The sequence below is a fragment of the Peromyscus leucopus genome, chromosome X (assembly GCF_004664715.2).
Source record: "Peromyscus leucopus breed LL Stock chromosome X, UCI_PerLeu_2.1, whole genome shotgun sequence".
NCBI classification, from domain to species: Eukaryota; Metazoa; Chordata; class Mammalia; order Rodentia; family Cricetidae; genus Peromyscus; species Peromyscus leucopus.
Window position 1 is genome coordinate 89,457,716 of NC_051083.1, and position 72,089 is coordinate 89,529,804.

Genomic DNA, 72,089 nt, shown 5'->3' on the forward strand with positions numbered 1-72,089 from the left:
TGAAGAGAAATGCATGCAGGTGCACTTTGTGCTTAGGACCATCTGGTGTTTTTGAAATGTAGGCCACTTGGATTCAGTGAGTAATGGTAGAGAGACGGCTGCAGCCAAGTTTGTGACAGTCTCAGACACTGTGTTTCTGAATCAGGGCGCAATCCTATAATTTGCTTGTTGCCAAACAAAGCTGCACATTAGGATCTCCATGGTTTTGTTGTTTGATTGTTTGTTTATAGTGCTGAGCATGGGGGAGAGAAACGAATACAAGAGCTGAGCTGAGATCTTCCAAAACCTGCCATCAGGCTTGGGCAGCTATGCCTGGATTTTCTGGCCCGAAATGAGTAACTATTGTTTTTTGACTTCAGACTCAAATGCAAGACAATTTACAAATTTTACCTAAAGTCTTCACAGATCTAAGTTGACAAAAAAAAAAAGTGCATCATTAGCATCAGGAAGCTTCCACCTGACGTGTAAAGTAAAAATACTTAACAAATTTCTTAATCTCTGAAAAAATGAAGCCTGCAGGTTCTAAGAACTTGAGTGCATCAGCAGTAATTTTAATGAATGCCCCGATTGAATTATACAGACACAGAATGATGCCATTATTGTAGTGCACTGTTCAACCACCTCTGTGCATAGTTCACTGTTGTTCAGCCACCTCTGTGCATACTTCACTGTTGTTCAGCCACCTCTGTGCATACTTCACTGTTGTTCAGCCACCTCTGTGCATAGTTCACTGTTGTTCAGCCACCTCTGTGCATAGTTCACTGTTGTTCAGCCACCTCTGTGCATAGTTCACTGTTGTTCAGCCACCTCTGTGCATAGTTCACTGTTGTTCAGCCACCTCTGTGCATAGTTCACTATTATTCAACCACCTCTGTGCATAGTTCACTATTACTCAACCACCTCTGTGCATAGTTCACTATTATTCTGTTAAAACCTCAGATTAACATGTTTGTATTTTTGAAGCTTTCATAAAAAAAAAGGAAGAGTATACTGCAAGCTGCTTTGTATTTGGTTTCTTTATATCCAGTAAAGACATTCCTGCACAAATTTCAATAAAAATGTGAAAAAGTGTTCGCCATCTTTATCGATCAGGGAAATGCACAATTGAGATCCTATCTCACTTTATTCAGAAAATAAATAATAGCAAATGGTGGTAAGAATGTAGAAAAAAGAGCCCTTTGTACTACTGGTGGGAATATAGATTTTTTCCAGCCATTATGAAAATCATCATGACAGTTTTTCCAAACCTACAGTTGGAGTTACCATATGGAGGCTGGCTAGTGAGATGGCTCTGTTGGTAAATGTATTTCCTTCACATGCCTGATGGTCTGAGTTCAATCCCTGAAACCCATGGTGGAAGAAGAGAACCAACTCTGAAAGTTGTCCTTTAACCTCCAAATGGAAGCCATGGCACAGTAAAATGACTCTCTCTCTCTCTCTCTTCTCTCTCTCTCTCTCTCTCACACACACACACACACACACACACACACACACACAGACTTCTTATGTCCCAGTTATATCACATGTGGTTATAACACTAAGTCAATATACCATAAAAATAATTTCATATCCATATTTATTACATCACTATTCACAAAATCCAAATTATGGAATCAGATTATGTGTCCAACAACAGATAAATGAATAAATAAAATGTGGATTATATGTACAGTGGAGTTTTAAAATTATTTCTTTATTTTTTATGACTGTGGTATAATTACATCATTTCTTCATTGTCTAGGCTTGAGGCTTCATGAGCTTCCCACCCTCATCCACATATGCCTGTCTGTTAATGTCATCCTTTTCAGGTCATGTTTAGGCCATGTTCATGAGACTTTTTGATAACTTCTGGCACCATTATAGAAAGCCACAATCAATCAAAATGCACAACTGTGGAGTACAGTCTCAGTGAATATATCTACAAAACAATTCCTACACCTAAGGCTTATGAATCATCATGGAAGTGGGGACAGAGATACTGTAAGATCCAGAGGAACTTGTATTTCCTAGAAATTTCAGTAACTACACTCATGAAATATTACAATGGAGTCTTATTTAGCCATGAAGAAGAATGAAATTATGTCATGTGCTGGAAATGGATGCAACTGGAAATTATCAAATTAAATGAAATAAGTCAGACTCAGAAAGACAACTATCACCTCTCCTCTCATTTCGAGAACCTGCATTTTACATAGATATATAAAAACCGTGCGCACGTGAGTGCATGCGTGCGTGCGTGAGTGCGTGCGTGCGTGTGTGTGATAACATGAAGTCAGAGAAAAACTAGGAGAAAAAAGGAGAATTATTGGAAGAATGAGAAGGAGGGGAGGAGTCAGGCAGTGGTGGTGCAGGCTTTAATCCCAGCACTCGGGAGGCAGGCAGAGGTAGGCAGAGGCAGGCAGTTCTCTGTGAGTTCTGGCCAGCCTGGTCTACAGAACCCTGTCTATAAATAAATAAATAAATAAATAAATAAATAAATAAATAAATAAATAAATAAATAAATAAATAAGAGAAAAGGAGGAGAGGAAAGGGAAGAGCATTAGGAGTGTGTATGGTCAAAGTACTAATATGAGATATTCTTGAAAAAATTTCTTTAATCACCTAGCAAGGACGTTGTACAGTGAATACTCACCAACACAAAATATATAATGAAGAAAAAGATAATGTGATGATGAAAAGCACATACAAATTTCATCTATTTGTCAACAACAATATGAATTTTTCCACTGGTTCTGAAGGTGGTTTATGCTTTTGGACTTCTGATCCAGTTATTCTCAGAATACAACTGTGTTTCTCTCATTTGGGGGAATGATTTGTTTTGTGACTTCAATTTTCTGATGGTCTAAGAACAGTTGATTGTTTTATCAGATTTAAGTTCTTTTTAGAATAAAAATGAAGAGTTAAGTTTCTTGGCTTCCAGATTTGAAACCAGAATTTGAAAAACATACTTAACTAGGAAAAACAAAAGAAATAAAACTCAGCAGCATCAAGTGACAACCTGATGATCTGTTTTTAGCAACGTGAGTTTGGATCTCATGTACCAAACAGAACCTATTTGTTTGAAATAAATATACACAGATAATAGAGAAAGACTGTGGACAGTTCAAGTGTAATGAACTTCTTTTTTCCCTTTATTTAAAATAGATTCTTTTCACACACAATATATCCTGGTTGCAGTTTCTGCTCCTTCTACTCCTCCCAGTTCATCCCCACCTCCACTGACTTTCTATCTCTCATTAGAAAAGTACAGGCTTCTAAGAGATAACAACCAAACATGACAAAATAAAATATAAGGTGAAACAAAAACCATCACATCAAATTTGAGCTCAGAAAAAGATTTAACATAGAGTTATTGATTTGGCCTTCCAGTGTTTGGTATATAGTACTGCATAAATATCCAATAAATAAGAGATTGCATGAATTGTTCTAGAAAACACTAGCCAGTGAAATGAATTGCATAGAGACCCATTTGGAGAACAACTTCCCCTAAATCAACCCAGAACACTCATATGAAATCATAGAGACTCATTGTCCTATTTGGATAAACTAAATAACATAATGACCTGGCAAAGAACATTTGCACATTTATTAGCAGATAAGGGGAATGAAGACACATCACAAAGAAGTCTGCATGCTCTTAGTGAGTTATTCACCCAAGGATATTAATGAAAGAACAGGAGAGAGACTAGAGCCTGCACAGGGGCATAGGAGCCTGGGGATTCAAGGCAGAGACAGGGAGGGATTCCCTCAGGAGAGAAGATCTCGACCAGGATCAAATGAGGGCCTTTTAGTGGGAAAATCTCAAGTCAACAACTCAGCCATATTTTTGTGCTTACTCAAGATCCAAAAATAAGTTAGATAATAAAATGGGAAAGTGAGCCACTCCTTAGGCTGATTCTTATTCTCTTCCTTCAGCAGTTTGCCTCACTCATTATTTTTGTGATATGAATGCAGTTTTAATGTAAAAATAACAACTTACCTTTTAGCCTACAGTTTCTTGGGGTATATCAACTGCCAGGCACTGGACTAGATGCTAGCTGTTCCCAGGTGAGTAAGATAGGTGTGGTCTTTATAATTGTGGAATATACAATCCAGTGGAGGAAGGATACAGTAAACAAAGTGATCAATAAGAGGTTAAGGCTTGTACTTAATCAGCATATCACTGTGGATCTTGGCTGACCATAAAATGGTAGTCATCTTCTTGATTCCAGCTCTGATGTGCAGGGATTACTTGCTACCATACCCAGCTGCAGGGTTTCCCCCTCTTCTCTCTTTCCAGGTATGCAATATACCAGACAGGCCTCAAAGTTGCTGTGCAGTTGAAGAGTACCTTGAATCATTGTTCCTCCTGCCTTCACATCCCAAGTGTTAAGATTACTTGTGTGTACCACCACACTATGTAGGAATGAGGATTGAATCCAGAGCTTCATGCATGCTAGGCGAGCATTCTACCCACGGACTGTATCCTTAGCTCAACTCTAGGAATTTGTGTGATAACAACATAGCAATTTATACCAGAAAGCGAGAGGAGGGCTTTAAGCAGGCACTAATCTAAATGGTAAGTAGAAGATGCAGGTGGGTAGTCAGCCTAACAGAAGAATAAACAACCGACAATCAGGCTCAATGACAGTGAAGCACCTAGCCATTTAAGAGCCAAAGAAAACTAGTGTAACTGGAGCTTAGTAATGAAGGGGTGAAGTGGCCGTTTTAGCTGGATGGCCATGATCCAGGTTTTGCAGGACCTGAACGCTATGGCAAATATTTAATCTGTAATAAGTATTTGAGTGCAATGGAGACATTTAGTGGATATAACCGAGGGGAGGAGTATACTCATTTCCTTGTGGAGGCTGGATTAAGAACCGACAAGCAGAGAAACAGAGAAACCAAGTCACAGATCACTCAATAGCCTAAAAGTCTATGAAAGATGGAAAATAATTACAAAATATTATCCAATGACCTCACTCATGGGGTAAGAGTGAACATAGGAAACATATGACACCTGGGTGGGTATAACAACTTCTAGAAAAAATAATTTCAAGCTATAAGGTCCTGTCAGATAAATTGGAGTCAAAGAAGTGGAGGATCTATAGACTCAGTAAAGTTGTCATGAGGGAAGATGATGGGTTGGACCTTGAGAGATGAGTAACACTGAATATCTTTGGTAGGGAAGAGCCCTAGAAAGGTAGACTGAAGGAAGGAGAATAGCTTATGCTATGGTGTGTGTGGTAGCTTGAAAGAAAATGGCCCCCAAAGGGAGTGGCACTATTAGGAAGTATGGCCTTTTTCAGTAGGTGTGGTCTCATTGGAGGATGCGTGTCACTGTGGAGGCTGGCTTTGAGGTCTCATATACACTCAAGATACCACCCAGTGTGACAGACCACTTCCTGTTGCCTGCAAGCCAAAATATAGTCAGCACCATGGCTGCCTGCATGTCACCACACTCCCCGCTATGATGATAATGGACTGAATCTCTGAAAATGTAAGCTGCCACCTCAATTAAATATTTTCCTTTATAAAGTCACCTTCGTCATATTGTCTCTTCACAGCAATAGAACCCCTAAGACAGTGTGTATGCTATGAACCTGCTAAATAAGCGAACAATGCCCAGTGGAAGCCTTGGAAAACCCTGACAAGATTTGAAGTGAAGACAACCAGAGTGCTCTCTTTCCAGGGATCTTGTGCAATGGCACTCCATGCCTACTTTCTACCTACTTCTGGAGGAAAAGATGAGCCTAGCACATCTGGAACTGGTCCTTCAAGGAGGCCAACATTCTAAGAAAGAGGTTTTGTGTAGGTGACAACAGTGGCAACTGTAAAGACTTTTTTGGAGTTCCCTTTACTTGGTCCAGCTCAGTATTTTCATTGGTATTATGTGGGTGCAGACACATGAATTCCTTTTAGCCTGAATGAGAAGCCTTATTGGACCTGGTAATTGATTGAACTGAACCCTTTTTTGGTTTTCGCTTCCAGGGTCCCAAAAATTCCTTAGATTTCTATCACATAAGGATCTTATGCTGAATTAGTTCATATGATCTTTCTCTCTCTCCCCTTCTGATACCTCTCCCTGAGTGTCTGAACTACTTCAGTTGTTTATGCCTTACCTTCTTTCCTTCCGAAAGTTATTTGGCCTGTCTTCTTGCTGCCATTTACTTCCTGACCAGAGACCTCTTTGAGGGTCCAAACTATCCTGGGCCATTCCCAGTTTTGAGGCTCCTAGTGTAGTATACAGTTATCCAATATCAGTTTTTCTATTCTTCCTCAACAGCACAGCCATCCAGATGCATCCCTCACCATCCCACCCCCTATTCATTTAAAGAGACAGAGCTTAACTATTCTGGATGAGCCAGGACATAAAATTTACTTGGAGACCATTATGGTTGGCTGTAAATGACCAACCATCTTCTAATGGATCAATCATATGTAAGAGATGGCTTTTTCATCCCATAATTGGCAAGAAAGATTTTTCCCTCATCTCCTGAGGGACAGAAATAAAAACAAATGTAGCCACAATTACCATAATCTTAAGCCATCTGGTTACACAAGAGAGAAAGACCCAGCTTTAGGATGAAGCTCACACCTGGTATGGCAAAACTTGGCTAGAGAGATAGAGAACTTTTGTGTTTGATGACATCATTTATTTGCTAAATCTCTCAGTCCTGATCAGCTAGCAATGTGACATCATAAACTTCCTCAAAGTTCAAACCTGCTTCAGTCAATTATTCTTCAATATAGCCAAAGTTGCCTTCTGCTGTGATCACAGCCTCTACACAGGTCACTTTTGTGACTGCTCACCTGGGATGCAGTAATAATCACAGAATGTCCAGGTTACAGAATTGTTCTAAGGATTTTTTGTCTTTACAATTTTTAAAATTTGGGTTAAAATCTAATTACAATACTCCATCCTATCACTTCCCTCCTTCCAACACTGCCCATGCCCCCTTCCTCCAGTCTCTCTCCTGTCTCCCCACCCTCTCAAACTGATGGCCCCTCCAGGGTATACTTATATATTTGGGCATTGTAAGGCTTTTAATCACGTTTCCAAATAATCTTTCTGAAGAGTTACACCAGTTCTCACTCACTGTCACCAGCAATTCATGAAAGTGCTCATTTTTTTTTCAGAATAATCACTTTTAGAAGTTGCTCGATGACAGCATGAGGAGTCCACTATCTATGTTCAGGCTGTGGCTTCTGATGTATAACTTCATTCCCCTTATTTTAATATCTGTGCATCTGTAAGTTGAAAGATATATGGTGAAGGAACCTGAGTAACATGAAGCAAAAAGCACTTCCAACATAAATGGTAAGACAGTGTTAGCTATTCTAACTGGCTATTGTAGGTTACATGTAGAATCCCAGCACTCAAGAGGCTGGGGCAGGAAGAGCAACATGAGTCACAGGCCAGTGTGTCCTATATAATGAGTTCAAGGTCAGCTTAAGCTAAAGAGTGAGATTGTGTAGAAGGAAAACAAAAAAGGAGAATGTTCTTGTTTCATTTGTGTTTTCCTGATTATTGACTTACATGGAGTGAATCCAACTTCCTTCTTTTATAAGTGTACGATCATTCTTTTAAATTCTGTGACCTGGAGTTCATCTAGGAAATTATCCTTTGGTAAACATTTCTATATGACTGACAGTTGGGGAGGGGAGATACTGCCTTGATCTTTCCTATTGTTTGTATTTTTCTATGTGCTCTGCGCATGTGGACTTCTTTTGTTAGTTCTTTGACATTGACAGTGCAGATTGGGGCAAAATACAGGATGTGTAGCCTTAGTTAGGTCTGCAGAATGGATATGGCTTAATTGGAATGAAGTCAGGTAGATATAGCAGACTGGTCTGGCATGCAGGATGTGCATCCTGGTATAAGTCTGCAGGAGTAGTTCTGGGGCTTGGGGGAGGTGTATGGCAGGCAGAATCAGACAAATTCACCTGACCAGACTCTGCCAAAGTTTGTGCAGGATCTGGATGGGTGGAAAGGTTTTATGTGACATGACAGGGGCATGTAGGTTGGTGGCAGGCAGAGAGAGTCCAAGCAGAAGCCTAGAAGTTAGGGATGGTGAAGGTAGCAATAGCCAAACTAGGCCAGGGCACTGAATGTGGGACCTGGGGGCATGGGGAAGATGCACAGAGGCTAGGATCAGGATGACTTACCCAGTGAGACCCTGGCAAATAATTTCAGCTCACATAATTTTAAAGATATTGTAAAAAGATTATCCTGAATAATTGGGTGAAAAGTAAGTATGTAAAATTGTATATATAGTATAATTCAATTTTTATGGAATAAGAAATTCTATTGTACACATGTATCACATTTTCACTATCCATTTATATATTGAAGGAAGTTTAGGTTGTCTCTATTTCCTAGCTCTTATGAATAGTGCAACACTAAACATGGCTGAGCATGTATCTGTGGAGTAGGAAATCGAGTACTTTGGGCATATGCCAAGAAATAACACAGCTGAGCCATATGGCAGATCTACTTTTAGCTTTTTTTGAGAATTCTCCACACTAATTTCCTTAGTGGTTGCACCAGTTAGCACTTTCACTAACAGTGAATGAGGGATCCTTTTTCTCACATATTGGCCGGCATTTTTTGTCAACTGTTTTCTTGGTGTTATTCTTTCTCACTGTGGTAAGATAAAATTTCAAAGTAATTTTAATTTGCATTTCCTAAATTGCTAAGGATGTTGAACACTTTTTTTTTTTTTTTTTTGGTTTTTCGAGACAGGGTTTCTCTGTGTAGCTTTCCACCTTTCCTGGAACTCGCTTTGTAGTCCAGGCTGCCTCCTGAGTGCTGGGATTAAAGGCGTGTGCTACCACCACCCGACCTGAACACTTTAAAAGATATTTCTTAGTTATCTTTCTTTCCTGTTCTTTTCTTTCTTTGTATGTGTGAAAACTTACTGGTCATATCCACACCCCATTTGCTTGAGTTGTTTGTTTTTTGACTCTATGTTGTATATCTTGGACATTAATCCTCTGTCAGATGTATAGCTAGAGAAGATTATCTCCTACTGTGTGGGCTTCCTCTTCACTCTCTTTATTGTTTATTTCTGTGCAGCTTTGTAGTTTCATGAGGTCTCACTTTTCAGTTATTTGCCTCAATTCCTGAGAGAAATAGTCCTATTCAGGAAGTCCATATATCTTGTAGGTTACTGTGTATGCTCTTCTAGCAGTTTCTGCAATTCAGTTTTCACACTAGATCTTTTGTCCATTTGGAGCTAGTTTTTGTGCAAGGTGGTAGATATTGGTCTAATCTTATTCTTCTACATGTAGACATCCAATTGTCCCAGCACCATTTGTAGAAGATGCTTTCTTTTCTACAGTGTTCATTTCTGACATCAGATGACTGTAGTTATGTGCATTAATGTTTGGGTCTTTTATTCTGTTCCATTGACTACCTATCTGGTTTTGTTATTATTGTTTGTTTGCCAGTATTGTACTGTTTTTATTACTATAGTTCTGTAACATAGCTTAACCATCTAGTATGGTAATTCTTCCAGCATTGTGCATTTTGTTCAGGATTTTTTGGCTATTGGGGGTCTTCTATGGTTCCACATGAATTTTAGAATTCCTTTTCTCTTTCTGTGATGGGGATTTTTGTTAGGATTGTCTAGAACCTGTACATTGTTTTTGGTAGGGTGGTCATTTTCACAATATTAATTCTACCAACCCTGAGCATGGGAGATCTTTCATCTTCTAGTGTCTTCCTCAGTCTCTTTCTTCACAGATTTAAAATTTTTATTATAGAAGTCTTTCACACCAGGTGACAGTGGCGCACACCTTTAATCCCAGCACTCAGGAGGCAGAGCCAAGTGGATGGATCTCTGTGAGTTCAAGGCCAACCTGGTCTACAGAGCGAGATCCAGGACAGACACCAAAATTACACAGAGAAACCCTATCTCAAAAAAAAACCAAAAACAAAAACAAAAAAAAAGTCTTTCACTTCTTTGGCTAGATTTATGTTTACTTAAAAATATGTATTTTCACACAAATGACAGCTCATGATGAAGAGAATGTGGAGCAAGGGGAACACTCCTCCATTGCTGGTAGGAGTGCTAACTTGAACAGTCACTTTAGAAATCAATATGATGGTTTCTCTGAAAATTGGAAATCAATTACCTCAAGACCCAGCTATAACACTCTTGGGCATATACCCAAAGGATGCTCAATCATACCACAAGGACACTTGCTCATCTATGTTCATAGCAGATTTATTTGTAGTAGAACCTAGAAACAACCTAGATATCCCTCAACCAAGGAATGGATAAATAAAATGGGATACATTTACACAATAGAGTATTACTAAGCTCTTAAAAAACAAAACAAACAACAACAACAACAACGAAAACACCCTCATGAAATTTGCAGGCAAAAAAAATCATTCTGAATGAGGTAGCCCAGACTCAGAGAGACAAACACGGTATGTATTTACTCATAAGTGGATATTAGTTGTAAAATAAAGGATAACTATACTACAATCCACAGCCCCACAGAGAGTAGGTAACAAGGAGATTTCAAGGGGGGATGCCTACATCTCCCTGGGAAGGGGAAATCGATGACATTCCATGAGTGAACTGCAGGCAAGTGGAGATGGAAACATGAGAGATCAGGTTGTGGGGGAGGGGCAGGCAGAGGGGGAGAGTACTGTAAGAGACTGCTGGAAGGGAGGGGCATTTCAGGACCAGGTAAAACCTGGAGCAAGAGACTCTCCCAGGATTCTACAAAGATGACCTCAGCTAAGACGCCCAGCGATGGCAGATATGGAGCCTGAGCTGGTCATTTTCTGTGACCAGACAAAACTTTCCAACTCAGCCACATAACCTTCGACCTGCAGTCCATCCTGCCTACGGGATGTGCTGGGATAAGATGACCTAGAGATTGAGGGAGTGGCCTACCAATGATTGGTCCAGTCTAAAATCCATGTCAGAAGAACAAGCCCACCCCTGACACTGCCTGGAGCACCATAAGCTGGATGACCTAGAGACCTAGGGTAGAACCAAACATGACTGGAGTAAAAAAAAAAAATGTCAATGTAATGATGCTTCATGCTATTCTGCTATACTCATAGATTGGTGCCTAGTCCAATTGTCATCAGAGAGGCTTCATCCAACAACTGATGGAAACAGACGCAGGCCCACAGCCAAACATTAGGCAGAGCTTGGGGAATCCTGCAGAATAAGGGGGCAGAGAAAGGATGTAGGAGCCAGAGGGGTCAAAACACCACAAGAAAACCCACAGAATCAACTGGGCTCATGGGAGCTTACATAGACTGAACTGACAACCAGGGAGTCTGCATTGAAGTGACCTAGGCACTCTACATATATGTTACAGTTGTGTAGCTTGGTGGTCTTGTGGGAATCCTAACAGTGGGAACAGGGGATGTCTCTGACTCTTTTACTGGCTTTTAGAACCCTACTCCTCATACTGGGTCACCTTGCCCAATCTTAATACAAAGGGAGGTGCTTAGGCTTACTGCAACTTGATATGCCATATTTTGTTGATACCCATGGGAGACCTGTCCTTTCCTGAACAGAAATGGAGGAGTGGATTGGGGGGTGGAAACGGGGTGAGGGTGGGGGGGTACTGGGAGAAGAGGAAAGAGAGGAAACTGTAGCCAGGATGTAAAATGATAGATAGATAGATAGATAGATAGATAGATAGATAGATACATACATACATACATACATACATACATACATACATAAATACATTGATAGGTGGATAGATGATAGATAGATAGATGATAGATAGATAGATAGATATAAAAATATGTGTTTTTCAGAGCCATAGAATATCTAACAAAAACCTAATATGTGTTTTTCAGAGCCATAGAATATCTAACAAAAAACTAGTGCTAAACATGGGAAACCTCCCTTTAGTTTTTGCTTAGGGGAGTCCAAGAGACTCATAACAATATAGGTTATTGCCATTGCTGTTTGTTTCTTCCCAGAACTTGAAGGTAAAACCCTATTGCCGAAGACACCACATACTTCAGACAAGGGACTTGAAGGAATCTAACTAAAACTGACCTGTAATCCTCCTCCCTGAAGACTAGCTCTCATAGAACCTAAATGTACTATACAAGCTGCCAAAGAGACAACTAATCAACAGTCCTACCCAGGGGTAAAGCCTATAAACCACAAAAATGAACTACATGGCAAGATCCCCCCAATGGTGCAATAGTGTCACTTATGTCTTGATGATGACCAACAGCTGTTTAATTTGACTTGAGGCCTGTGCAAAAGGAAGAGATTCTTGTCTGACACTGTAAACCTAGCCAATTGTGCGATGGTAGATGGTGAGTGAGATCTTGGACCCTAGAGAGGTTTCTACTATGGACAATTTCCTAAAACAATATAGGATGGGTTTTTTTTGTTTGTTTGTTTTTTGGTTTGTTTTTTTGGGGGGCTTTTTTTGAAACAGGGTTTCTCTATGTAGCTTTGCGCCTTTCCTGGAACTCACTTGGTAGCCCAGGCTGGCCTCGAACTCACAGAGATTCACCTGGCTCTGCCTCCCGAGTGCTAGGACTAAAGGTGTGCGCCACCACCGCCCGGCAACAATATAGGTTTTAACTGCATTCTAAATATGTTGTTCTTTTGCCCACAAATAAGTATGTCTCACTCCTATCAAAGAATCTTCATTATCACTGCCTGGGGGGCCATTCCCCAACAGCACAGGGCTGAAGGAGAATCCACAGAGTTGAAGTGTACTAGAGGTTTTTGTCTGAGACAGTTAGGGGAAAGACATTCACACACTCTCTTGATGGTTTCCTTGTTTATTCTTCTGTACTCTTCATTCTGTATTCTTTTTCTCTTTTCTTATCTCTATCCAGAAATGTCCTTTCTGCCTCTCTTGATGTCTTTCTTCTAACTCTATCTTTACTCTCAATGTTTCCCTTTTAACTCTCTCATTCTTGATGTTTTCCTTTAATTTTTCTCATTGCGGATGTTCTCCTTCTAACCCATTCAAACTCTCTCTTTATTCTTTCCCTTACAACTTATATACCCTAGCAAAATCTTTCAGGCAATATAAAAATTACAGTGTGGTTACATTCTGTTCTTCAAGTGAATGATTACAATGACTACAAGTAAAAAAAAAATCATGTTTTCTGTATCCCTTAACATGATTAAACATTTTACGTATTACAGGTGAAAAACAAATTATCCCAAGAACTCACGTACATTCACACCCAAGCAACTTGTTATAGGTTAACTGTGTAAGAAAGGAAAATATCCTTCTCAGTCAGGTACTTTACTGGCAGGCTGTCGTTTGCAGGTAAAAAAAAAAAAAAAAAAAAAAAAAAAAAAAAAAAAGACCAATCACTTTATTACTCATCTTGAAATGTAATCTTATAAAGAATCTTAAAGTAGTTACCAAATCTAAACTTTTATATATGAAAAAGAATCAGTCAGCTCTACTTTAAATCTTTAGGGTGCATACCCACTCATAAGTAGATTTTTATGTCAGGAGATTGAGAGCAGAAATAAGTATAAGGAGTTATACCCATTGGTCATCACCCAATCCTAGCAAGAAAAGTGTGTCAGCTAGTAATAATTGGGCTGCTTTGTTCTCATCCCCTGACCTTAATGAGTTCCTCATTCAACTATGTGCCTTTCTAGAACTTTAGATTGTCTTCTTGAGTTTTTCACCTCAAAGCTATTTGACAAAACATCTTAGTCTGACTTTAAGTTATTTTCAAAACTTTGTTTCAGCTATGCTGCACCCCAAAACCTGTGAACACATCTCCCAATATTAAGGTAAGAATTTAAACTAGCTAGGCTACTGGGACTCAATTGTTTTTCTTAATCATTGACCTAAACCACAGTCTATACAGCTCCTTAATAGAAACTCATCTGTTCTAGCTGTGTGACACTTCCTTGTTTATGTTTTTTTATCATCAAAACTCTGTATAAGTAACATTGTTATTATCAATTAGACAGTATAGCTTAAGAATAAATCATCTTCATAATAATCCATAGGTAAAAATGCCTAGTAGAATGGGATGTTTCCATGAGATAAACACACATTACAGGCAGTGGGGGTCTCACTATACCCACTCACACCATGCCAGATACCAGAGAAAGGTAGCAGAAGCAAAAGACATTCTGTAGTTTGTGGTCTCGAGGCCTTGTCTGTCTGAGATTCACCCATCAGGGATTCACCTCCTGGTGGGCCGACACCCTGAAGTCAACTACCATCTGATGCTCCTCTGACATGGTCACCAGCACTTCATTTTACTTCTACTGATGGAGACTATTACAGAGATCCATAAGTGGTAAAAATGCAGAGAATAAATCAATGTGGGGAGCCAAGCCACAGTTGTTACATCTACAACACAACTCCTATACCTAAGGCAAATGAAGCATCACAGAAGGAGTGGAAACATTATAAGAACCAGAGGACTAGGGTTTCTGCTGCTAGATAGTGTCTTCTAGATATGACAGGGAAACTATAAAATCTCATGAATATGTTCACCCATGAAATCTCAACAATGTGTTCACCTAAATAAGACCTACGTAATGACCACATCAGTTGGCATGCCATTGTGAATGGGGAAATACCACAGGACTTCATGCGTAGATGAAGAGCTACAAGCAATGAATGGCTGCTGAGACAAGGAAAACCTATTTTCTCTAGAGGCGAGACTGATAGTTAGGTAATACCAAGTGGTCAGCCCTAAATATACATGAGCAAAACTAAACTGACCCAGTATTCACATATACATATATGTGTGTGTGTGTGTATATATATATATGCGTGTGTGTGTGTGATATATATACATATATATGTGTGTACATATAAAATATTTGAAGAAGAGAAGTCAGTAAGGGAGTGGGAGGAATGAGAAGAGTTGGCAGGGAGGAGAATGATATAAATGATGTAAGTATGCTACTCACATGTGATATTCTGAAAAAAAAATAAACCATTTAAATGGAAAAGGTAAACATAATCTCAACAAAGAAATATATAATAGAAAGAGAGAAATAGAGATTTTTCAGCAATAAAATTATATTTACCACAAAAGAAACTGGAATGTTTAGCAAAGTTTAGGATTTTAATATTAATATTTTATTATTTTCTCCTTAATTTTATTTTGCGTTTTAAAATGAATGTATATCATTCATCTTTGTGGGAAATTAAAAAAAAATAATTTGAAATGTAGTATATTTTAAAATGATTTAGGCTGATGGCTGTTCAACAGAAATATATTTTGAGTCCCTTGTCTAATTTTGAGTTTTGTGGTATAAACAGATTTTAAAGGTATAAGTATTCAAGTGAAATTAATTTTAATAGTCAGAAACTGGGTGCCTCAGAGACCTATGGTAGAACCAAACACAACTGACAAAAAAAGTCAATGAAATGATTCCAAATGATATTCTCGTATATTCATAGATCGGTGCCTAGCCCAATCATCATCAGAGAGGCTTCCTCCAGCAACTGATGGGAGCAGATGCAGAGACCCACAGCCGAACATTAGGCAAAGTCAGGAGAACTCAAAGGCAAAGAAAGGATTGTAGGAGCCAGCAAGGTCAAGGACACCAGTAGAGAGAACAGGGCCCACAGATTCAACTTAGCAAGGCGCGTAGGGGCTCACGGAGACTGAAACAGCAATCACAGAGCCTGCATGGGTCTGAACTAGGTCCTCTGCATACACCTTATAGTTGTGCAGTGGGAATGGGGTTGTCTCTGACTGTTTTGCCTGCTCGTGGGCCTCTCCCCCCCTACCCCCCACTACTGGGTCGCCTCGTCCAACCTTGATATGACGGTTTGTGCCTGGTCTTACTGCATCTTGTTGTGCCATGTCTGGTTGATATCACTGGGAGCTCTGCTCTTTTCTGAGGGAAACAGAGGAGCAGTGGATCTGGGGGAGGGGGAGAGGCATGGGAGGATGGGAGGGAGGACGAGGCTGCAGTTGGGATGTACTGTGTAAGAGAAGAATAAAGAAAAACAAATTGTGACAGAATATTCAAAATGGCATGATATTTAACAAATAATTAATGAAAAACTATCAACAAGATAGCAATAGCTTTTGAAATTTTGTGTACATTTTACACTTCTAGCGCATCTCCTATTTTACTATACACATTTTGAATTCTCAATAGCCACACTTATGCTTATGCTCACTGTAGACTTGAGGGGGATACCTTGAATCTCTAATCAGTCTGAATTTCAATCATTTGTTGAAGCACTGCCTTACTTTGGTAATTATAATTGATATGAACTGGACATAAAAATCTCAGTTTTCTAAGCAGTTCATCAGTGACTCAAATAATGTGCACCACTCTGTGAGACAAATTATTACAGCTGAGATCAATAAATACTTTTTAAATCCCATAAATTTTCTTAACTTTTAAACATTAAGCTACTCATTTTAGTGAATGAAATCTTTTTGCTTTCATTTTGCATGTTTTATAATATTAAGAGCTAACATTTACTAGAACTTGACGTATGATATGCATCTCAATGAACATGTTCTGTTTTACAGGTAAGAAAACGGCAGCTACGGGAGGAGGTTATGCAACTTTGTTCCGAGTCCTAGGACTCGTAAGTGGCGGTGTCAATATTTGAGCTATGGTTTGCCTCCTCACTCCAAAGTCTATGCTTGTTCAAACACACCTTCAAATGACTGCTGTGTCTGTGTAATCTCTCCCCCACCACACACACTTTGTCCATGTACCCTGTGCTCTTTCTTGTGGCCATTTCTCCGAGATTGCACCATGCATCTGGTGTCTGCCGGTCTGGCTTGATCTAGTTTCCCCTAGACTATCCTAGATCTCCTTTACAAATGCTGTTTCGTTTTCTCACCTTCACCACTCATTTTTCCTTACATGGTATTGGACCTGTTTTCATCAGTTTTATGTGGGAGGCTGCTAAGCTGATGGTGTACTCCTGATAGATAACTGTGTACATTTCTTCTCAATTCTCTATTAAATGATACCATATTGCTACCATGAAGTCAGCTGTCATAGTATTTACACACTGCAGATAGGTTAACACTACAAATTGTTTATTTGAAGCTCCATAGTTAAGCTTTTTCTTTACTTACTGCTTTTGCATCCCTTGATTTTTTGTGTGTGACTGAAGATGAGTATAATATATTTAAAAAAACACCATTCTATTTGCCTATATGTTTGTTCTTATAGTGATATAAATATTATATTTTATATCCAACTTCTTTGTTTTTTTTTTTTTTTTTCTTTTTCTTTTTCTTTTTTTTTTTTTTTTTTCTGAGACAGGATTTCTCTGTGTAACAGAAATCCAGGACATAATTTCTCTCTATCCTGGAACTCACTCTGTAGACCAGTCTGACCTTGAACTCACAGAGATCCACCTGCCTCTGCCTCTCAAGTGCTGGGATTAAAGACGTGTGCCATCTCCACCCAGCCTTCTAGCGATTCTTTTCTCCTTGTAGGGATAAACAGGCTATTTTAAGAAATCTAGTTAAATGTAAGGTTTTTTTTTTTTTTATCAAATGTTGGCAAAATAAGATATATTATAAAGCAAAATTTTTGTTTGTTTGTTTGGTTTGATTTTTGATTTTTAGAGAAAGGGTTTCTCTGTGTAGCCCTGGCAGTGCTGGAACTTGTTCTGTAGACCAGTCTGGCTTCAAACACAGAGACTGGTCTTGCTCTGCCTCCTGAGTGCTGGGATTAGAGGCATGTGCCACCACTACTAGCTCAAAAGAATCTTTTTTTATTACTCTGTTATATATGTGAAACCCTCACTGATACTCAATAGATCCTTACTTTTCATTGCATGTAACATTGGCTTTTCTCCTAGCATTTACTGCTTTCCGATTCTGTAGCTCCAGGTCTATATTAAATTGGAGACAGCTCTTTTAAAACATGTTATTTTATAGAAAAAGTTATGAATTAGAAATATTTACATAGGTTGCTCCTGCTATTTTACAATCTGATGAGGCAAAAAATATTCCTTAGACACATAATTTATTTTATATTAATTTATATACTTTGGGGTTAAAATTTATGAGACTATTGAGAATTTGAATACTTAATTGTTAATTTTAATATGCAAAAATATTTTTCTAGTTTTTTTATTTTATTTTAATAAGCAACATTCTTTTTTGGATGGAGAAATTGCCTTGCAATAATGAGGACCTGTGTTTTATCATCAGAACCAATTTTGTGAAATATGGAAGTTTGACATGATGTCAAGTGATTGTAAACCTAGTGCTGGGAAGATAGAGATGGATCAAACCCTGGGCCTTACTGGGCATCCAGCCTAGCCTATTTGATGAGTTTAAGTCTGTGAGAGACCCTATCCTAAAAATGAAGATGATAGGAACTGGAGAGATAGCTCAACAGTTCGGACTACTGGCTGCTCTTCTGGAGGACCTGAGCTCAATTCCCAGAACCCACAATCAGCTCACAACTGTCTATAATTCCAGTTCCAGGGGATCCAATGCCCTCTTCTGGCCTCCTCAGGACCAGACACAGACATAGTGAACAGACATGCTTGTAAACAAAACACCTATACACATAAAATAATTAAATAAAATTAAAAGTAAAAAGGTAGACATTATATGAAGAGCAACACTCAAGATTGTCCTCTGGTTTCCACAGACATGCATACATATGTCTGCACACACCTGCGTGTGTGTGCACACACACACACATAGACATGTACAACCGCCATATTTACACATACATAAAAAGAAAAACATGTTTCATTTCCTATTATGTATCTAATTAATTCCAAACATAACATGTAAAACAGTATGACTTTATGATCCCAGAGATTCTAAGTCAGAAGTCCAGGGTGATTTATCTGAGTCCTCTGCCTCAAGGTCTTTTACAAAGCTGCAATGGAGATGTAGACCAGGCCTAGCATTTTACAGTCCATTGTGGGAGGTTCCACCTCACGTCAAGTTGTTCTAGGGTATATAAGAGAGCTGTATGAGTAAACCATAGAGAGTAAGCCAGCAAGCAGCACTCTTCTGTGGTCTGTACATCTGTTTATGCTTTCAGGTTCCTACCCTGAGTTCCTGCTCTGGCTTCCCTCAGGACTTACAATTTATAAGGTGAAATAAAATCTTTTGTTCACAAGTTATGTTTGGTCATGGTATTCTATTACAGCAGTGGAAATCCAACTAAGACAGTATTTCTACAAATACAGATTTACAGTGGAAAGATTGTGTCTGTATCTATTCAGACAGTGCTTGAGCAATGATGGTTAAGAAAGGTAGGTGATTGTAATAAGCATATTATTTTTAATCACTGTATGATCCACTGAAAAGCACTTGAAGTTAATTTTAGTTCCTATTTAGAATGGGGATAGTAAGTATATACATATCAGTACTCTTTCAGACGTTAATGTGCAGCAGAATCACCAAAGATGCTTGTTAAAAATGAAAATCTGTTTGGGAGGCATCCAGGCAGTGGGACCGGGTCCTATCCTCAGTGCATGAGTTGGCTGTTTGAAACCTGGGGCTTATGCAGGGTCACTTGGCTCTGCCTGGGAGGAGGGGACTGGACCTGCCTGGACTGAGTCTACCAGGTCGATCTCAGTCCTTGGGGGAGGCTTTGCCCTGGAGGAGGTGGGAATGAGGGGTGGGCTGGGGGTAAGGGGAGAGGGGCAGGAGGGGGGAGAACAAGGGCATCTGATGATTCCGATGATGGCTGATATGTAGAACTGAATTGTATTGTAAAATAAAATAAAATTTTTAAAAAAAGAAAAAAATAATAAAAATTAAAAAAATGAAAATCCTATTTAGTGAACCTGGAGTGGAGCCTTACATCCATATATAAACCCATAATTTAATAGACTCCAAGTGATTCTTGTACTGGTAACAAATCCACATACTGTCAAGAACATTTAGACATTTCTAAATAAGTTCAATGTCCTTTTAGAAATTGCATGCAATCTCTTCTATAAAAGGAAGTTATACATTCAAAGTTATTTATCTAGCTAGGAACTGTACTCAGATCGAAAAAGGAAAAAAAAAAAACAGGGCTCCAGATTCAATCATTGTTTTTCTCCTTTTGAACATCCTGCTCTAGTCAGGCAGAAATCATAGCATGATCAGCAGACAGTGCATCTTTGATCAGGACATAGAAGGTATGTATGCCAGACTACTCGAGACATAGAAGGTATGTATGTCAGACTACCGACCTGGCCTCCGAAACTGCTTAGTACCTAAAGAGAATGATATGCAGGTAGGGCTCTTGCCTAGGAATGAGGATGGGTGAAAACTAGGTAAACCATACCCTCGTGACGTTGCTTCACTTGTGTGAAAGCAACGTCACTCTTGATTAGTAAAAAAATTTCTTGGTTTATCTGTGTGGCTATAAGACTCAGTTTCTGCTAATGAGTATTAACTGTCCTTTCTTCTTTTATAAAGAAATTAAAAGTATTGTATTTCTTTCCCCCAAGTACAGAGAAAAATAAACCACCAAGTCTGTCAGTCTATATTTCTCACAACAAATTGATTGGATTGAGAAGTGCCTAGAAAATTGCTAAAATAGACCTCTGTTTCTACGAAAGTGAAATTAACAACAGGAAAATCTCACCCTTAAGGAAGCCAGCATGATCCCATTAGCTGGCGTTGGGACTGAATAAAAGCAGAGAAACAGTGGTGCTCATTCTCTCTCCCTTCCCCCACTCGCAGCCCAGCCACGTGTCGTGTGAGCGACTCGTTGCACAACAGCCTCCCCACAATGATAGGCTGAAATATTTGCAACCAGGAACTAAAATAAATTCCTTCTCTCTTTGAGTTGTTCATAACAGGTATTTTACAATATGGGTAAAACGTATAAGATCATACCTTTTTTGTTACTGGTTGGGATGTGGGCAAAGAGTTCCCAGGTCCCAGATTTCTTAACCAAAAAGGCTCACAAATTTACTAAAGAAGCAAGGTGAATTTTGTTCAAAGCAAGGCAATAGTGTAGGTTATAGAGGGATACATTTGTCAGGATAGCAAGCCATATGATCGAGAACACTGAAGGTTCCCATTATAGTTCAGGGCTTCCTTTTATGGGATTTAAGGGCAGTTTACTATGGGGCATTGTTTGGGTGATTCTCTTACTTTGGCTGACAGATCAAGTCATACATTCATTTTCCCTAATACGCATGTCCCTTCCCACATGCATCTGATTTTAATAATATGCATGCCCAGTTATACATAGGCATACAATGGTAAATAAGGGGTTATACTTAAAATTTTACTGCAGGATATAATTTCATCTTACTGTGCTTGTACCCAAAACCAGTCTAAGCCAGAAGGACCAGCCCTTCTATTCTCCACACCCAGATACCTGGAGAATTCACTTAAATAGAAATGATCTAAATGTGATTGTTACCAGGGGTAAGTGGGAAAACACACTATTGTTTGTTCAGAGATGGGAGTATGTATGTGTACCATGACGCACACAGGTGAGGGCCTGAAGGGGTTCAGGGATTGCTGGGTGCATTGTGAGGAGAAGGAAGTGAGTATACCACACACAGTTGAAAGGAATAGGTTGCAAAGTGTATTATTATACCATGGGGCGATGGGTATAACCAAAACCAAATGGGGGCCCCCAGGGTACTAAAATGTCTCTTGTTTGTCTGCCTTACTCTCACAGAATGAGTCCCAGTATTAATCCTTTTACAATTGAATTCCACCCACTTTCCCACTGTGTGTGATATATATAAGTAGCCTTTAAATAATAAATACTAAGATTGCTTTTTAAATCTGCTTTATTAGCTCCACAATATATAATGAGCATCTTTCCATGCATTAGATAAATTCTGCTAACAAAAAAATTTTAAGACTGAATCAAAAACACAAGTTTCAATTAGAAGCTGGCGGTAAGTGGAGACCCATGGGGAACAAGTAACATCAAAAATTTTACAACAGTGCATCACAAACATGTACGTTTTAGAAGCAGGGGTCCCCATATTCTCTTCAGAGAGAACTTCAGGATTCAGGGCATAAGGCAAAACTCATCGTGGTGGTCGTGGTGAGGGGGGTCAGTGCTAACGGCCCTCAGACTATGGCTCAGCTGCCTTTCCCTCAACTTCTCCATGAGCTGCCTCACATCCTCCCCAAACCTCTCCACGTTCTCCTGTCTCACCCTTGCCTGGGGCTCTCCAACCCTATACAGCAGGTCCCATCTATAGTGGGCAATGGGCGGCCTGACTCGGCGTCTGCGACTTCCTCTAGGCATGCGGTATTCGCCTGTTTCCAAAGGCATGGCCACGGGCTGCTCCCTTTTGTTAGCCTCTTGTGGCTTTTCTTCCTTCTCCTCCTTCTCCTGATGGTCATTTTCCATGTTGAGATTTTTTACTTCTTGTTCCTCTTTGGATTCCATTTCTCCTAGAAGACAAGGGAATTGTTGAAAGGTTCAGCACCGAGGACAGAGGCCCATTTTCCAACATTCACTATTTTGGGTGTCCATATGTTTACTTTGTTTTTCAAATTTTATTTTCCTACCTGAAAGGCCCAACACGCCCTCTAGAGGGCCCCCAGTCCCATCCCCTCTCCCCACAACCCACCATTTTCCCCGTTGATCAATCTCCAAGGCTTTTGCAGCCGTCAAAATGGAGGATGGAGCTGGTGGATGGGGATGGTGGAAGGTGGTGGGGTAGATGGGAGGTAGAACGAGGGGGATGGGATGGAAGGTGGGAAGGAATGGATGTGAGGAGGGCTGACTTTCCAGACAAGGCTTTCCGCACGCTCCTCCAACCCTCCCCTCCCCACTCCGCGCCCCCCCCAACACACACACACACACACACACACACACACACACACACACACACACACACACACACACACTGCCCTGAACCGACCTGGGCCTATCCCTCGCCGCGGAGTCCTCCTCTCAATTGTCCTGCCAGACGCGCCGCCGCGACTCTCGGCTTGCAGACCTGCAGACAGGGTGGGATGGGAGCGACTCAGCGCGGAGATCAGTACCGCACCCCCTCCTCCGCCTGCACCCCCACTGCCCAGCCTTTCCCGCCTCCCACAGCCACCAGCAGCCCGTCCCCTTCCAGGCTCTCCAGGGCTAGGTCTAGCAGTGGCCCCTGCCAGCCCGCCCAGCCGGCCCTTCCCGAGACCCCCGCCATCCCCGCCCGCAAGCAGGGGCGCCCCTTCCCCGGGCGCAGCCGCGGTTCTCCTTGCCATGCACAAAGCCGCGGGGCCGCCGCGCCGTCCTGCAGCGCGCTCCGGCGCACCGGGAGGCTGTGGCCCTAGGGCCGCTGCGTGCGGGCCCCTTACCTGCGCCGCTCGCCCAGGGCCCGATGCCAGCCCGCCCTGCGCAGGGAAGCGCGGAGCTGGAGACCAGACGCAAGTGACGACTGCACCCAAGGCTGCGTCGCTCTGCAGCCCCGGGTCACGTGAGGGCCCCGCGTCACTGCCAAGCTAGCTCCCCTGCTCAGGAGGCCAGTGCGACAGGAGGCCCCGCCCCAGCTCCCCGCTTTGAGCGCGCAAGTCACGCCCCACCCGTCACTCATCCAGATCCTCGCCAATCTGAGTACCCACAAGTGGCCTCACCGTCTGGAGGTTGGACTTCTCCCTTCCCTGTTTCCAGGGAGAGTCTGCATCCGTCCTTCTTGGTTCAGCACCACCACATCCTCACCCTGGCGTTCTGCTTTCTCCGTTCTTTACATCTGTATAGATTCTTTCTATTAATTTCTCTTTATTTTCTTTTTAAACATTAATGAGTCTCAGCCACAACTGGTGCCTCACTCTTGAAATCATGGCACTAGGGAGGCTGAAGTAGGAGATTCACCAAGAGTTAGGACCAGTGTAGAGTACATAGTAAATTTCAAATCATTTTGGGCCACAGAATGAGACCCTCTTTCAAAACAACAAATTTTCATACCTCAATTTTTGAAAAGCAGGAAATTTTATTTTTGAACTAAATGTTTGAAACTGGCATGGTAACACACACACACACACACACACACACACACACACACACACACCATGTTCACCTGTGCTGGATGCAATGCATATATTGCATATATTCAATTGCTACAAACTATTTTTAGAACATTCTAGTTTGCTTGAATTTTTCTCTGGAAAAAAAATTTAAAACAGAGAATCTCTTTGAACACAATCTGTGTTTCTAAAATCAGTTAAGTGCATCTTAAGAGACAACTTCAGTTGTTAGAGCATAGCAATTTTATGAAAACAGAATCTATATCCCGTCTGGAACCAATACCAAGTGTTGAATAATTCTGTTCCATTTTATCCTTCATTTTTAACTGTAGAAAGGCTTTTGCTAGCAACTGAAAGTTAATGGCTATTACTATGGGTGGCTTTAAGGATCTAAGTAAAGGGGAAAAGCTGTGAGGTAGTCATGCAAGTTGAGGGATAGAAGATAGATCATCTCTGCTGTAAAAAGAGGCTAAGAACTGCTAGTTTCCCTACCAACAAATTCCAGAGCCCCTAATTTCCTATGTTCAGGTTCCTGTTGCATATTTCCAAGTCACATGGAGATATCACCTTTGGATTCTTTTCTCCAACTCTTCCACAAGTCCTTCCCTAGTGAATTACCTTCTAGCATAGGATAGAGGTCTGTGCCCATACTGGAAACCACCCTAAACTTTTGTAGATTCCATGTAAAGTAGCAAGTGTCTGTTGAGTGAGGGAAAAGGGGAATCCCAAGACTGCCTGCTCTTCTTAGCACCCAGCTAGGGTAGAATCCTGTCTGTGTTCCGTTTGTTAACTCTTATGGAGCATTGGAGGTGTGGACTGCTAGTATATTTATCATAATTGCTTCACCTCCAGACCACTGAGCAGGAAGAGCTCTGTGAGTTTGAGGCCAGACTGGTAAACACAGCAAGTGCCAGATCAGCTGAGATACTGTCCAAAAAAAAAAGTAACATGTGGCTAGAAATAATAAAGATCAAGGCAAAAATTAATGAAATGAAACTAAAATAACAATACATACACCCAATCAAAGAGTTGGTTCTTCAAGATAAACAGTACTTACATCTTAACCAAACTAACAAAAGAGAGAGAAAACTCAAATAAACAAAATCAAAGATGAGAGGGAAGTTGTTAAAACTCGTATGTCCTGCTGAAATTAAATCCAGAAGATGTCATAAACAAATTAAAAAGACACAAAAAGCAATGAAATTGATACAGTAATTGAAAGTCTCTCCACCAAGCAAATCCCAGAACTGGACAGAGTGATGAATTCTCTCAAACATTAAAGGAAGGTCTAATACTAATACTCCTTAAACTGTTCTACAAAATAGAAATGGAAGCCAGTTCTTACACTGACATCAGATCTGGATAAAGACATAACAGAAAAAGAAAGCTACAAGCCAATTTCCTGGATGAACATAGATACAAATTTTTTCAACCAATAGGGTTGGATGCATTCACATCAAAGGGATCTTGAGCCCCCACCGCTAACCAAGAAACTATGGACAGTTGATGGCTTCTGAGGAGTTATTTAATGGTGAGGCTCCTGGTAGGTCAACCACACTCCATGAATACCTCTATAATGAGAAGCATATGGCCAACACAAATTGGAGTGAGCGACTAAATTTTTAAAAGGGGACACAAAGATGGGGGCATTAAATTGTTAATTTAGAAATGTAAATTATCTTATTTTCAGAAAAAATTGTCAGTGTGTATATGCATGCACAGGCATATGTCTCTATAGTAATGTATTAGTCTTCCAAAGCTATTATGGTGAAATAGTGCACACTGATGGCTTGAAGTTACAAAAACGTCCTGGAATAATTTGGAATAGACAAAACAATGAAGGCTATTTGTGACAAACATTTAGCCAACATTATACTAAATGTGGCAAAAAAAAAAAATAACATTTCCTCCAAATTTGGGAAGAATATAAGGTGCATACTCTCTCCACTCCTAAATCAATATATTTCTTGAAGTCTTGGGGGGGGGGGAGAAGGCAAGAGAAAGATATAAGGGGTTAAAAAAAGAAAGGAAGAGGTCAGATTATCCCTATTCACAGAGAACATAATTGTATACTTAAAAGAACCTTGCATTAAAAAGAAAGTCTTACAAGGTGTGTATGGTCTTTGTAACACATTGGTTTGGGATTTATGACCTCCAGATTATGAGAAAATAAATTTCTGTAGATTTAAACTATCCAGTGTGCAGTACATACTTTATATGTGTTAGACAACTAAAGACATCCACAAAAAGATACACACTTATGTATGCCTACACATGTACACAAGTGTTCCTTTTTTTTTTTTAAACATAATTTTGTATTGATCCTTTGGGAATTTCATATCATGCACCCCATCCCATTCATTTCCCAGTCCCTTCATATCTGCCCTTCACCCTTGTAGCATTCCTCCCACAAAGGAAAACTTAAAAATAAGTAATAATACAAATAAGAATATGAATTAAAACACAAACAAATATAGACAAACAAAATGGCAAACAACAAAACTCCCTTCACTCTTTCATCTTTCCCGCCTCTCCATGGCTTCTTCATTTGTCTCAGTGCCCTTGGGAGCTGCAGTGTAGTATGCAGTGTATAGACCCTTTTTCCCAAACAGCTTCACTTGCAAATGGTCATTATATAACATGTTGTTGGTCATGTTTAAGGCCTCTGGCCTCTGGCATACCGTCAATATGGGACTCTCACCAAAACTCCTCCCAGATATCCTGCTGTTGCCCAGAGTCATGGAGGTCCTGCAGCTATGGTTCCACAAAACCAGTCCCTTCATGCACTCCAGCAGGTCATAGATGGGGTAGATGTTTGGGAGTGCCCATTCAAAGCCCTGCAGGTGGGCCTGGGTGGTAGGCAAGCTGGTCAGTCTGGGCCTCTGGAAACACCCCCTTCAGGCTAGGGGCAGAGCAAGATCTCCCATGCCTGTGGTGAGGGGTGAGGTCAGCTATCATCTGGCCAGTAAGGGCAGCAGCCATCTCTGCATGGCCCTTATACCTCAACACATGGTTCAACGTATGGTTCACATGGGTCCCTGTCATAACACAGGCAATGCAACATCAACACAGACCCCAACTACCCTAGAACCAAGGACCCAGACATGGCTATCAACAGCAGGTTGGGCCGATATGTCATCATAGGCCCCAGGAGGCAGCACAAGCCTTTCAGATCCACATGGACTGAGCCCATCAGTAGCATGGTCCCCAGACTCCAACATGGCCCCAGGTGGCCAGACCCAGGCAGTTGCATGGCCTTCAGTGGTATCAGGAGCCATGGACATTAACACAGACCCTGGTTACAGTAGGGCCACAGACCCAGACAAGGTCTCTCAGCCACAGCCAGAGCCCAGATGATACCATGGTCCTGGGTAGCAGCGAAGGACACTCAGATCTGTATGGCCCCAGTGGCAGCATGATACTCGAATACCAACAGACTCCAAGCATTTGCACGTCCTTTGGTGGTAATAGGAGCCACAGACATGAACACAGAACCTTGCTGCAGTAGGGCCACGGACCCAGACATGACCCTCAGCTGCTGTTCAGGCCTGGATGTCTCCATGGCCCTGGGGCACTGCAAGCCACCCAGATCAAGATGGCCCCTGTGGCAACATGACCCTCAGATACCAACATGGCCTCAGATGTCATCCCAGATCCCCGCATCCTCACAGCCTTGGGTGGCAGCAGGAGCCATGAACATCAACACAAATCTCAGCTGCTGCAGGGCAACAGACCCAGACATGGCCCTTGGCAGCAGCCCAGGCCCAGAGGTCACCCTGACCACGGATGGCAAGCAAGCCTCCCACATCAGCCCGTTCCTCACCACCTTCCTGTCTTCAGATCTGCGTCTCTCCACAAGACATGAACCATTCTGCTTCTCCCTCCCTCCCTCCCTCCCTCCCTCCCTCCCTCCCTCCCTCCCTCCCTCCCTCTCTCTCTCTCTCTCTCTCTCTCTCTCTCTCTCTCTCTCTCTCCCATACTCCACCATATATTTGCTCAGCATAATGGTGCCCGACTGCAGTTTCTCTTCCCTGCCCAGGGTAGATGGCCCCGGGCAGGCACATAGGTGACCTTCACCCATTTGGTCCTAATGGCACTGGGCAGGCCTGCAAGTTTCTCTACCTACATGCCCGCCTAGGGCCGGCTGCCCTGTAAGGGAAAGAAAACCACAGGCTTGCCGGGCTCGATTGGGACCAGACAGATGGACACTTTTTCTCTTAAAATAATAATCTTAGCTGGGCGGTGGTGGCGCACGCCTTTAATCCCAGCACTCGGGAAGCAGAGGCAGGCAGATCTTTGTGAGTTTGAGGCCAGCCTGGTCTACAGAGCAAGATCCAGGAAAGTCACAAAGCTACACAGAGAAACCCTGTCTCTAAAAATCAAAATCATCTATCAAAATCATCAACATCATCATCATCATCATCTTTATTTTCCTTTTCTAAATCATTTCAGGATTTGTGGCTACTTTTGTACTTTTAGTGGTGAAACATATTTTCATAGGTTTCCAGGATATATTTTTTTTGAGACAGGATTTCTCTGTGTAACAGCCCAGGCTGTCCTAGAACTCATCCTGTAGACCAGGCTGGCCTGGAACTCACAGAAATCTGCCTGCCTCTGCCTCCCTAGTGCTGGGATTAAAGGCGTGCACTGCCACCGCCACCACCACCACCACCACCCCGCTTATTTCTTTTAATAAAAATACAAAGTTAATCATAATTTCCTTACCCTTGCCTCTTTTTATATCAAGGATTTTTATAGTATGACAGTTACATATATGGGAATTATTATTCTTCACAGGCTTTTATGTGTCCTTTAATGTTATATCGTACCAATTACGCTGGTTTTAATTTTGAATAAATTTGTATGGCTAATAGAAGAATATTGTTATCTGCATGAAATACTTGATGAATACTTTAGGCACACAGAACATCAGTACTCAGTTTTAAAAGGGTTAGAGAGTCTGCTCAACATAGGAAGCTGTATAGCCCACAGGAGCATAAATGTACAGCCTAAGACTGGGTCTAAGGCTTCAGTCTCTATAGCAGTTCTTCCTTAGAGGTACTCATCCTTCTAACACAGTCTGTCTCCATCAACAGCATCTTCTGAGCGTGACACGATTATCACAAACTACCCGCAACTGAGATTGCCTCCTCGGGGCCTGCCCAAGACTAGACCTCTCATTAGCCAATCGGTGAATGGAGCCTATCCCTCTCTGTCAAACTATTGGCTACTGATGGATTCTAGGGGAAAGGAAATCATTGTCTTTACCCATGTCCCCACAGGTGAGGCCAAGGGACACATGGCCACATAGATGGCCCTGTTCATACTCAGAGGGGCACAATGCAAAACAAAAGACTTGAGTGTGAGACAAGGACGTGGAGGGAAGAGGGAGGGTGGAAAGGAGATGTGACAGGGTGAGGAGTGGGAGTAACCAGAATGGATTACAGAAACATGAAATGCTCAACAAATTTAATAAAATTTATAATAGAAGAAAATGTAAGAAACAAGGATCCTGACATATGTGGCAAATACACCAACAACAGGCCATTTAGATACATGAAAGTTCGATTCACAAGCTAGGCCTTAGCTTCCAGGATGTAACTAGATGCCCCAGTTCATTTAAATGGAAATCACTGTACTAGAACAAAATTGCAACAGAGGGTTGAAGAAATAAGATAGCGACACCCAGGGATTTCTTCTTGGTGTGCTGTTCTTAGGATCCTGGACCTGGCTGTATGGAGGTATCCTCTGGGCTCACGTCCTGTACCTGGAGGAAGTAAAGGACACAATTGGGAGATAAGCAGATCCAAGAAACTAGCATCATTTCCAGGCCACTTGGCCTTTCTCATCTGGCTTCAATTACCAAACCTCACCTTGAGTAAAGCCAGGCTTTGTATGGTTTTGCTGTAATCCCACTGCTCATCATTAAGGCACCTGTGATAGAGGATGAGCAGACAGCATCCATCAAAACACAAGAAAAGAGACACTGACAACACAGAGGCATTTCCTGACCCGTGTGACAGAAACATGCCTCTACGTGTATTTAAAGATATTCAGCAAGATGACACTTGTGCCATAATATGGAGAAATTCCTGAAAATCAAAGGTCTCTCTTTAAATGAACAGGGTCCATGGATTTTGGGGAATCATTCAATAGCTATTTAAAATGGTTAGTTAGCCTACACTTTACCGAGAACAGGGGAAACTGTTCAGTAAGACAGTGAATGAAATGAAGAAACAAAGCCTGTATGTTCCAAAGACAGTGAATGAAATGAAGAAGCAAAGCCTATATGTTCCAGAACTCATTCTCCTAGTCCTACCTCATACTCCATCATTGTGTACACCCAACACTCACTTCTGAGACCACTCAGCATTCATCCCAGACTGCATCATCTTCTGTTGATCTTGAGAGAAGGCAGGTAATGTGGCCACAGGGATGGAGGCACTGGGAAGCCCTTGGACGTTCCTTACAAACAGCTTGTCATTGATGATATGAAGGCTGGAGGAAAAGCATTCCCGAGATGGATGGGAAAAGAGACAAAAATATACTTCCCAACAATTGTCATGCTCTCACTGTGCAGCAACCAGACTGTTCTCATATTCCTGCTTTGCCCTGCTTTTCTTCCCTGGTTATCTACAATGTTCCCAGAGAAGGAGCACACTGTTGGAGACTGTCTATATAAATAGAATGGCAGATTTAACTTTAATTCAAAAATGGTTTTATCAACTAAAAAGAGTGGACAGTATAATCAACATTTTTAGAAGACAGAACTACAAATGGGCAATGTGACCTGACTAAATTCACAGAATAAGCCTGAAATAAGCAAAGAAGAGGCTGGTAGTCTGACCCCAAAGTCCACACTGTTAACCACTACACAAGACTACTCCTTGAATCTACCCATTGCCTTTCCACAATATTGGTAATAGCCCGAGCACAGCATTGTCACACTGCTGGCCCGCGCTGGGGTGAGAGTGCCCATCCACAGCACAGCACTTACTCTGAACTGTTGCCATAGGAAGCAATGAAGGTCCGAGTGAAGGCATGAGTACATCCCTGCGAGCTGCCCTCCACTTCAAGGACAAGAAACAACAATGCACTTTTAGAGTTGTCACCGCTTAAGACTCCCAAGGGCATTCCCCAGTCAGGGTCTTATAGCAAAAGGGGCCAAGAACCACTCAATATTTGGCTTGGAGTCAGGGGAATGTGGCAGGAATGGAGAGGGCTGGTGACAATGGAAATGGTCCACTCCCCTTGATGGGCCCCCTACCACATGCTGGACCCTAGGAAACATCCCTTCCAATGTTCCCTTGGTCTGTTTTCCATTAAGGTGGGGAGGGGGAGTTTAATTGGCACCATTTGCAACTGTGGAAATGCCGAGGTTAAGCAACTGGCCCAAAGTCAGAGTAAGAATGTGGAATGAGAGACACCAACCCCACGGCTCCCCTGTCCTCCCTCACCCCTGAGCTGTGGGGCAGACAGGCACAGCCTTCGGGGAGACCAGGATGGTCTGTGGGCAGGATGCTGTGGACAGGAGAGCGCAAAGGGGGACAGGAAGGAATGGCACACAATTGAGGGGAGGTGGGGGAGTTCTCAGGGGTGCACATCCAGGGCAGGAAGCAGGACAGGGTCTCAAGAGGGGATTCCACAGACACTCACCTTCCTTGAACAATCCACTAACAGAGAAGCAAATCATTGTTTCCTAAAAGGGAAACAAGGCATGAGCTCAGGTCCCGCATAACTTTCTACTCACCCTCAGATTTCTGAGTACGTGATGTGGCCCATGAAAAGAGCAGGTGCTTACTGTCTGGAAACATATGTCCACCACAAAGGAGGTGAGGTCATGCTGAGTTTTGGGCAATGTACGAAGAAAGTAAATAATGTCACATTTTTTATGCTTCAGCAGCTGCCTCCGAATATCTGTAAAGGGGGAGAGAGAAAGCTATGTGTCCTTGGAGTTGCACATACTTTTTACACTCTCACACAGCATTCCCCAGTCAGAGCCACATGCTAAAGGGTTTAGGAACAAGCAGCGGTTGGTTTGGAGTCAAGAGAGTGTGGCAGGAATGGAGAGTGCAACAACAGCCTTGGCCTCTGGTGTCTGTGATTGTACCCTCTACCCCCCTTTATCTTGCTCAGTCTTATCCACCACCCACTTACAAGAATCCTTGAGAACCTTCATATTTCTACTATACTTGAAGTACTCCCACAAGCTGCTCCTAGGAGAAAGGGAAAACAGATGTGGTGGTCAAGCCAGTGTAATGATTCCAAGGGACTGCTTGCATCTGCTGGGGAGCAGGGTGCAGTGCTCTAGGTCAGAGCTTGAGCTGATTGTGCTACTCACGAGGATGAGTCCTCGGCACTGAAGAGCACGGTCAAAGAGAAGCAAGCCTCAGCATGGTAGGCATTAAGGAGTCCCTGCCGATCTCCATTGTCATAGATGAAGTAATACCTGTTGGGGGAGGGGTGACAGGATGGGATAATCACATTGGTTTGGGCCCCAAGTGAGAGAGTTCAAAGTTTCATCAAGTCGAACTATAATGTGATAGCCCCACCTCTCCCATTCTCCCCTTCGTCGGGTTCCTGGAGGTACTTACTGATGCAGAAACTGTAGGACCATAGTCTTTACAGCCTCAGATGCAAAGAAACTTCCCTGAAATAAAAGCGAACAGAATGTAAGTGTTGACCCATTTTTATACACAAATTCAAACCTCTCTCCTCACCTTGCAAGTTGGTAAGCTCTTGTGGTCTTCAAGGCCACAGAGTGCTGGTTTAGGTGAATCCTGTCCATCCTGTGGGAGGCAAGAAAATCAGTGCAGAGGTGGCAGGTGATGCTGGTTGGTGAGGGAAAGGGATGGGTTCACAGAATGGAAGCGGTCAGAGGTCAGGTGTGAGAAGGGCCCGAAAAATGTCACTGGTAGAAGAAGTGCAGTCGGGATCATGACTTGCCATTTGGCAAGTTCTTCTGTGAGTCTGAATCGCTTCTCCCTATCTCTTTGAGGCAGAAGGGACAAGTCCAAAAAGTCCAATGTAAGGAAGACCTATTAGCTTTCAGAGCAGGTTGGATGTTGTGAGAGCCCCAGTTAGAGAAATCAGTAATCAAGGAATACACTTACCAGGCTTAATAACTTGGGGAACAATTCCAGAATTGAACTACCAAAAAAAAAAAAGGTAATCTGATTAAGAATTATGCAGTGTATATGTGTATATAAACATTGCATGGCACCCCTTTATATTATATATGTTAGATAGCATGTCTGGTTACATTATAATGCATTTATCCATCTGTCGACATATAAATATAGGAACACAGATAAAACCATACAAAAATAATTGAAAGTGAAAATACCCTCCTTATGGGATGACCTAGAAGAAAGAGAGTTGTCTTTCCCCACTGCTCTCCTCTCTCTTCTTCTTATTGTATAGCTTCTACACTCACTTCTCTAATCCCTTTCTTCAGGCTCAAGAATCCACACTGGAGGAGCCTGGCTCCAAGGACTCCTTTCCCCTCCTCACAGTCCCCATGGGAGGCTCTGCAGGGAGCAAGGCATGGCATGGGATCCCAGGAGTCTGTCACCTTGTTAGTGCCCACCATTCTAGAGATTCTGGGGCAGGGAGGTAAGAGAGGTATGGCTCAGGACTAGTAAGAGGAAGGCATGGGGATGGTAATGGAAAGGGAGTGAAAGCAGATGAGGCAGGTGTAGGGGAGACATAGAGGGTAAAGGCAAAGGAGAAAAAGGAGGCCACACAAATGGAATGGAAGATGTTCTGTCTGGCCTGATGCTAAAGCTCAGAGGTAACAGAGGAGAAAAGGAATCCTCTGCAGCAGTCCTTTACTTCATCTTCTCCAGACTGTTCACAGGACCCAAAGCAAGAATGAAACAAAGACTTTACAGTATTAGGTACTGTTGAATTCAGGCTCACAGTTCCTCCTATGCTGGCTGGGCTCACTCTGGGAACAAGGAGCCTCTCTGAGGGAAGGAGACATTCTTCAGAAACATTTCTCTCTTCTGGTCACTATGTTCTCTCCTGGAGGTTCCTCTCTACCTGTGCATGTCTGAGTAGGGGTCTAATCCAAGGAATCAACTTGCTTATCTCATGCTATGCAGGGATCCTCTTTTACATTTGGTAGGATTATGAGGAAGGTAGGTAAGGAAGATAAGGAAGACAGAAGAGATGGAAGCTTCTTTGGTTCTCCACATGACCCTCTTGCTCCAGGAAGCCCTCTGCTCCTTGGCATTGCCCCACTTCTAGATCTTTAGTTCAGAAAGCCCATGTTTCTTTCCAAGGAGGAGTAAGTCCCCAACTGTGGCCCAAAGTAAGTAATGTTACCATCATCCAGAAACTCTGACCTCATCCTGGGGTAACAGGGCCTTCGGAGCAGCCTGGGAAAGATGAAGGGACTTTATATGAGTAAGAAAAAGAGAGCTCCGGTTAGGCTAGGGGAGGAGTCCAGTGCCATCTTTCTGTGGCGTGGGAGTGCAGGCTGGAGGAGACTAGGTGCTCAGCCCCAGGAATCACACCTCAAGTCATGTGAATGGGGGAGAAGGTCAGAAGGAAAGGAGTAGTGTGGGGACAGCTGAGGATACAGACAGAGGGAAGGGTGAGGTCTCTGGTCCTCCCAAAGGGCCAGAGCTGCTCTTCTTGAAGATGCAACTGACTTTATGTTACTGGGCTTATCCGAGATGGTAGTACTCAGAGAGTTTTTGTCTGCACATATCTCTTCTGGATTCGGGTCTTGCCCCTTGACTCTCTCCCCTGCAGACTTCGCCTGCAATTATGAGAATTAATACATGGATCAAGGGAAGAGAAGCAGAAGAATCCCGAACCCTTAGCTCTTCCCCTTGTTCCCCTACCAGTAAATCCACTTCCTTGCCTCTTGTCAACACTCTGATGACCACTTCTACTTTCTCACAAGAGAAATGTCTCAGTATTATGCCTCACCTCATTTTTAGAGACATCCAGGTTATCAACAGGATGGGCCATTGCCATAGTATCGAGCAAGCCAAACAGCTGATATGATTTGCTGTAACTCTGGTTCAAGGGCAAAGCCTACAGTGATGGGAAAAAAACAGAGTTAAATGATATAACAGGGGATACTTGAGACCAATCTAAGTACCAGAAACCTGTACCAAACTTGCTCTCAAAACAGCACCAAATGTAAGGTATTACCTGGGTCATGTCCTCTTCATGCATATCCAGGGAAGGAGCCATGTACCTTCCAGGTTTCAGTGCCAAGTCAGTAGGATGGGCCATCAAATCTTTGAGAAGCAAGAACAGAGAATCAGAAGGCTAAGAGGCAGCTAGCTGGTAAAGAGGGGTTGTCAGCATCAACCCTCCTCAATTTACAATTCCTAAGTTTCCACCCCAGCCAGCCTCTTCTTCCCTCATATCCTCAAACTTACTACTGTCAGTCATGCCTTGGTCAAAGGGGAGTCTCTGCATGTTAAGAACTTGCTGCGAAGTAGCAACCTGTGGGTTCAGAGCCAGCTGCAGTATCACAGATGGAGTTCTGTGACTCTGAGGCTGAAGTGATAAAAGGGACAACAGATGGGGAGAAAGACATAGGTCCAGCTGTGGCTATATAAACTGTAAGACAGCCTACATTACCTTTGTTTGATCCATCCTTTCTGACTTCAGCTCTGTCACCAAGTGGGGTTCATCACAGGGGCTGATGAAGATTGATATCTGCAGTGAACACATGAGAGTCTGTGTTAACACTAAGAACTGGGAAGCCCTAGGATCATAAATGACATTGACCCTGGCTTGCACTTTATCACAGTCACACTCCTGACACATACCTTATTATTAGACTCATCCCAAATCTTGTCACTGATACTTTTCAGTTCAAAGGCAATGCCAGAATTATCAACAAAAAACTGGGCCTGCATTTTCTCATAGTGAAACTGCGTGGATACAGGTGAGAGAAATGGAATACAGGCAAATGTCGTGGTTAATAGAGCCCTTCATCTGTCCTGGTTCCTCTCGTCTCCCACCATGTCCTCTCTTACCTCCACTGGAGTGAAAGGGATACTGCACTGGCTCTGAATCAAATCCAACAGCCACTTCCTATTGTATTTTATGCCAGAGGGAATCTAGGATAGGAGAAAAGATTGGCACATTGAAATTTAAAGTCAAACTCAATCAGACAAAAGTGTTTAGCCCATAACATAATGCATGAGCTTGTTTACATCAAAATTTAGAAAATTCGAACAAATCTATCGTGGTAGAAAACTAATCAAGAGTTGCTTGAGAAAACAATGATATGGGGAAAGAATGGAAGAGAACCATTGTAAAGGGAGACAAGGATGCTCGATGTGCTTGACAGGCATGTTGACTGTGATAATGATTTCACAGCTGTACATCCACTTATTGTTAAGTTGTGTACTTTAAAAACTTGTGACTCATTACCTGTTAATTTTCTTCAAGAAAGATATAAAATAGGAAGCTGTAAAATACTTGTTTTTAAGCTTTAAAGCAATTTCTAAAGATGGGACAAATTTGATGATTTCTTTTATATCACCTGTGTATTTCCTGACTCTCCTTTCCTTTCATTCAGGTTGTGTCCTTCAATAATAAACTCCAGATATGTAAATAAAATTTTGAAAAATTTTTGATTAATTTACTTTTTATTATCTCTCTGATTTTTGAGATTATAATACAATTTCATTTATAAAGCCATAATAAGAGATTTTACCTATGGCAGACCTAGCTTTCCTCTTTAGTAAGGACCCCAAAGACGCTTTAACTACAACCTCCCCAACACACACATATAGTTTTAGCAAAACTGAAGTATCTAGTGTAGAGCTGTTCTACCTTCTTAGCATTGATTTCTTCCTTTGCTTAAACACAACTCTCTGACTTCTCCCTGCAGTCACCCTGTTCTCTTTATATTGCCTCTCTGATTTTCCCCTTCATTTATCCAGCATGTGGACTCTGGTGTCAACTCCACTGCACTCAGAAAAGCACCCAATGACTCTACACAAGTCCAACACAACTCCTCCTGATCGCCTTCTTTTGAGCATTAAATCCATTTTGCTGGGGTACTTACTGTGACCTTGAACCAGTTTTTTGAGGTGTCATCTTGCTTGTCCTCTGCATTTCTCTCTCTGGAGGTTTTAGCTCTTCCTCCCTGTTAACATGCATTTGGTTTTGTTTATATAAGTTGATTCTCTGATGCCGGGATGGAATACCATATGGAGTGCTGTTGGAAAATGAAGTAAAAGTAGTCCACATATACTTAGAAATTCTCCAATAGACCATTTGCCCCACTTGTACCAATGCTACAAAAAAAAAAGATTGCTCAACCACTTGGAGATATAAATGACATATTTAACCACAGTGTTATGCATTACTCTAGCTAGTATATTCCAGCCATGCTGACTGGTCACTTACTATCTTCTTCGAGTATACATGGGAGAATTACTCATTGCTGGCTGTCCATCTTGCTGCTGGTGGAATGAAGTACGCATTTGCATTGTATCTCTGATGTGTTCAGTCGAGTTCAGAAATCTCCTTCGGAAAATACCCCGACATTTCATTCTTCTTTGAAAAGGGTTAGTTTGGGAGCTGTGCCCTTAAATTAAAATCAATACATCAACATATAATACCAAAAAAAGGTCCTGGGAAAATACAATGGCAAATGAAGATTGTTAGTTATTATAATCCACCCCTAAAAAATATCTGTAAGCAGTGTGAAAAAATATTGGAAGACTTCACTGTGCTTCCACCTCCTGGGGTGTGAGAGGAAGGGGGCACTCACGCTAAGGAGAGAACAAATGCAGAGGTAAAGGTTTGGGCTCAATAACTGGTCTGTGATGATGTTCCTAACTGTCTTACCCTGCTCAGGCTGAGGGATCTGAGACAAATATGTTTCATTCCTCAATCTTGACTCTCCTGTTTGAAGATAATAAAAATTATCTTGGAAGGTTTTTTTTATGGTTCAAGGATCACAGGCAAACTCCCTGCCTCAAAAAAGGGAGCTAGACAAGTGATACATAAAGCAAAACAAAATATGCACATTGTATCTTGCTCAAATATTATCGTGAAGATTAGTAAAGGAGAAGGGAAGAAGTGAAAGGAAATATGGTGAACATATCTATCATATCTTAGTTGAGAAGTTTCCACATTAAAAAAGACATCAAGTTCAAGTAAAAACGGTAATAGAATAGAACAAAAGTGCACATTGAGAAAAAGAGCTATCTCAGCAGTTTGGAGAACTTGTTGCTCTTGTGGTGGATGGGAGTTCAGGTCCCAGCACCCACATGGTGGCTCACGGCCATCTGTAACTCCAGTTCCAGGGGATCTGATGTGCTCCCCTGATCTCCTCAAGTACCAGGCACACATATGGTGCATATGCATAAGTGCAAGCAAAGCACTCACATACATGAAATAAATAAACCTTACAAAGTTAAACTAAAACAGAAATGGACTATGAGATGGCTCAGCAGGTAAAGAACTTGCCACCTAGCCTGACCACTGGAGTTCAATTCCCTAAACACACATTGTGGATGAAGAGAACTGTTTTCCTCGAGTTTCCTGTTGTTCTGTGATCTCCAAACATGTACCCACAAACATACACTGAATGAATAAATGAGTGGATGGATAAATGAATGAATGTTTAAAAAACAGAAATATCCCTTTGGGGTCTGGCAGCACACACTAATAATACCCAGTCCCTAGGAGGCAGAGAAAAGAAAACTGTCACAAGTTCAAGGTCAAGCTAGTCTATATACAATCATCAGTGCAGTAAAGAAGACTCAATGACACTGATAAATTTGTAAGCAAATCTGAGTAGTTAGTGTACAATACAATACTTCTTCTGGGATGCATATGCATATCTTGGATAGATATTGTAATGAAGACTAGAAAAAAAGAGAAGGGAAATATTAAAGAAGTTGTGATATTCATATCTCACATATAATGAAAGTGCATGACAAATCAAGCCAGGATAAATAGAATCATAATGTTGCAAGGTTTATGTATTGTCTGAGGACAGATAAAAATAAGTGTATGCTGGGTGGTGCTGGTGGTGGCGGCCCAAGCCTTTAATCCAGCACTCAGGAGCAGGTGAATCTCTGTGAGTTCGAGGACAGCCTGACCTACAGAGTGAGTTTCAGGACAGTCAAGACTACGCAGAGAAACCCTGAAATGAAAACAAAAAAAAAAAAATGAATAAAAGATAAATATATAACATATAGATATTTGTACCAAATTAAACCTATGATTTCATTGATGGGCAGACAGAGCCTGATTACATAAAAAAAAATCCATTAGCTAGGTATAGTGGAACATGTCTGAAAGTTACTACTTGGGAAGCAGAGGCAGGAGAATCAGAAATGCAAGTCCCGCTTTAGCTACTTAGGGAGTTCAAGGCCAGACTGGCCTACATAATGAGACCCTGTCTGAGAACAAAGAAAACAAAGGATTCTTCAAATGTTCTTTTTTTGTGTGTGTGTGTTTTTTGAAACAGAGTTTCTCTGTGTAACTTTGTGCCTTTCCTGGAACTTGCTCTGTAGACCAGGCTGGCCTCAACTCACAGAGATCCGCCTGCCTCTGCTTCCCGAGTGCTGGGATTAAAGGTTTGCGCCACCACCACCGGCCAAATGTTCTTTTAAACACATAAAATCTAATTATCTATAAAAGTTTTAAATAAAAAGGCAAAATATTCTCACTTACATGTGGAAGCTTAAAAGGTTGGCCTCATAGAAATAGAGAGTAGGATGTGATTAGCAGAGATTAGAAGCTGTGGAAGAGGAGGTGAAGAAAGACTCATTCATGTGTACAAGGTGGGACACCCATTAGAGCAGAAGGAGTAACTCCTAACACTCTTTTCTAAGATTTGTGTATGTGGGAATCCACTAACCTGGGTTCACACAGGCTCACAGAGACTGAACCAACAACCAGGGAGCCTGCATGGGACTGAAATGGGCCCTCTGCATATATGTGACAGTTGTGTAGCTTGGTGTTCTTGTAGGACTCCTAACAGTAGACTCAGGGGCTCTCTCTGACTCTTTTGCCTGCTTTTGTGACCCTTTTCCTCCTGCTGGGTTGTCTCTTCCAGCCTTAATATGAGGGTTTGTGCCTAGTCTTATTGTAACTTGATATGCCATGTTCGGTTGATATCCAAGGGAGGCCTGCCTTTTCCTGAAGGGGAATGGAGAAGGAGTGGATGAAGGGTTGGGGAGAGGGACTCAGGGGAGAGAAGGGAGGATAAACTGTGGTTGGGATGTAATATAGGAGAGAAGAATAAATTTTAAAATTAACAACAACAAAAAGAACTTGCCTGAGGCTAAATTTTTAAAAAGAAAAAAAAGATTTATGTGTGCAAGTGTGTGTGTGTGTGTGTGTGTGTGTGTGTGTGTCTGTCTGTCTGTCTGTCTGTCTGTCTATGTGAGTATATGCACACACCTGTGTACAGGGACCTCCATGCATGCACAGATGCCTGAAAATGGCATTTGGATCCCTCAGAGTTGGAGTTACAGTTGTTTGCAGGAAGCCTGTCTTGCTACATGAATGTTAGGACCAAAACACAATTTGACATGCTTGCTCAGCAAGTGTTCTTAACCACTGAGCCATCTCTTCAGTCCCAATTTTTAATGTTCTACTACACAGTGGAGTAGCTATAGTTAACAATAATTATATATATATATATTATATAAGAAAATACATATCATTTTGTACTATCCAACTGCAGGTTTGTATTGGAAATAGAAAAGGTACATTTTAAAGAAAGAAAGTATATGAGACAGGGATGTAGTTCAGTTGATCAGAGTGCCTTCCTCACATGCATACAACTGTAGGCTCCATGGCCAGCACTGCATAGACTAGGTATGATGGCACTCGCTTGTAGGGCCAGTATTCAGGAGGTGGAGGCGGAAGAGGCAGAAGTTCAAGGTCATCCTTGTCCTACATAAACAGTTCATAGCTGAGGCTACAGGAAACACTGTATCAAACAGGAGAGATAGGGAGGAGGAATGAGATAGAAGAAAGGACATTTCATAGTGATAAAAGGTTCAATTAAACAAGAAGATGGTATTAAAGTCTGCATTAGCATGCATTTCTTAATATAAAGAAAGAAAATTGGCTGGAGGTAAAATAAGTGGACAAATACACAATTTGGGGAAAATTTCAACATTAAATAACAGATAAATCTATCAGACAGTAGTTCATCTGCATAAGGGAGATTTAAACATTTTGAGAAACAAAGCGGGCATGATATCACATGCCTGTAGTCCTAGATACTTGGGAGTCTACAGCAAAAGGATCACTTTAGCCCAAGAGTTTAGGACAGCCTGAGATGTCATTTTTGTACATAGGCATACGTATGTAAAAAGCAATTTTATATATATTATATATATATATACATAGATAACAAATGTACTTAATTAACATGGAACCCTACACATATGTAAGAAACTTCAAAATAGTTCACATGGTAGGCCATAAAGCAAGTATCTAGAAGCTTCTTTTTTTCTTCTTTTTTTAAAATTTATTTTATTTTACAATACAATTCAGTTCTACATATCAGCCACAGATTCCCTTGTTCTCCCCCGTCCCACCCCCCTCCCCATCTAGAAGCTTCTATAAGGATAGTGCGATGTTCTGAATGACTGGAATAGTTTCAGTATTAATGGTTGCTTCCTTGTTCCTCTTCTAACCCTAGTGTGAATCCAAAGAATATTAATTTCCACCAAACCCTATTCTAGGTCATATTTCCTATTTTTCAACTCCTAGACCCAAGATGACCTAAGGCTCAGGTCTTTCTTCTCAATGGGGGGTGGGGGTGTATTGTGGCAGTGGGGGCGGGGTGGGGGACTTCACTTCATCTCCACAAGAAGGGAGGCTTTCCATAAAGAAACATGACAATCACCTCAGTACTCATTTGATCCTTGTCTTCTGGAGAGTGGAAACTAAACAGCTTGAGGGTTCCTGCCACCCTACCCCTACCCTGTTCCTAAAGAGGTCACCTAAGGGCCACATGGGAAGAAGAAAGGGCAGTATCACCCCTGCCCTTAGAAAAACTGGGCAAACACCTCATGCTGATCAACTCACCCATGAAAGGTCCTGAAGTACCTTGTCACAAATGTCCTGTGTTCTTCTGAGGAGAATCTGTGTGGTCTAGAGCTGAAAAACTGAGGAAAGCTGCCGAGAAAGATGAGAGCCGGCTCCAAACGTCAGCTACAAGATGGAAGTCCTCACAGGAAGTTTCATCCAGTAGAGCATAGAGAGGAGGTCCCTGGGTTGGGCAGAGTGGACTAACTTCCTGTTCTTACTGCCTCCTAACGTTTCTACCAGTCAAACACCCCGGAAGCTGCTTCAAATTGAGCCGCCGCTACACCAGAAGCCAACTAGAGTTTGAAGGCTTGGGACTCTGGTACTTGTTGCTACAAATGCAGGGAAGTTTGCATTCCCAGCTCTGAATTGGTTACATTACGCTGTGTTCTTTATTTTTTTGAGAGCTCTGAGTGACCACTGTAAACCAGGCACTGTACTTCTGTACTTGCTACATCAGATCTCTTCTCCCCTCCCCCACTCCTCAAGAAATTATCTGATCTCAGAATCACCAGCTCTCTGAAGCTGTGGAGGCTTAATGGGGTACAAGTTTTGTCTGGAGATATTCAGCTGTTACCTTGGGAAACCGAGTAGAACTAAGAACCATGCCATAGGCTGAGCCCTTTCTGCCCAGTTTGACTACACTTATGTAACAACCTTCGTTTTCTGAAGTTAGAACAAAGTAACAAAATGTTCTGAAAATCATCAAGTGATTGGAATTTGCCTTTAGCTCATTCAAGAGAGAGAACACACAAACATTCAGAGAGAGGGGCACGGGGAGAGGGGAGAGGAGAGGGAGGTGAGGAGAGACGAAAGAGGGGAGATAAAGGAACAAGCAAAGTTTATGGATCGTTGTAATGTTTCAATGAGACTAGAGTGAAAGTAGTCAATGTGGATAAATGTCTCACTGATTAGAGACAGAAATGTAGTTCCAAGCAAGAAAAAGAAAGGAAAGGGGGAGGGTCTGGATTCAAGAGCATCAATAGAACGTCCTTAAAACTACTCTCCTCAAACTTTTTGGCAGTCCAGTCTAGGTCTGTATGCTCTAAGAAATGAACCCCAGCCACAGCATGAGTTGAATAGACCCCCCCCATTTCTCTCTCTCTCTCTCTCTCTCTCTCTCTCTCTCTCTCTCTCTCTCTCTCTCTCTGTGTGTGTGTGTGTGTGTGTGTGTGTGTGCATTTACAAATATATAAATATAACCTGCTGAGGCTATTTTTGTTGTGTATATGGTTTCAGGGTTGACCACTTTGTACAGGACAAGCAATTAGTGGACTCATCCATGGAGAGGATGACTCTCCTTCTCTTAGCAGCCGTCAGTTGCCTATACTTCCTTGTCCAGGTGTGGTTTTCCCTCTTTCGCATTAGCATGTTGATTGATAGTGCCATTCTTCAGATCTTATTTATGCAGCCATTTCTAAGAGAGGCAGTCTCATAACAACCTTCCTGCTACTCTGGCTCTTAAAATTAAACTGCCCAAAGTAACTTCATTTTGTCCCAGTTTTAACTACACCCAATTGCTCCTAGTCCCTTGCTGAGAACACCCTGCTGAGCACCTACCACTTTCTGAGGTCCACTGTTTTACAACATAAAAGAAATTGTTTTAACCAACTTAATTGAAACCTTTGAAGCTTTTGACCACACCCCCAATTGCCTCTAGTATGATGTAATTGTGATTTGAGGTTTTAAAAAGCCTACCCTGCCTTTCTATGGGCAAAGAGTTCTTTGTAGCATGATCCTGCTCTTGGTCACTGGCTTAAATAAAGGACTCATACCTGGTCTTATATCCATTGGTGATCTGTAGCTTTCTTTCATGGCCTGTAACATAAATTTTCAACCTTCTCTTCACTGATGTTTTCTGAGCCATAAGTGCAGGAGTTGTAATGTAGATGTATCCATTGGGGCTGGGCTCACCGTGATCTGTTGATCTCTACTACATTGTGTTCAGTTGTGGTATTCTGACATGGTCTCATTCTAAAATTTATATGGAGCCAGAAAAAAAAACCTGGATAGCCAAAGCAATCCTAAGGAAAAAGAATATTGGAGGGATTACCATTCCAGACTTCAAGAGATATTACAGAGTTATAGTGATAATATGCTACTGGCACAAAACCAGACATGTAGAGCAATGGAACAAACTAGAAGATCCAAATATTAGTACTTGTAACTACAGCCATCTGATGTTTGACAGAGGCAATAAAACATACATCTTCAACAAATGGTGCTGGGAAAACAGGATGACCACACATAAAAGATTGAAATTATACCTATGTCTATTACCGTGTACAAAAAGTAGATATAAGTGGACCAAAGACCTTATTTTGAAATATGAAACTAAAATACATACATACACAAGAAAACATTGGCAGTGCCCTACAAGTTATAGGTGTAGAAAAGGAATTTCTGAACAGGACTCCATTAGTCACAGAATTAAGGTCAACAAATGGGATCTCATAAAACTAAAGGCTCCTGTACATCCAAGGAAACAACGAAGTGAAGAAGAAACTCACAGAATGGGAAATTGTCTTTGCCAGCTCTACATCTGACAGAGGATTAATACTCAAAATATATAAAGAACTCAAAAAACCAAGAGTCAAGGAGACAAAACACACAATTGAAAAATGGACTGGGGATCTAAATAAAGAGTTCACTAGAAGAAATAAAAATGGCTAATCAATACCACAAAAAGTGTTCATCATCCTTAGCAAGTGGGGAGATGGAAATATTTTCAAAGTTGAGGTTTCATTTTAACCCAGGCAGAATAGCCAAGAGCAACAAAACGATTGACAACAAATGAGGTTATGGGGGGAAAAGAAATCTCCATTCACTGTTGGTGGGAGTGCAAATTTGTGCAGTCACTCTAGAAATCAGTATGAAAGACCCCCAAATTCATTTCTTCACAATGGCTAAGACATGGAAACAAAACCTAAATGCACTTCAGCAGATGAATGGATAATGAAAGTGGGCTGGTACATTAAAAAAAAAAAAAAAAAAAAAAAAAAAACCTTATTCTAGCTTTCTTTGAGCAGAGTTATTCGTGGCAGGAGCATGCTGTCAGTCACTGGCTTAAATAAAGGACTCATAGTTGGTGCATGTGTGCATGCTCACACGCACGCGGCGCGCGCACACACACACACACACACAGAAAGAGAGAGAGAGAGAGAGAGAGAGAGAGAGAGAGAGAGAGAGAGAGAGAACACAATATACAAGGAATACTGTTAAGCTGTAAAAAAAAAATGAAATTACAAAATTTGCAGGTAAGAGGATTGACCTCGAAAATATTATACCGAGTGAAGTAACCCAGACCCAAAGAGACAAATGCCACATATCCCCTTTCATCTATGGTTCCTAGCTCTGTATCTTCAGACTGAATATACAACATGGAGTAACCACAGAAATAAAAAAGTATAAATGGACCATTGGAGAGCATGAGAGGGAAATATCAGGATACAGGCTATATGAAACAAGAAATGGAAAAATAGGATGGGTACTTCAACTGAGGAGAGTGTGGGAGGTCAGTACAGGAGAGAACAAATAACACCAAGATTGTTTGATAAAGCCTCAAGGAAACATTATTTTACATTCCCCTAAAATCATACACAATACATGTAAGTGCAAATGTACACACACACACACACACACAGAGAGAGAGAGAGAGAGAGAGAGAGAGAGAGAGAGAGAGAGAGAGAGAGAGACTAAAGGAAGTTGTGCCACAAGGGCTGACAAGGTTCCCCATAATAACTATAGGCTAACAAAAACTCCAGTACCAGGTATAAGAAATCTCCTTTCAAATAGTTCATCAGGGAAGTTCAAGTGACCCCCAAACAAAACAGACTATGGCAACTGCCCTTGCTTGCTTCTCAGAGGTTGAGGGTGGGCCCCTATTGCTGAGCATACCACATCTTTAGGAAACAGGATTTGGATTATTTGAACTGGATCTAACCTGAGAGCCTCGTTCTTGTGGGCTACTTCAGTGGTATCAGAAAATACTATGCAAGCTGCCGAGGGAGAGAAGTAGTTAATAGACCTATCAGCCATGGAACCTATGACTCACAATAATGACCAAAATGATAAGATATCCATAAAGGTCCAGTAAGTAGCATTCATATTTTGGTGGTAACCAACAGGGGTCTAATGGAACTTAAGGCCAACTCAACAGGAGGGAAATCATGCCTGGTACTAGACACCTAGCCAAATTCCCACAGCTAGTGAGGTCATGGATTTTAGAAGAGACTCTATTGCCACCATTTTGCTAGACCAGCATAATTCCTAAATACATTCTAAATCTTATCCTTAGACCCACAGATTAGTATAGCTACCATCCATCATCAAAAAAAAAAAAACTTCTCTTTATATCAAATGTATGAAGGGTTTTTTTTGTCAATTTATTATATTCAAGTATTTCTTTCAAAAGAAAGAAAAGAGTGAAATTACTCCACACCTTTAATCTACAAAATCCCCCCCAACCTATAAAATAGTATAAGTAACATGTTCCAGTTGTTTATTTACTATGGTATAGTCTAAATGGGTACAAGCTACTATGTATAGTTGTGGTGATATTGTGTTCCCCAAAATGTTGTGTACCCTAATAAACTTACCTGGGGTCAGAGAGCAGAACAGCCACTAGATATAGAGGCCAGAAAATGGTGGCAAACACACCTTTAATCCTATCACTTGGGAAGCAGAGCTCCATCCGGATCTCTGAGAGTTCAAGGCCACACTGGAAACAGCCAGGCTTGGTAACAAGAGCCTTTAATCCCAGGAAGTGATGGCAGAAAGCAAAAGGGTATATAAGGCATGAGGACCAGGAACTAGAGGCTGGTTAAACTTTTAGCCAGGTTAAGCTTCAGGCTTTCAAGAAGCAGTTCAGCTGAGATCCATTTGGATGAGGACTCAGAGGCCTCCAGTCTGAGGAAACAGGATCAGCTGAGGAATTGGCAAGGTGCAGTGGCTGTGGCTTGTTCTGCTTCTCTGATCTTCCAGCATTCACCCTAATACCTGGCTCCGGGTTTGTTCTTATTAATAAGACCTTTCAAGATTCATGCTACATATAGTCTACTATAGTCTACTACTATGTATGGTCTAAATGAAGCAAGACTACTATGTATAGTCTAAATGAACCCAAAGGTTCATGTGGTAAACATTTATTGTTTTCCTCATTACATGAAAACACTATTGGTAGGTGGTACAACAATTTGGGAAATGGTCCTTAGTGGGAGGTTCTTGCATGCTTGGAAATAAGCACTTCAGAGGGTTTTAGGAGACGAGGATCTTTTCTCCATTTGCTTCCTGGCTGATGAGATGAACACATTGATCCAACAAAGGCTTCCTGTCGTTGTCATCCAGCACTTGTACCAGAGGCCCAAAGCAATGAACCTTGCCCCATCATGGAGTTGACCTTTAAACTTCTGAGCCAAAATGATCCTTGACTCTTTATGTTTGTTGTCCAGGTATTTTATTATGGTAACACAACACTTCAATGCTTTCTCCTCCAAAGATTCTTGGAGATTGAAATGAAAAACATCTTCTTTACAGCAGACACTGCTTGGTATAACAAAGTCCATACTTAGTCTCTACAGGTAGAATACAGGTTTGAAAGTTTCAAAAAGTTTAGTTTAAGGAATAGCTACTAAAATACATTTCCAAAATATTTAAGTTTTCTAAAGGTTTGTTTTTATTCATTTGTATGTGTGAGTGTGTGTATATATGTGCCCTCAAAGACTAGAGGAGGATATTCAATTTCCTGGAGCTGGATTTAGTAGGTGGTTATGAGACACCTCTCATAGATTGGGGAATTAAACTCAGGTCTTCTAGAAGAGCAGCATATGGTCTTAACCACTGAGCAATCTCTTTGACTCCTCAATTTTACTTTTGAAGAAGAGGACAAATTAAAGAGGCAATCAAAACTTAGCCTTGATTAGGAATCATTATTCTTTAAATTATCACTGACTTTATACACAATGTCACAATAGTTTATTATTTATTCTACATTATAACATATTTAATTTTTACTTTATTTTATTTTATTTTATTTTAATTGTGCATATCTGTGTGCATGCATGTATGCAGAGGATTTGTGGAAGCCAGAGGTACTGGATAAGTCTGAAGATGGATTAACAGATGGTTGTGAACTGAATTCTGGGAACTGAACTCAGGTCTTCTGCAAGAGCAGTATGCATCCTTAAGTGCTGAAGCATTTCTACAGCCCCAAAATTTGCATAAAGTGTTTCATTAGAGATGAGGAAATAGCATCACATCTCAGGCAGGATGAGGTCATATCTCTTATGTGACATTCATTGATTTTTTTAACATCATATGACAAATCCAAATAAGAGGAGTAATAGTCCTCTGTGGGTAGAGAACCAGGAAGTTCAGAAATCCTAAGCATCTCTACAGTACATATTTCAGAACCAAGACTGATACCTGAAACTATTTGGTGATCAAAACCTTTATTTTTTTCTACTACTTCAACTGTCTTTGTTTTAGTTAGAGTATACATTTATAAGCTTTCTTTATGACCATAACAGGAATTCTCATCCAATTTAGATAAAGTGGAAAGTACATAGAAGGAGGAAAAGGAATATTCGAATAGCCAGCTACACCACTGACAAATAGATTTAGATGCATTTTATTTTTGTGTGTATGAATGTTTTGCCCACATTTATGTACTGGTGCATGGTTGGTCTCAGAGGAGGTCATAAAAGGACATCAGGTCCCATTACAGATGTTGTGAACCACCATGTGGGAATTAAATGCTGGGAATTAAACCTGGGTCCTCTGTAAAAGCAACACATGATTGAAACACCGAACCATCTCTTTAGTCCCAAATATAGTTAACCTTTTAATGCTTCCTTCTGACATTACAAAAGAAAGCCTAGCTTCACTGCATGATGACAATTGGGACAATCTGAGTTTTTACTTCTGTAGTTTTAGACACATTGCATAGTTACTACTTTGTACTGGAGAAGGAAAGCAATGCTTAATCACCATTGCAAAATATCATTGCAGCACCTGGCAAAATAATTATTTGTCAAAGTTTACCTTCATAAAATTTAAAAACTCACTTTAATGCACAATTAAAATTTACATAAAATATATTTCTTCATAGACAAATACAGAAATTAATATCAATTTGAGATACTTCCATTCAGCATCATGGGAATTTTAGCAAAAACCCTTAAATCTAAATAATTTGGTGATATAGAGAAGCCAATGTGAGTACTATCCACTATTTTCTTTAATTAAATAAATATACCTAAAGGCAAAGCAATCTTTGCCCTCTGGTTGAGAAAATCCATTTTGGGGGTTGAGAAAATAAACAATTTGGTAGAATTGTAGGAGTACAGGTTCATGGTTAAAAGTATAGAGAGAAATGTCATAACAGCAGAGAAACTGACTTTTTACTAGCAAAAGTATAAATTCAGAGTTTAGAATACTGAGTTAAAGCAGGATAAGAAATCAAAGCTTGAACATTTCATTCATGATAATTTTTGCCTCTAGAAATCCCGGGTGTGTGCAGTAGTGTTCTTATGAGCGTAGGCAGGCACACCTTCACTAACTCCACCTTTGAAGTTCTCAGCCTTAAAACTGGCTGCCACAGTCTAAAACACCTGTTGTTTTACTTTGTTATAGCAAAAACTGTGTCCTGATGCAGTGGAATATCTCCTTCTGTGCTGGACTCTCCAGTAAAAGAGGATGCCACAAAATCTTGGTGTTTAGGAGCATGTTCAGTAAAGTAGATTAAGATTTGGTCTCTCTATGACAGCAGTAAATACAAAATTGTCCAAGATTGCACTAAAGTAAGCAAAAATGTGTAAGATTTTTATTGATATTATTGATCTAGTCATCTTTACTGACTCCCTCTTTACATGACTTCATCAAATTTAGCACTGTCTCATTGGTCTACTGAGAATACTCATAGTCTAGCATTGACAGCTGGTTTCTTGTGTTCTGCTGAACACAAACATTCTCAGACAACATCAACATCAGCCATTCTGTAACCACAATGAAATGAGCAAAATGAAGCCAAGACAATGAAAATCAGAAATGACCATTCTTATCTTGAGTAATCTGAATGACTCGGGTTTTTTTTTAATTTTTTTTTTTTTTGAGAATTTCATACATGAGTACTGCATTTACGTCATTCCCATCCTCCCTCTCCCCCTTCTGACTCCTTCACCCCATTCCTTCTCAAGTGCATGGCCTTGTTTTTTGGTTTTTCTAGACAGGGTTTCTCTGTGTTACAGCTCTGGCTATCGTGAAATTTGTTTTATAGAACAGGCTGACCTTGAACTCACCAAGATCGAGTGCCTCTGCCTCCCTAGTGGTTGAATTAAAGGCATGTGCCAACATGCCTGGCTGGCCTCTTTTTTAATTATTATTGTTCTACACACACACACACACACACACACACACACACACACACACCATACAAAATCTTTATTATTGTTCATATGTCTATGTACTTAGGGTTGACTACTTGGGACTCTATAACATATAGGGAGCTTATTCCGATAGAAAACTTATTCTCCTTCTCTCAGCAGCCATTGAATTGCCTGTAGCTCTTTATCTATGAGTGGAGCCTTGGGACATTTCCCACATCCAGGTTAAGATGTCAACTAGTGTTGTCATTATACAGGTCTTGTGTAGTCAACAATATTGTTGAGATTTCTTGGATATAGCATCCCTATCATGTCTAGAAGATACTGTCTACCAGCAGGCATCCTGATCCTCTGGCTCCCAAAATCTTTCTGCAATTTTCCCCTGAGCCTTAGATGTAGGAGATTGTATTGTAGATATTATGAATTAGGATTGGGAATTTCATGGTCATTTGTTCTTTTTATTTTGGCCAGTGGTGAATCTCTAGTCGTCTCTAGCCACCACACACACACAAAAACACACACAAAGAACACTTATTTGTGGATATGAGGATAAATATTTAGAATGCAGTTAGGAATTATACTGGTTTAGGAAAGTGGCAGTAGTGGGTTCTCCTCTAGGGTCTACAACTTTTCCAGCCATGGGTCCTCTGCTAGGTTTACAATAACATGCATGGGTTGTCTCCTATTGTGAAGGCCTTCAGTCCAACTAGATAACTGTTGGTTATCTCTATGATAATAATGACACTATTGAACCACTGGAGACACCTTGCTTGACTGGTCATTGTTGTGGTTTATAGGTTTGCCCATGCATAGCACCTTCGGATACTGTGAGAGCTACTAGTCCTCAGGAATGAGCCTTCCAGGTTGGTTCCAGCTCAATTACTTCAAGTCCTGTGTCTGAACTGTGTGGTTTCTTCAGCAATGGGATCTTACCTTCAAGTTATTGAAGGCAGCCAAAAGCAATGGCAATTGCCTACACTGTTTGGAGAGTCTATTAGACTCCTCTAGCCAACAACTAGAAGGGAGGTTTCGCTTGCCTGGTAGTAGGGTTTTTGTTAGATAGACTATGGTTCTTGGGCAATCAATATCAACCCATGTGGTGTAAACTCTGTGTGTGTGTGTGTGTGTGTGTGTGTGTGTGTGTGTGTGTGTGTGTGTGTTATGTGTCCCTGTGGCTTTTTCAAACATTTTTATTGTTATTTATTTCTCCTTCCTTCCTCTGCCTCTGTATTACTGTCCAGTCTCCTCCCCAGTTAAAGTTCTCTCATTGCTCTATTTACCCCTGCATAGTGTCTGTGTCTCAAGCCCTTCTAGGGCTCCTTTCCCTCCCTCTCCAATGATTCTGTTCTACTTTTGAGGTTTCTATGGTTACTTTAGGTTACATACTCTAAAGATTCAAAGTGACTCTTGCTTTTTATTAACAACAGCGCTGTTATAATTGTATAATTGACTCATTGTATTCTCTCCTAGACAAAATTTAATAAGAGCAAATCAGAGGATTAATGGTACTTACTGACAGCCTCAGTCAGAAATCTTTCTACCTTTTCAAACTCACCCCAAACCACCTGACACAAATTCAAGTTCCTAAGTCACCCCAATACCATCTTATTGAGACATTCTGTCATTCTCTATGGTGTGCATTTTTCCTCTTGCAATCAGTAGTCTTCACTTTCTTGGCTGCAGGTGTGTTCTTGATGATCATGTGTCTAGACACTATGTTCTCAATTGGTTGGCCATCCTGGAGTGGCCACACATGGTTTCCTAAATCCTGTTATTTCTTGTTTGCACAGGACCTGGACTCATTGCTTATCAAAAATTTATGAGTGACAGAATCTGTTACAGAAAGTTGCATGAAATTTCAGGTAGATTATCTATGATATAGTATGGAGTGTGAAGTAAAAGGAATGATTGGGACAAAGATAGCAAATAGTTGCCGTGGTGAAAGGATCCATCTTTCTGATACTATAGCCCCTGAGATATAAAACTTGGTTATGAATCCAAAGTCACCTACATTAGAGAAAATAACAAAAGACATTAACATACAAATTAATTTATTTACAGTTCTGGCCTAAATTAAGGAAAACCATTTGGTTATCTCAGGACTACTCCCTTGCAAATCCCCAACTCTTCACTCTAGTCAGGTTGAACTGCCTGTCTCTACCCCCACTTTCCAACCACTCCCATCAGTCCTGACCCTGTCACCAGACCCAGCTCCTCTTTGAAGAAACTCTAATGACATCAATGATGCCTTCCTTATTTTCTGTATTAAGGTGGCTCTGCAGAGATTATCACAACTTTCCCAGGGACCAAGCCATATGACTACTATGACCTCTTCACCCCATTGACTACTGGAGGTGCAGAGTGGGAAAGATGTTCAGTGAACACGTATGTGATCAGGCAGTTTAAGACAGAAAAGAAGATAATCCTGGGGTAATTCAGACTCTGGGGCTCAGGGAAATCTCCATCCTATAGCTCTACTAACCCTTCCTGCAGACCTGGCCACCTCTGCTTAGAGTTCCAATAAGACCCAGATCATTTGCACTCCTGATATGATCACAAAACACCGCGACAGAGAACAGGAACAAAAGAATTGAGGTGGTGATGAGTCCTCTGGAGCCCAAATGATTACACTATATATCACAGATATGGCACAATTCCATTTGTAGAGATCGCTGTGTTTGTCAGTTAATTCTTACATTTCCAAACACTTACCCAAAGCACAGTGGTGCTGTTGAAGTTAAGAAGAAACATCCCATCAAGTGGTGATGGCACATGCCTTTAATCTCAGCACTTGGGAGGCAGAGGCAAGCAGATCTCTGTGAGTTCAAAGCCAGCCTGGTCTACAGAGTGGGTTCCAGGACAGCCAGGGCTACACAGAGGAACCCTGCCTCAGAAAAACCTAGATAGATAGATAGATAGATAGATAGATAGATAGATAGATAGATAGATACATAGATAGATAGATAGATAAATAAATAAATAAATAAATATATGTAACACCCCTATTAAATGTAGAATATCAGAATAATGGGAGATTACCATTATCAGGTATTTGTTTTTCTGACTCTACGGCCTAGCCTTGGATACAAGAGAAAACCCTCCTCTTCAGAAGCCTGACCAGAGCAAGGAGAAATGGCATGTACCACTGGTTAGTGTACAACTACTCTGGAGAGCAATATAGCATCACCTAGCAAATATCTGGTAAAACTAAAAGTGATCCTATACAATAACCCTACAATTACACTATTGATACTCAATCTAGAAAATAGAAATAACATTCACTACCACACTATTTGTTTTATTAAACCTGCAGGAATATGATTGCTAATAAATTATCTTAAAAATATATTATAATTCATTCATTCAAGAGAATCACATACAACGATGGGGAATGAATGGAGTAGATCTCCAACCACTCAATGAATGGAGTAGTTCTCCAATTATTCAATAAATGGAGCATATATAGGACTCTGAGTAAAATACAAAGTATGACAAGAGAGAAACAAAGACATCTATACAAAGTACTCCAACACAAAAACAGACTTAAAGCTATGCAAAAGAATGTTTTGTTCTAATTAGGGATATAATCAGTGGTATACAAGGTATGGATTATAAAGCTTTGGTCATAACACATTAAGTAAAGTACTTAATGGGCAAGCATGAGGACCTGAGTTCCATCCCCAAAGACACGATAAAAAGCCAAGCATGGTAGTACAAGCTTATAATCGCAGCATAGTGGAGGCTAGCCTAGTCTAGCCTAACATAACTGCTGAGTTCCAAGCCAATGAAAGAACTTGGCTCAAATTAAGAAAAAATTTCAAAGGTATACAGCAGCTGGTGACCTGAGGGTGACCTTTTGCCTGCACACACACGCACACATTCATGTACATACCCAGCCACAAAAATATGCATCCCTCAAGTATGCAAACATGAACATACATACACATAAAGTAGAAATCATAACTATGAATTCCAATAGAATTGTTAGCTCTGCAAGAAGGGAAGGGGCAATGAAAAGAGGGTAGACTTAAGGACTCTGTGGTGGTTGAAATAATTTATGTCTTAATCCATGCTCATAGCCACTGCATTATTTGCTATAGCTTTGAATTTTTGCAACATTTCAGAATTAACAAGCAATACTTATATGATATTTACAATTTTCAAGTAATCTCTATGAATTTTAGAAACAATAAAAAGAGATATATAAAAACATATTTGGAATTTCATCAGGTACCAAGATAATGACACACTTTTAGGGAAGAAAGGTTAGCACACACTCACACACACACATATATTACATGCATATAGTGATTTCTGAGGCAGTGAGCAGGACCCAGAGAGTGCAGTTATTGCTTTCTTAAAGGCAAACTCATAAATAATATTAGAGTTACTATAAATAAAATCTAGGTTAAATTTTATCTCTTCAAGCCAGTAGCTATACCTTACAAGCAAATGCCCTCAAAATAACAGCCTTGAAAACTCTTTACAAGTAATTAAATCTGGAATTATTCTAAAGATTGTCCCACAGTGCCCTGAAGCCTCCACAACTCATATTGCTCTAATTTCCCAGGCACTTCCCTAGAGTATTGCTCAATTCCCATTATGATGAACTATATATTTAAATAAAATGATTACAACAATTTAAAACCACATTCTCAACTGGCGTGGTGCCATTGTCTGAAATTCCCACATACGGGAGGCTAAGGAAAGAAGATGGCGAGTTCTAGCTCAGCATGGACTACGTGATGAGACCCTGTTTACAAAGCCACACAAGGATAAAACCTCCCATTCAAAACAAATGCAAAGTCTAAAGGAGTGTAAGAATTCTGCCTATGTTGTTTGAAAATTACAGTTCATATATTAGGATGACATGTTTGAAATATGAAACACATTAATTAACAAAAAGATGGACAAAAGAGAATTCACTTAAAGCTATGCACGCACCAAAAAGAAATCTTAGCATATAAAGCTCACAAGAAGTAATGAAGTGCAAATAATGATTGAGATAAATCATATTAAATGAGAAGGCAATCTAAAGATAAGTTTGCATAATGTGATTATAAGTCTGAATATGTGTATGTGGATATAAATTTGTAAATATACAAATACAAATTAATTTTCCATCCAAAGGCTAATCAATTTGAGTAATATGTACCAACCTACTCACAGAGGCCTCATTTCAAATGAACATCAACAGGGGAGGTGATACAAAGTAATTTCACTTTATAGATATGTATTTGTGTAAGAGGCTCCACTTGACATGCCCAAATTCCAGGAATAAAATCCTTAATTTGTTGTTGTTTTTTTTTTTTTTCAGAGAGCCTGCAATCTGAGAAGCAGCCTAAGGATCTGCCCTCTGTCTTATCTTCAGCCAGCAGACTATTCAGAAAGGAGAAAAGACAGCCAATCCTTCCAAAGCCTAGACTTGCCCCTCTGATCAGGAGGTCAGTCTTATCTCTGAGATTTATGGTGTGTGTGCTTTTCTCTTCGTCCTCCGTTCTCTGTGATGGGGTAAGAGTGGGGAGGTAGGGGGTGGGGGGCTCACAAACACCAAAGTCACTAAGCATTCCTCCTGAGCCAGCTGTTTGGATGATATCCAGGTTGAAGGTTAACTCAAAGCAAACAAACCATTTTCAGTGTGTGCATGTGGACCCTTTCCTACAGAACAAATACAAATATGTTCTTGTAATATAGAATTCCAAGTGCCCATATCATTGTGTCCCTGTCATTTATTACAGCATGACCCTTTTTTCCCTGTGCATAATAGAGTTACCCCATCATCATCTTGAAGTTGCCGTGTCATAATGTTAATTGACACTAGTGGAAAGGGAGGTGTCATGGGACTCTCTCCTGGGATTCCAACTATTACTGACTTTTCCAGTCCCTCTGCTGCAAGTGATCTGAAGATATGCTAGAGTGCATAGGAAGTAGAAGATTAACTTCTAAAGGACAGATTCCATGATGCAGCTTCCACGAGGTTGTCATCTGTATTTGCCTAGGACTTCATGGTTATGCAATTGTTCTGGAGTCTCCCATACACCTTAAAGTAATGTTTACCCCTGCTCTGTAGATATGTCCAATAAACATGTTGTTTTGCCAAGATGGGTGGAATTATTACTTTGGTCTGTTGTCAGCTCCCTATCTGGGGTGACTAAATAGTTGTATCCTTCTCCCCAAGAAAAGTTCACACAACAGTATCCTCTTATTCTTTACAATGTACTGTATTTGGGAATACACTATCAAGATAATAATTTGGAGGGAACAAATACTTACTATTGGATTGACACAAGTAAATGCTCATGTTTGTTAGGCACTAGTTTAAAGCACTTAGGACATTTTACTTGTTTCTGTTGTGACAGAAGAAAGAGACTAATTCATAACCAAGCTCAAATTTTAAATATGAAGATAAGTAGGGAGTTTTTTGTCAAAGAGCAGAGTTGGAGGGTAGAGGGATTCTTGCTAAGCTGACTTAACAAGGTTCCTGATAAAATTAAGACAATATGATCAGGAATCAAGGGTGAGGATAGAGGAAATGAATCAATCACACATTAAGAATGATCAGATTGTCAGGAATTGAAATGAGCAAAGTTCTGTGCTAAAACTTACTCTGGGAGGCCAAAAATAGAACACAAGGATAATATACAGTTAAAGAAAAAAAGTTCAGAAGAACCAGTGTAAATTTAGTTAGGGAGAGATTTTTTTTTTTGCCACAAATATACACCCAATGATTTTTAAATAGATACAAAGTACAGAGTTTGAGGAAAGAAGTTTAAAACAATTGCCTTTGACATGGTAGGTGCATGTGTGTATTTGTGTGTACATATATATGCTGCTTCTGTAGCTAAATTATAACAAAACTGTGTATTCTGTGTTCTTGGATCTAAAACTCTATCTCCCTAGACACACATGCATGGGTATGGTTTTCCATCTCTGAGTCAGAACTAAGGGTTGGAGCTTAGAGATGTAAAAAAAATGATGCAAAAAAGATTGCTTCTCCTGGGTAGAAAATTCCATAGAACCATACCAAAGTCCTTATCTCTTCCCTGTCACTCCTACAAAGTGTCCAAATGAGACACTCTGGATGTGACCAACAAAAGGTCATTTATACATTTTTCTTTTGGTTCTTCTTTATTAAAAATTAAAACTCCTAGTTTTTGAAATTAGGATTCACAACAATCCTTATACTAACTCACAAAATAATTAGAGGAGTATCTACAGCCAGTCCCACTTCAGAACTTCCCATGTGTATTAAAAGCATAAACATTAGATCTTGTTGCTATTGACATCATATATTTTATTCATTGACCATCTGCTTTCCTGCTGTTCCTCATAATGTTAGCTAATATGACCACATTGCAGAGATGGTCTCTTCTGGAAAGAATTTCATTAACACACCAAGATCACATCCTTGTCAATGCTACCCACTCATTCTTCCCACCCCCTCTCTAATATCCGGTCTCCAGGATGCTCTAGACAAAGCTGCTCAGACCAGTTTCCCTGCATCATTCTCTGAGTTCAGAGGCAGGCTGTTGCATAGCAACAGAGGCTCAGCATCAAATATAGACTCTGGAAGGAAAAGTGGCCCCAGGTAATGTCAATGCTATTAGAAAAGTAAACAAAGCATATCTCCAAAACAGCCTCAAAAGCAGCCCACATCCTCTTCCTACCAAAGCCCCTCACTCCATGTTCTAACCCAGTAGGTCCAGCAATTTCTGTTCTTGGTGAATTGTACCATTCTTTTATCCCTCCACTTTCTGAAAGCCTCAGAATCTCACCCACAGAAGGGGTTACATTTGAATAGAACTTGTACTCAGTAACAGCATAGTGGTATTCCACCTTCAGTGCCACCCTGTGAAGGAATGGTCTTAATCCCATTCTTTGTCATGGATCATAAAAACTGTGTCTCTAAGATGGTGAGAACCAGGCTTGCCTTTTCCCAAGAGTAATTAATGGAGCTAGCACAATGCTGAGATTCTGCAGGCCTGCCTTCAGTGTCTACTTTCTAGAAGCATTTAGAAGCATAGCGCCTAGGCCAGGCTCTCAATTAAATGATTGATGATCCAGGTTCTCCAGGATGCTCTAGACAAAGCTGCTCAGACCAGTTTCCCTGCATCATTACAAGTGAGAGATCTTTGCTTAAGAGCCACCTGTTGTCCACCTAGCTGGATCTCTTATCTTCTTCTAAGTTGGAGCCAGAGGCTCTGTCCCATCTCAGTGGAATCTTGAAAGCAGCTCTGACTTCCTGTGTCCTTCAAAAGAGTCAACTCTCCCCACGACCACCTTCAACATCCCCAAATGAGAACAACAACAATGCTGTCCATCCTCACAATGTCAAGAACCAGTTTCCAAGGCACACAGACATGGCTGCTTCACCCTCTGACTGGAATTCCAGATGGTTCCAAGGAGGTGAAATGCACCATCTTCATTACTGGGCATCATGGCTCATAACTGACTTATCTGATTCAGGACCACACTTTTCCTTATCTCTTATATCAAAGCCCCCTCTTCTCAGGACTTTCCTATAAGTATCTGCTAGGATACCTATAAGAGTATGCTAGCATACCTCCCCATAGCTAAGTAAGTCCCAGAAAGTATGCATTCCTCAGGCCACAGATAGACCACCTTAGTTATTTAGTACAGAGAACCATGTGCACAGTAAATCAGAGGCACCTCTAAGACCCACACTGAGGTTACCACCTCCAACTGATGACATCATATTGTGATGGTACATGCCTGTAATCTTAGCACTCAGGAGCCTGAGTTCAGTACGATCTTGGGGCTTCATGAGGAGTTCTATATACACTGTACTTTTCAATAATAAAAGTTTTCCCATATTATTTATCACACTTTGGCTTCATTGAAAATAATTTTGAAAATTAATTTCTAGCATTGTGACAGAAAGATTTAATGATAATTCACTAGCCTCTCTAATCTATGTTTATTCTGTTTCTTTTCCTCAAATCATTTCCAGGTACAGAATATGATGACTATCTGAAATTATGACATCCCAAACTTTGAATTACCACATGACTCAACAATTCCATTCCTACTTTTACACTCTAAAGACACAAAAATATTATTTGACAATTTCAAATCTTGCACATAAAAGCTATAGTGTCGAGTGAGGTAACCCAGACTCAGAAGGACAAACATGGTTTGTACTCACTCATAAGTGGATGCTAGATGTAAAGCAAAGAATAACCAGACTGCAACCCACAGCTCCAGAGAAGCTAGCTAACAAGGAGGACCCTAAGAGGGACACATGGATATCACTGCGAAGGGGAAATAGATAAGATCTCCTGAGTAAACTGAAGATGAGGGGGGACAATAGAGGGTAGGGGTGGGGGATGAGAACATGAGGGAATGGGATGGTTGAGCTGGAACAGGGACAGAGTGGGAGAGCAATGAAAGAGATATCTTGATAGAGGGAGACATCATGGTATAGGGAGAAACCTGGTGCTAGGGAAATTCCCAGGAATCCACAAGGATGACTACAGATTAGACTACTAGCAATAGTGGAGAGGGTGCCTGAACTGGCCTACCCCTGTAATCGGATTGGTGAATACCCTGTCACCATAGAGCCTTCATCCTATAACTGATGGAAACAGAGGCAGAGATCCAAAGCCAAGCACCAGGCCCCCTTCCAGGAGTCCATTTGAGAGGGAAAAGGGATTCTATGAGCTAGGGGCATCAAGATCATGATGGGGAAACCTACAGAGACAATAGAACCAAGCTAGTGGGAACTCATGAACTTTAGATCAATAGCTGTGGAGCCTGCATGGGACTGGACTAGGCCCTCTGCATAAGCAAGACAGTTATGCAGCTTGCTCTGTTTAAGGGGCTCCTGGCAGTGGGATCAGAATCTATCCCTGGTGCATGAGCTGGCTTTCTGGAGCCCATTGCCTATGGTGGGATACCTTGCTCAGACTTGATGCATGGGAAGGGGCTTGGACCTGCCTCAATTGAATGTAGTAGGCTTTGCTGACTCCGCATGGGAGGCCTTACCTTTTTGGAGGAGGGGATGATGGGTGGGTTGATGGGGAAGGCTGTAGGGGGAGCAGGAAGAAGGATGAGAGGGGGATCTGTGATTGGTAAAATGAATAAAAAAAAATTCTTAATAAAGAAAAAAAAGGCCACTTGCCTAGCACACATGTGGACCTAAGTTGAGTCCCCAGAACTTAAAAAAAAATGTACATAAAAAGTTCGTAGTAGCATTATTTATAGTTGTCACAAGGCAGAAACAGCTCAATGTCCCATTTAAATGAAATGCTGAGAACAAGCAAATCATAGAGATCAAAGGCAAATCAGTAGCTGTTCAGGTCAGGTATGAGTGTAAGATTAACTGTTTTCAAGAACTATAGAAATCAGATAATGGTGAAAATGTCTAAAACTTAGTTAAGTTATAGTTGTACAACACTACCTAGTTATTAAATATCATCAAATGGGGGCTGGAGAGATGGTTCAGCCATTAAGAGCACTGACTGCTCTTCCAGAGGACCTGGGTTTAATTCCCAGCACCCACATGGCAGCTCACAACTGTCTGTAACTCCAGTTCCACGGGACTTTATGCCCTCACACAGACATACATGCAGGCAAAACACCAATGCACATAAAATAAAAATAAATTAAAAAATAAAAATAAAAATCATCAAATGTGTTTTTGTAAGTATGAATTTTATTGTTTATGAAATATTTCCCAGTGAACTTGTTAGAAATGTGATGCAGTTCTCTTTTTCTTGTTATACCAGAAATTTTTATTTAAAAAGAAGTCTTAATGTACATGTTTTAAATAAACATGAATGTGTATAAAATGATAGCAATGGTAGCGCACACCTTTATTCCCAGCACTTGGGAGGCAGAGGCAGGTAGATCTCTGTGAGTTCAAGGCTAGCCTGGTCTACAGAGCGAGATCCAGGATAGCCTGGTCTGTTACACAGAGAAACCCTGTCTCAGGGAAAAAAAAAAGATAGCTATAGTCAAGCTCTACAAAGTCTATATTCTGTGCTCCTCTAAGTAACTGTTTTCCTTCCACATCCCATAAGTGATCTCAGATCTCACTTGGGTGCAAAATTCTACATATTTCTGTTTATTTCTATATTTTTCTGACTGTGGCAATGCCCCAAGCATGGGTCCACAAGAGGGTGCAGAGCCTTCCTTGTGTAATGTGATTTCAGGATCATTACTGTCTTCACAAATCTCCAGACCTTCTCATCAGACTCTACTTGGGGATCTGAATCTTGTGTATTTCATTGTGGCAGTACTTCATACCAACAACTTTCCTATAATAAAGTTATCTTCAGGACATACTGAAGGATATGTACATGGCTCTGATTATAGAGATTTCCGTTTTCAGAATTCCTTCCTTTCCCTTAATAGCTTGGCTTTAGGAAGGAGATCAAATGGGAAACAAAACCATAATGCTAAAGAATTCACACACACACACACACACACACACACACACACACACACATCTATACAAGGCATGTTTTGTTAACATTATACTACAACTCTCCCAGTTTTGTGGTCTCAAAGAGTATATACTGAGCTCATCTTGCAATCACATTAGCTCTACCATGATCTGTGCCTTATAACTGCATACAGAATCTGAAAAGGTCCTGTACCTACTGTTTAGACAATAGCAATATCAGAACACTAACAACAAGAGGTTGTGAAATTGATTTTTCATAGCCACAGGGTGAATTTTAGAAGACAACAGAAGAATATTTATTCCAATTTTGGATTTTATCTTGTTTTGTTTGGAAAAATTCTTATCCACCATATCATTTACTGTTGATTAGTAATGGAGATTGAACCTGGGGCTTTGCACATGTTAAGTACATGTTCCATTTTAACTACACCCTCAAGTCCTTATCTTTTAAAAAATATCAAATTATATACTGCTCAGAGCATGCTTCCAAGACAGACAATGTTGCCGATCATCTTTGTACAGCACAGATAAAACGCTGCGGGGCAGTGAGGGGAAGGCCAGTGCTCAAGGCTGCGGAGTTACAGAGGAGGACGGCCTGCGTTTGCACTCAGAACCTCCCCCTCTCCGGAGCCTGAGCATCTGTCAAAGTCTTATTGTGAAGGGAGAGACATGCTCTGTACAATCGAGCATGTGCAAAACACCATCAAAATAACACTCAGTATGTTAACATTTATGTAAACAACTAACTGTACCGTGTGCTAAAAGAAAGTTTGTGACCTCGGAGAGAGAATTTCTGCTGCAGCCAAGGGACCTGAGCCAAGTCACCTGGGGTAGGGATGGAGGGAGAAATGAAATGTTAGCAGAGAATATAGGAAACTTTAAATCTAGGGGGTGGGGGCTCCTCTCAGACCGAAAACCCACGCACACACCATCCCTCTTCTCTTGTATTTACCAGGGGAATGATGGATCTCCTCTAATAGAACCGTGTAGGTCTTGTGTTCAAGAAACATTTAGTTGCCGAGAAATGGAAAAAAAAAAAAAAAAAAAAAAAACAGACTATTGTGTGTCAAATAAATGCCTGTTACCTTGATTTTTTTTTTTTTTTTTTTTTTTTTTTGTCCCTGCACAGTCAGGACATAGGTGGAATTTTCGAGTGGTGTAATGTGTCTTGATAGATCCAAGGACTGGTGATATTAGGGCAGGTCCAGCATTTTTCTACACAGATGTTACTAACATGTGGGGATAGCAGGGCAGGTCCAGCATTTTTCTACACAGATGTCACTAACATGTGGGGATAGCAGGGCAGGTCCAGCATTTTTCTACACAGATGTTACTAACATGTGGTGATAGCAGGGCAGGTCCAGCATTTTTCTACATAGATGTTACTAACATGTGGGGATAGCAGGGCAGGTCCAGCATTTTTCTACATAGATGTTACTAACATGCCATACACTTCTGGGGCAGCCACTAGGCCCACCCAGCACCAGTGAGCTCCTCAGATCAAGGCATAGATGGGCCCTGTCTTCCTCAGGTCGGGGCCTGATTTGGGTTTGCTTGGAGGCATGATGTGAAACATCTCTTGTCACATTATGAAGACCCAAGAATAGAAAGCTTCATCACTGTAGATGTCAGGCAAGCAACAGAGGAATAATTTTTATGGTGCCTGGTCTAGATCTAAAACTTAGCCAGCCCTTGCTGCTGTGTCCCACTTTATGCCATGCACACTGAACATGTTTCCTCCGTTCCCTTCAGGGCATCTCTGTAGGAAAAGCCTGTCCTGTCCTTTTTCACAGATGAACAAGCTCAGGCTCATCTCCAGGTGTGTGGCAGGGTTGGCCAGAGTCCATCCCTTAACCCCGAGGGGACCCTGAGCACTCCCAGGTGCACTTTCATCTTATTTCGGAGGGGAGGAAGGAGGTAATCTCCGTTTCAGATGTTCCCTGATAGTTTCAGTAGGATTCCTCCCATTAGCTCAGCAAGTGCAGAACACTCTCAGCCTAGTCCCCTTCCTTTTCTCTGTGCCCTGGTATGAGTCACTCAAAGTTGCAAACTTTCCTCCAAATCCCCAGATGATATGCATCTCTACTGTTTTTGTTTGTTTGTTTATTTTGTTGTTGTTGTTGTTGTTGTTTTGAGTCAGAGGTCAGAGTTCTTTGTGTAGCCCTAGCTGTCCTGGAACTTACTCTGTAGATCAGGCTGGCCTTGAACTCACAGAGACCCACCTGCCTCTGCCTTCTGAGTGCTGGGATTAAAGGCATGTGCCACCACTGCCTGGCTTTCCATTGTTCTTTATAGTTCCTTTTCATTTTGTTTTGTTTTGGGTTTGGAAAAAGGTCTTACTATAGCCTGGATTAACTTTGAAGTTCATATTCTCCTGCCTCAACCTCCAAAAGGCTAGAATTACAGGAACTACTAGCATTCCTAGCTTCTTTTTCTCTCTCTTTTGTGTGTGTGTGTGTGTGTGTGTGTGTGTGTGTGTGTGTGTTAATCAGATTGTATATGTGTATACATGTATGTACAGGGGCATGAGGACACCAGAATTTGACACCTCATGTCTTTCAGTATCAGTCTCTGCTTGTGTATGTGGTGTGTGTGTATACATATTCATGTGTGTGTGTGTGTGTGTGTGTGTGTGTGTGTGTGTGTGAATGTGTGAAAACCAAAAGTTGATGTTGATTTCATCCTTCATGTATTTTGAGACAAGGTATCTCACTGAACCTGGAGCTCAATAATTGGGCTAGACTGGCCTGCCACAAATTATCAGGGATCCACATGTCTTCTCACCTGCTCCAGGATCATAGGCACACACTGTTGACATGGCCAGCTTTTTCACAGTTTTATGGATTTGAATGCAGGTTTTTATGCTTGCCCAACAAGCACTTTACTGATGAGCCATCTTCCTAGGTCCCCTCCTCCTCCTCCTCCTCCTCCTCCTCCTCCTCCTCCTTTTTAAAAATCTATTGTAATAATAAGTTTTTAGTTCCTGGAGCTGGAATGATAGCTCAGTACTTAAAAGTATTTACTGCTCTTGCAGAGCACCCAAGATTGGTTCTTAGCACCCACATAGTGGTTCACAACTGGCCATTACTCTAGTTCCAAGGGATCCAACACACTCTTTGAATCTCCAAGAATACCAGGTATATATGTGGTATACATGTACACATGCAAGCAAAACTTATATATAAGCACGTACATATGTAAGCAAAAAAACACTTACGTAAATTTTAAGATCAATTAAAAAATATTGTCCATGTTTAATGTTATGAACAGAAATTTAATATAATTTCCCATATATGTACAATTGTATTTATAATTTCTTTACAATAATTTTTCATAAATGTTCTTTCAAAACCATGAAATATACTATTATACATTGGTACAATACATTCAGAGTATTACTACTAATGTGTGTTGTTCACAATGTTACTTGAAAGTGTCTATTTCTCTATTCATTAGAAATAATGTGAACCGAGGGCTGATCTCTAAAATATATAAAGAACTCAAGAAACTAGACATCAAAATACCAAATAATCCAATTTAAAAATGGGGTACTGATCTAAACAGAGAATTCTCAACAGAAGAATCTCAAATAGCCCAGATATACTTAAAGAATTGTTCAACATCCTTAGCCATCAGGGAAACACAAATCAAAATGACTCTGAGATACCATCTTACACCTGTCAGAATGGCTAAGATCAAAAACACTGATGACACCTTATGTTGGAGAGGATGTGGAGAAAGGGGAACATTCTTCTACTGCTGGTGGGAGTGTAAACTTGTACAGCCACTTTAGAAATCGATATGGCAGTTTCTCAGAAAATTGGGACCCAGCTATATCATTCTTCAGCATATACCCAAAGGATGCTCAATCATACCACAAGGACACTTGCTCAATTATGTTCATAGTAGCATTATTTGTAATAGCCAGAACCTAGAAACAATCTAGATGCCCGTCAACCAAAGAACGGATAAGGAAAATGTGGTACATTTACACAATGGAGTTTTATTCAGAGGTTTAAAAAAATGACATCATGGAATTTTCTAGCAAATGGACTGAATTAGAAAAAATTATCCTGAGTGAGGTCACTTAGACCTAGAAAGACAAACGGGGTATGTACTCACTCATAAGCAGATATTAGTTGTAAAGTAAAGGATAACCAGGCTACAATTTACAGCCCCAGAGAGGCTAAGTAACAAGGATGGCCCAAAGAGGGATGCATGAATTTCCCTGGGAAGGGGAAATAGAAGAGATCTCCTGGGTAAACTGGGGGAGTGGTGGGAACATGAGGGATTGAGTTGGGTGGGTTGGGGGTGGGATGGAGGGGGAGAATGATAAAAGAGATGTCTTGATGGGTGGGGGCATTTGGGGGTTGGAGAAAAACCTGGTGCCATGGAAACTTCTAGGAATCCACAAGGATAACCCCACCTAAGACTCCTAGCAATAGTGGATAGAGTACTTATCCATCTCCTGTAATTATAATGGTGACTACCCAATTATCATCAGAGAACCTTCATCCATTTATGATGGAAACAAATTCAGAGATCCACAGCCAAGCACTGAGCTCTGAGAACACTATTGAAGAGAGGGAGGAGGGATTGTACCATCCAGGGGGGGTCAAGGTCATCACAAGGAAACAAACCCACAGACACAACAAACCTGGGCTCATAGGAGCTCACAGACTCTGAACCAACAGCTAGGGAGCCTGCATGGAACTGACCTAGGCCCTCTGCATATGGGTGACAGTTGTGTGGCTTGATCTATTTGTGGGACTCCTAGCAGTGTGATCAGGTCCTGTCCCTGGCGCTTGAGCTGGCTTTTGGGAACCTGTTCCCCACATTGGGTTGCCTTGCCCAGCCTTGATATATAAGGAAGAGCTTAATCCTACCTCAATTTGATATGCCATGCTTTGTTGACATCCATAGGAGGCCTGCCCCTTTCTGAACAGAAACAGAGGAGTGGATGGGGGAGAGCTGAGGGGAGGTGGGGAGAGGTATCAGGAAAAGAGGAGGGAGGGGGGAAATACTGTGGTTGGGATGTAAAATAAATGGAAAAAATAATAAAAAGGAAATAATGTTAACCATTGCTATTCTGGTCTCCCGTGGTTGTATTTACTGCCTCCCACAATTCCTTCTTATGTATGTAACATTAGGTTTTTACAACTCCAGATTATGTGGAGTGTTTGAATATGCCTATCATAGACTCTTTGGGTGGCAATTTCAGAGTGTGTGTATTGCTAAAGGGAAGATGAGGGCAATAGAGAAATCTCCCAGGATAATCCAATATGATTCAGTTGAATAATTAAGATTCTGCATGTGAAATAAAGATAATGTGCCAACCCTTCTTGAAATAAGTCTGAGATTTCATAAATGACATTTTAAAAAATATTCCTAGTTCATGCAGTCCAAAGATTAGAAGTAGTCTTTTAGTGTTCAGCCACACATATCAAACTACACAGTTTGTACTGTATGTCTTATATACACTCCCCCAAAGGGCTACCTCATCTCCAAAATTCTGAGGGGATATTCCTGAATGAATGTATACAGATAGAACTTACTAAGGTCACTTTTACAGCAAACAAAATTCCTCATAAAAGGGGCATTCTGCTTTCCCAGAGTATTCTGTCAGTTGCCTGCTTCTCCTCCTAGACGTTCCCATTATGCTTCTCACACGGTTGTCAGCAGAGCGAAGACATCCTGCTTTCAAAACAGAAGTGGGGGTCGTGAAAGGGAGACAGGGAGAGTTATGTGATAATAAGCCTGTTCATCATGGTTGCCACAGTAACGACCAAAGCAAGGAAACCTTGACAACCAGAACACTTAATGGAGAGCAAGGTGATTTGGCGAGAAGAGCAGGGTCCTGCTTACAGGGAAATGCTTTGTTAACCTGCCACATTTCTTCAGCTAATTATCTGCCTCCCTTCCCAATATCTCTAATGAATATGCTTTTTAAGATGGGCTGAATAGAGACAGTGTTTTTGTTCTGTTTTGCTTTGTTTTGTTTTTTGAGAAATGCAGGGGCACAGAGGGAGGACTACAAAGAGACATTTACAGTTTCTAGAACATCCTGTGAATCATGGTTGTCATAGAAACCTGACGTCAATATAGGAACCAAACATGATATTTTGATGGAGACGTAGGTAATGTGGTGAGAAAAGCAGATGTTTGGTCTCTGTTAAAGGTGTGGGTCTCCCATGGTGACGGCTGAACCTCTCTGAATAGTTGAGAGGCTCAAAGATTTCAGAACCAAGTCAACTGCTTTCCACTTTGGGACTTAGTCATGTATTGTCTCCTGAGAGAAGTGGGGTCCTCTTGGCCCCCAAATAATGTGCTGTCATATTCCAGGTTGTCCTGGGCCCATTTTCCATTTCCAGGTGGGTGGTATACAGGAAGATGAGACAGGAAATAGTTCTGTTTCCAGCTCAGCTTCCCCAACTGGGTATCAGAATACTCACTCACAAGATGCAAGACACCTACTTGACCAGTAGTCAATGATTCTCTTGTATATCCCAGATAGTTACTGAGTTATGGCATTGTTTGCATATTTAAGATTTTGATATGTATTATTTCATGGTACCATCTTTTAAAATATTTTATTACATTTACTTGTGTGTGGAGCAGGTACCTGGGATTGACCTTAGGAGTCAGTCTTGACAGCCACCTCACCAATCCCCCATTTTGAAAAAATCATTTTCTAGTGATTGTTATGAAGCTAGGGGATTTATCAAGCATTAGCTAAAGTTGTCAAAATGTCAAGACACCAAAATTAAGCAGTTTCAAAAATAGTAAAACCGGGGTTGGGGATTTAGCTCAGTAGTAGAGCGCTTGTCTAGCAAGCACAAGGCCCTGCCTGGGTTCAGTCCTCAACTCCGGGGAAAAAAAAAAAAAGATAAAAAAAATAGTAAAACCATACATATTGGTCTGTTATATCATTAGATAACTATGTCCTCTAAAATAACTAGCTAGACCTCCACACTATTATCATTAGTTCCCAGTAAATGGGGTTTCCTGTTCTGTAGTACCTAGCTTCCCTGACCCCCCAATGACCTTTCCCTCCATAAGTACAGCACGGAACCTGCAGCTTATTAGACATATGCTATGCCACTACCCTGTACCTCCAACCCAGATCTCTCTTGTTTATTTCAGTGTACTATTCCAGTACATGGCAACATCGCAATTTGTTTTAACCACTCACTTACTCACCTGCCTTTTTATATCTTTCAGATTTTCCCACCATTTGGACCACTAGCAGATTCTACAGAATCTACTTTCCAAACCATTGGTCATTCACTTGGAATTTTATTTTTTATTTAATCGATAAATTACATGTACCCTTCCCATGTAATGCAATCTTGTATGCTTGAGAAATCACCACCCCCCAATATGTTCAAATTCAGATAGCCTTAAACAATGTCTTAGTGTATTGAAGATGAAACACCTTCTATTTCCCAGCCCTAAGTCTGTCTTTCATTTTCATTACATTCATCTAAGCCTGCTCTATACATCTAGAATTTAGACCATCTCGGTAAAAACAGTGGTTGACAGAAGTTACTTGTCAAGTGTGTCCTGACTGCCATTGTTTAAGAGATAAGGCCTGTTTAGAATGTGGTCTGCTTTTGCATTACAGAATTGGCACGTGTGCATTTTCCTTTCTCCTAGTAATTTCAGACACACAAGGTGAGTCCTGCAGAGGTGTTTTGATTCCTGTGTGTTGACAGATCTTACAAAGCTGTTCTGAATGAGGCCTTGACTCTGCTTTTTTACCCTGAATCCTGCTGTATAAGCATTGCTCCCATCTGGAAGCTATGGAGCTGGGCAAAGGGTCCTGCCACACAGTCCCTCCTCATTTCTTCTTATGTGAATTCATTGCTGGGTTAACTATGTGAGTAAACAGAGAAGCCTGCTGTGTATTCAACGGATTTTGTTTAGGAGTGTAGGGAGAAGCATGCCCGGAAATTCCTCTCATCTGTGGCCTTTTCTGAAATCCAGAAGGAGGAGACATGCTCTGATTGCTAAATGCATAGTCCATCCTAGAGAAGCTTCCGCCCTTCTACTAGGTAACTGATTTCTCTAGGCCACCCACCCAGGCCTGGCCTGTTGGTGCATGAGGAAACAGCGTCAGAGGCACCCTATCTTTTTACCAAGTTCCCCTGTTTTCAAGGTACTCTCTCTTCTGTCATTGAGCCGTTTTCCAATGGCAATGGCAGTGATGTTTCGTTTTGTTGTGTTTTCTTATTCAACTTACATTTCATTGCCCAAACCAGGATAGTTTCATAGCAGATGAAATGGGAAAATGTATGAAATTAATAAGTCACTAAATATACCTTAGATTAGATTACTTTCAAATATGCACTGTTTATATGGGAGCTCCTCTCTGTTTCTCTTTCTTTTTTTCTTTTTTATTTCTTTCTTTTTTTTTTTTTTTTTTGGTGCTCAGGGTGATGGAACAGTGTTTCTCTTTCTTCTTCTCCCTCCTCCTCTTCCTTCCCTCCTCTATTCCTCCCAAAGTCTTACCTCCTCTTTTTTTCTCTCTACCATTGAATTACACCCCCAAACTTTTCTTTGCAGGACTAGAGATGAAACCTAGGGCCTTGCTCAGGCTAGGAAGCTACTGTACCACTGATCTATATCCCCAGCCCTTGGGTCATCAACAAGAGGTCTTATAACATAGCCCAGGCCAGACTTTCATTCACTCTGTAACCAGGCTGCATTTAAATTCATCGTAACCATCAAGTTCCAGCCTCCTGAGTGCTGGAATATTAAGCATGAGGCAACGCACCAAGGTTCCTTTAAAGTTTATCTGAGTCAGGGTTTTGCCTGTGGCCCAGACTGGCCTCAAATTATGATCCTCCTGCTTTTGCCTCCTTGGCAGCTGGGGCTCCAGGCATGAGCCACTCTGCATGCCTAACTCAAAAGTTGGCAACAATTCTGTATGTATCAAATGATTTTTCAGCTCATTGTGACATTTCTACTCACCACCTTTATAAGGGGGAGGCTGCTGTTAATTCCCATGTTTTAGATGAATAACTGTGGGGCAGAATGATTTTTCCGATTTGAGGAATGGGACACTGAGGATTGGTGTGAACCAGAGTCTGGGAGAATGTCACTAAACTGTTAGTAAGTGAAGCAAGCAGTGTGCACAACCACACACTTTAGGAGGAGATCAACAATAAAAGTGTGCTACGATGGTGAAAAACTGTCTTCGTTTTTGTCTTTCCTCTCCTCGTGTTAGTTCCATTTTGCAGATGCTGCACAAGCCTTAGTTGTTTCAATTTGGGGGATGTTCTGCTCCAGAGCTCCCATCCTCAGATGCCCCCTACTGCCCTGCCACTGCTACCTGGTATTCATCGTATGCACGACCCATGGAAATATTATTTTACAGTCATCTTTTTTTAGACACCATGTATTTGTCTGTTTTTCTCCTTACAGACCTTGCAGCTTGGTTATGGAGTTTGTGATTGAGATAAGTTGGCGCCACCTCGTGGAAGAATCCTGAACTGCAGCTTGAACACAGCAGGCAGTAAAGAGGCAGGAGATGTGGTTCAATCTCACCTTAAAGAGCTTTCTAGAAAACGTAGTAAGAGGGCATCTGTAGGATATTAAGGTACAGTGGGTATTATTACATAATTTTCAGCATGTTTCTATGCTTGAAAATGCTTATGTGAGAAGAACAATCATTTCAACATTTTTGTTGTTTGTTTTTTTTTTGTTTGTTTGGTTTGGTTTTGTTTTTGAAACGGTTTCTCTGTGTAGTTTTGGAGCCTGTCCTGGAGCTCACTCTGTAGATCAGGCTGGCCTCGAACTCACAGAGATCCACCTGGCTCTGCCTCCAGAGTGCTGGGATTAAAGGCGTGCGCCACCATCGCCCGGCCTCAACATTTTAAAATACATTTTTAGATTTCTGAATAAATAGTTGGAGACTTACATTAGCAAATATGGAGCCTTCACCTTTGTGGCATGGTTTACTTGTAGCAAATACATATAATTTACACCGAATTTTAATTTTTGTATTGTCTAGGTGTTTCACTATATGAATAGCACTATATTGGTGAACAATTGATTCCCTTACCATAGTTTACATAATGAAGAGTAGTTTATGTAAAATCCTATTTATATATAAACAGATACATTTGTATTTCTTTATTAATTCTCTAAATTTCTTAAACACAGGAATACTATAATATTTTATATTAACATAACATTGAAATTAGCTAATTTTTATTTTTACATTACTGTATAAAAGTATCTGATTTTATTCACACTGGAAATAATAGAAATTGGTGAACCTTTATTTAAGCCTCACCAAGAATTACACATTAACTGTAATGTGTATTTGGCTTATATATGA

General features: G+C 40.9%; 2 protein-coding genes across 2 annotated transcripts; both read right to left on the reverse strand.

The window, feature by feature from the left end:
- Positions 1-21,681: 21,681 nt before the first annotated feature.
- On the reverse strand, positions 21,682-23,358 carry Bex1 (brain expressed X-linked 1). The gene is made up of 3 exons (XM_028858252.2): positions 23,219-23,358; positions 22,792-22,869; positions 21,682-22,318 (listed from the first exon to the last, which is right to left on the reverse strand). Exon 3 carries the CDS (start codon positions 22,311-22,313, stop codon positions 21,927-21,929), a length of 387 nt encoding a protein of 128 aa, XP_028714085.1. The 5' UTR covers positions 22,314-22,318; positions 22,792-22,869; positions 23,219-23,358; the 3' UTR covers positions 21,682-21,926.
- A 5,978-nt stretch (positions 23,359-29,336) lies between these two features.
- Nxf3 (nuclear RNA export factor 3) lies at positions 29,337-42,082 on the reverse strand. The gene is given in 22 exon segments (XM_037199257.1): positions 29,337-29,651; positions 29,758-29,818; positions 30,239-30,382; positions 30,882-30,954; positions 31,541-31,583; positions 31,686-31,801; positions 32,042-32,100; positions 32,226-32,333; positions 32,479-32,534; positions 32,605-32,673; positions 32,998-33,034; positions 34,543-34,652; positions 34,826-34,933; positions 35,054-35,142; positions 35,287-35,353; positions 35,492-35,569; positions 35,683-35,787; positions 35,893-35,976; positions 36,933-36,976; positions 36,979-37,085; positions 37,277-37,457; positions 41,936-42,082. Coding segments are annotated over 22 exon segments (1,797 nt in total). The 5' UTR covers positions 41,940-42,082; the 3' UTR covers positions 29,337-29,597.
- Positions 42,083-72,089: the final 30,007 nt, after the last annotated feature.

Excerpts from the sequence above, each read along its gene's own strand:
- Bex1 (XM_028858252.2), bottom strand. The coding sequence starts at position 22,313 with ATGGAATCCAAAGAGGAACAAGAAGTAAAAAATCTCAACATGGAAAAT.